Source organism: Hemibagrus wyckioides, linkage group LG21 (assembly GCF_019097595.1).
Source record: "Hemibagrus wyckioides isolate EC202008001 linkage group LG21, SWU_Hwy_1.0, whole genome shotgun sequence".
Lineage (NCBI taxonomy): Eukaryota > Metazoa > Chordata > Actinopteri > Siluriformes > Bagridae > Hemibagrus > Hemibagrus wyckioides.
Genome location: NC_080730.1, coordinates 17,712,298 through 17,784,386, shown reverse-complemented (window position 1 = coordinate 17,784,386; position 72,089 = coordinate 17,712,298). Strand labels below are relative to the sequence as shown.

Sequence of the window (72,089 nt, the reverse complement as noted above, 5' to 3'; positions counted from 1 at the left end):
TGGGCCAAATCTTCCAATAATGCAGCTTAGCCACTGCAGCTACCACAAACACACACTAAACTAAAACTTTTATTCAATTTTAGTTTCATTTTTTTGTCTTAAATGCCAAGACTTTTGCCCTAAATGCCAAGACTTCTGTCCTAAATGCCAAGACTTCTGTCCTAAATGTCTAGATTTTGTCCTAAATGCCTAGACTTTTGTCCTAAATGATTAGACCCTTTTTAATGACTAGACCATTTAATTTGTGAATAAATAAATCATTTGAAGAAAATGATTTTTGTCTGAAAATCTCGAGACACATTCATCATTTGAAGACTTTGACAGATTTCACGAACGCAGAAACAAACATGGGTCAAGATGACGTTTACTGAATTAGCCGGATTTTCAAAAACGGCATGAACACGTGAGTAAATATATGAATGCATGCAGCTTGACACGTGAGGCTCGGTATTGTTCAACATTATAATTTATGATATCTGACCTGAATTGTAAAAAAATTCTGACAATCAAAGGAATCATAGACTCAGTTATCTTTATTATAAGCAGGTCTGAGTTGTATGTAGTGTTTTGGGGGGATTTGAAGAACTTCCTGCGCAGTTAAAAAGCCGAATGCGTGTAAAGTGTGAGCACTTTGCTCCACAGTGACAGACTTTAGAATAATCCTTAATGACCATCTGCTACGTGATTTGCTGCTGTGCCAAAGAAAACCACACATACATACACTCACTCACTCATACATACACACACACACTCACTCACACTCATACACACACACTCACTCACACGCACACTCATACACACACACACTCATATATACATACACACACTCACTCACTCATACATACACACACACACTCACTCACACGCACACTCATACACACACACACTCATATATACATACACACACTCACTCGCTCACTCATACACTCTCTAACACATTCTCTCATACACACATACACACACACACTCACTTGTACGCATGCACTCTCTCTCTCTCTCTTTCTCTCTGTGTCTGTCTCTCTCACACACACATGCGCACTCATACATACACACACTCTCGCTCACTCATACACTCTCTAACACACTCTCTCATACACACACATACACACTCACACACACACTCACTTGTATGCATGCACACTCTCTCTCTCTGCCTCTCTCTCTCTCTCTCTCTCTCTCTCTCTCTCTCACACACACACACACACACTTGCACGAGAAACTTTCTTTTCAGCACTTAGTCAGAGGTTGTGTACGAGTGAAGATCCTGAGCGGCTCGTGAGCAGAGATTTTTGAGTTGCTGAACATATGACGACATCCTTAAACATGAAATAAATTGTTTGTCTTCTGGGAAGTGTGTAGATGAATAAATGATGTATTATTGTTGTTATCATCATCATCATCATCATCATCATCATCATTAATAACAAAAGTTGCCAGGTTTCAGCAAAAATCCTCAATCCAACTACATCTCAAAATCCATGCAAAAGACCTGAAACCAGCTCAGGTTCAGGGATTAGAAGAGGGGAAACATGTTTTTTCCTTTTTCTCAGCGTTTGCATGGGAATGAGGTCACCATGGTGCGGAGTATTTCTGTAAACTGAAGACACAGACAACCTGTTTATGCTGATGATCATAGTCAGTAGTTGCTCTGAATCTCCTGGTTACACAGTTCACTTGACTATATAGTGTACAGTTATACCAATCTCACTGCCCTCTCTCCGCCAATCTCACTGCCCTCTCTCCGCCAATCTCACTGCCCTCTCTCCGCCAATCTCACTGCCCTCTCTCCGCCAATCTCACTGCCCTCTCTCCGCCAATCTCACTGCCCTCTCTCCGCCAATCTCACTTCCCTCTCTCTGCCCTCTCTCCGCCAATCTAACTGCCCTCTCTCCGCCAATCTCACTGCCCTCTCTCCGCCAATCTCACTGCCCTCTCTCCGCCAATCTAACTGCCCTCTCTCCGCCAATCTAACTGCCCTCTCTCCGCCAATCTCACTGCCCTCTCTCCGCCAATCTCACTGCCCTGTCTCCGGCCATTTCTCTGCCCTGATTCCACCCTCTCTCCGCCCCTCTCTCTGCCAGTCTTTCTGTCCCTCATTCCTCCTTCAATCTCTCTTCTTCTCTCCCCCAATCTCTCTCCTTCTCTCCTCCAATCTCTCACCCTCTCTCCGCCAATCTCTCTATCCCTCTCTCCAGCCATTTCTCTGCCCTGTCTCCACCCCATCTCTTTCCTCTCTCCACCCATCTCTCTGCCAGTCTCTCTGTCCCTCTCTCTGCCGATTTCTCTGTCCCTCTCTCCTCCAATCTCTGTCCCTCTCTCCCCACCAGTCTCTATCGCTCTCTCCTCCAACCTCACTGTCCCTCTCTCTGTCTCTCTCTCCGCCAACCTCTCTGTCCCACTTTCCGCCCATCTCTCTGTTCCTCTTTCTACCCATTTCTCTCTGCCTCCATCTCCACCCATTTCTCTCTGCCCCTGTCTCTGCCCCTCTCTCCACCCATCTCTCTCTGCCCCTCTCTCCGCCCCTCTCTTCATGCCCACCTTTTCCCTATAAAACGGATTCATACGAAGACTTTTGAAAGAAGTGTGTGTGTGTGTGGTCTTTCTGTCTCAGTTTTTCGTCTTCTCCTCCATGGATATTCCAGAAAGGAAAGCAAATCTGACATCTGGCTTTTTCGCTCGATTTTCTGCACAAAGCGCTATGCAGCAAATCTTTGGCATCGGTCTCATTTATCCAGTCTCATTTATTTCTCATTTATTCATATTTGGCACTGATTCTTTGTTTTTTTCTCAAATGCAGGCCAAGGTCTTGATGAAGACATTTTCTCGATTTAAAAAAAATAGTCTGCCAAATAATTATTAACTCCAGGTAACTTCAATCCATTACAGACATATTTTTCTGTATGGCATTTGCTAAGAATCTCTCTCTCTCTCTCTCTCTCTCTCTCTCAACTACACATATAAACAGACAGGCAGATAGCAGACGCTTGCGAGTGTAAGCAGAGCTTGTTTATAGTGGTCACTCAGGCTTCCCCCCATCCATGGCCGAGCATCATTATGAGGACTCGGATAAAGGATGTGCTGTGGGTTAATAAGGTCAAGCAGGAGCCAGAGGTCTGCATATGGAAGGGATTTTTTTTTTTTCTTGGAGGGGGGTCCTGACCAATCACCACGAGGGCATCAGTCATGATTCGGTTTCTGTTCACTTTTATTTTTCTCCCATTACACACATTCCAAAAATGCGCAATAACTGCTAATCCATACATCATTCAGTTTCCATTCGCCGCTCTCTTATATAAGACACTTTAACCATGAGTCACCAAAACCTCCGTTCTATTAGAAACCGTGTATTAGACCTGAAATAAAAAACGAGCCGTCCGAGCCAGCGAAAGAAAGTCGGACCCAGATCCCAGGGCTCTAATTCACAGAGCAGACTCATGAATGAATGGCTTTAATGGCTGCTGATTACACTTCCTATTTATTTCAACCAGCCCTGCTTTTCTTCGTCTTCTTCTTCTTCTCTGAGCTTTTCTTATTCATCACAACCCTCCATACCCCAGAGATATGACTCACATTTGACCTTTTCAAGCAGGAAAGCCAAAAACCTTTCTCTCAAATGTAAAGTTAGGCTGCTTTTCATGATCCGTGTGTGTGGGATACTTCCTGTTGACGTGTGTTTCAGAGTTTCAGTTGAATTTGTATATTGAACTTGACATCGTTAATAATCACAGAGACGTGAGTCAAGATAAGCAGGGCATATGGCTGTTTTTTACATTACTTTCTTGCATTACATTTTTTGCATTGCTTTATTCATTTTCTTTACTTTGCTTTCCGTTACTTTTTTTCATTTCAGTCTTTTTTTTTTTTTACATTACTTTCTTACATTTTACTTTTTAACTTTACTTTCTTCTTTTCAGTCTTTTTTTTTATATTTACAATTTTTACTTGTACATAAATTTACATTACATAAATGTACATAAAATTTTTTGGTTATTAGTCGAAAAATGCGATGTATCTAATAAAATCAATGTTCTGGATTATTCTACTTGCAACTCACAACCAAAAAACACAACCCGGATGTCACGTTGGTGAAAAAAAAAACTTTTGCTAAGTTCTTTGTCAGGATAGAGGATGTTGAATGAGAACTAATGTTTGCCTAAAGCGTACAACTTTTACTTAACCTTTTACTTACTTGGGTCAAAATGTGGCCCATTTTGGATTTTATTGAAAATAAAAAAGTAAATTAAAAAAGTAAAACAAAAAAAAAAATAAAAAACAAACTAATAAGAAAATGTTTTATTTTTTATTTAAAGAACAGAATTATTTACTGTTCTTTGTGTTAATTATATTCTGGTCATTTTTTGAGAAAATAATACGGAAATGTTCTTTTCTTTTTAGGTTTTTTTTGTTAGGTTTTAAGTATTTGTGTGAATATTGTTTCTTTTGCTAATCATTAACATGAACATTGGATATATTGGGTGGTTTGAAACGTTTAGAATATTTGCATTGTTAGAAAGAAAACTAAAAAAAACAAACAAACCCAAAAGGCGTTTCCCAAAAGGAGTGTAAATTTTAAATCATCTCGGCAGAGAGAGAGAACGAGAGAAAGAGAGATTTCACTGTCAATCTCTCTCGACCATTTAACGGTGCTTTTGGGAAACTCGGACCAGATCGGGAAGCTTAAACTGCTCTGCATGGACGCAGAGTGAAAAAGTGCGGTTTGTTTTAAAAACATCATTTTAGCAGATCTCCCATAAGAGCGTTTAAGAGCACAACTCTGGCATAAAACGAGCAGCAAGCCAGCTCACTTTGTCTTGGCACAGCTTTTTCCCCCTCCTGTGTGAAGTCCAAGTGGCACACAGGAACCGTAATGAATAGAAAAACCAACCACTCGGTCACTAATATGTTTAGAAAATGGAATTAGAGTGAGGGGCAGAACCCCAGCGGGGCAGCAGAGGGCTCTTGCTTTACCCTCAGTGTGGTTTAATCCCCGATCTGAGGAGCATCCAAGGTCAGAGAGTGGTGCAGTGGAGCGTTGTGTGATTTGTGACGATGCTAATGCTTCTCCCATATGGTGCCGATCCAGACAGCCAGAAAGCCGCTTGCAGCAAGGGGGACGTATGTATTCATGTCTATAGAAACTTTTGTCTTTTAAATAGAAATGAAAATAGTTTGTTCTGCATGTGACATGAGGAGATGACTTATAACCCTGGAGATTTACTGCTTTTCAGATGGAAGGTTTGGATAACTGACTAAAACTGAGCAGTTCGTTTTTAAAGCTCTCATTCAGTCCAGTTGAGGAGAGATTTTTTTTCCAGTACTGTGCACTCTTTTCCATACACAAGGGGATTTTTAAACACATCAGTAGCTAAACAAGCTAAAACATTTTTAATCCCAATTGCAATTTTTTCTTTGCATTTTAGTTGGCAGGGATTGACTCCTCCCCCAAGACCTGTTGGAAATGATGAATTTGAATTTCACAAAAATGGCAAAAGCAAACATCGTAGATGTGACAAATACAACAGCGCATATTGGTGGTGCCAATATTTTTAAGCATGATTAACAGTAGGAAGAAAACACTTGAGAATGTTCTGGAAAATAATAATACATTTTCTAACGCTAACTTTTTTTTTTAAAAAAAAGAAAAAGAAATAAAATACATGTAAAAATCTTAACAAGAATCCAGCGTCCTTTATCCTGTGGATTTTCCCATGTCGGAAACCTCGAACCAACAGCACGGCTGAAACCGGAGACTCCTTCGGAACGAGCGCACTGAAACGCACCAGCACTGTGGTGTAGAATTGTATTTAATTGTAAAGCAGTGGGATTTTATTTACTGTTGAAAGTGAGAGCAGCCATGCTGCTATGATGTCATGTGCTGAATTTGGGTTCGAGAAGATGTTCCTAAGTTTTCAGTGTAGAAATTCCAAGTGATTTCTTTTCCGGAAGTTCCATGTTTTTGACCCAGAGTCTGTTTTTTAAGCAGCAATGGAGTTAAGAGGTTAGACATCCCGTTGTCTTGATGAAGCCTGGAACTGTTTGCTCTGTGGCCCGGAGTGCAGATGGTATCAGACCCTTAGCTGGGAGTTTTATTCCATGGTGGCTTTATTAAACGTCACATCTAATTAGACCACCTCTGCGTCCTTCTGCTCACGCAGGAGCACATTATGGAGCAGGGCTTTGAAGTGGCGTGAACGCCGGCCTCCTGAAGAGCGTAGAACTCTGCCGTACATCATGTCCTATATGTTTGGAAGGCTGGTGGTCTGGAAACATCAACACCTCAACAGTAGCAGCTTCCCTCGATAGAACATGGTGATATCTGTGTGTGTGGATGAACATTGAACAGTTATACTATGTGATGTGTGTCAGAAATGCTAATATGGTGTGTATGCACATGAGCCCCAGTTACAAGTGGTGTGAATTAGCTGGTTAATTGGTGGTGTTGAAGCCAAGGGAGCCTGCGGAGAGGGATTTCGTGGCCGACCTGTTGCACGTACACACACCTCCATACACTTTGAAGTCCTGTTTTTTTTTGTTTATTTCTCCGCATGACTTTATTCACGTCTCCGTGATTGTTACCTTTGTAGTGTAAAGCATATTCCAGCTTAACAAGCAGCACACAACCTCACACAGTACATATGTCTGCTGAGGTTCGAAGGCACCTCTGGGCTCCAATTAGCCACGCATGGGAACTGATTTTATAGTCTTTAACTCTTGCTTTCGTTTGATCCTGGGCTCTGAGGAGAAATGCTGCACCTAGTTATAGGACTCTGTTCTGTTTTTGCCTCAGGTGGTACACCAGTAAATATTTTGGGAGTGCCATTATTTTTGAGTAGGCACATGTTTAAGTCTTCCTGACTGGATGGACTGCTTTGTCAGTGGATGCTATCACCTCCTGAGTGGTACATTTCTTACTAACCCAGTTCTTTATGTCCCTGTTAGCTTCGGAAACAGCTAGATACTTGAAATGTGTTCTGTCCTGGATCAAGTGTTTTGTAAAAAGTTCTTGTACAAAAAAGTTAGAAAAATTTAAATGCAATTATTTACAAAGTAGCCAACAGAATAAGAAACTATTTTATTTGGCTAAAATTACATTAAGCATATAAACTGCTAAACATACCATGAAGAATACTTTTGCTAGGCAACAATCACAGACACAATAAAACACTATGGCTATATGTTAGTCTCAGTTCTTAGCTAGCTACTGTGTTGTTTGAGACTTTTTAAAGATATTATGGCAGTGAAAATGAGACCAACCTGACAGGAATATCAACGTTTCTCTCTCGTGTTGGGAAACGGCAGAGAAGAGACTTAATTTAGCTGAAATGACACTTAGCATAATTAGAGATTCTAACCGAATGTCTAAGGATTCCACTTGAGATTTGAAGAATAAATGGTTGGAGGATGCAGGTTATGCAGGTTAGGACCTGAACCTAGGGAAGGAAAAGTAGAAAGAAATAGAAAAGAGAGAGTTTTGACCTTATAATACAGCGTGGCGAATGAAGGTGACACCAGTGGCTATGTTTCCTCATCCATATTCACTCCCTCTCTCTGGGATGAACCCGATCGGCTCTGGATAAGCCGAGGAATAGAAATTAGGACAGATTGAATTCTCAGACAGCAAAATATCTCGCTGGCGTTTAAGGCAATGGTCACATGCTTACAGCTTGGCTAAATCCATAAATCCTATCAGGTAAGGAAGCTGGCTTTTGACCCCACTCTATAACCCTTGACCTTGGAGTTCTCATTAGTTTCGCCCCAGGTTGCCTCTGTATTTATGCGTTTTATATCTATAGGTGTAGTCTTAAGCGCTGACCCAATAGATAGCTCAATTCTCAGACGGCCAGTACACCGGCTCACCATGTGTTGGTAACGTTTATAAATGCGCTGTGCTGATTTGTTCTTTAAGTTGCTGAAGCAATACGGTGAAATATTGCTTTCCTCTCCATACATCTTTTATCTTCTCACTCTCTCTGTCTTTCTCGTTGTCAGCCGTTATTTCTTTCTCCCCCCCCCCTCCTCCTCCTCCTCTGAAGGCACATCTGGTTTGCACATTTCAGACAAAACCCATGTAAAGTGCACACTCTTCCTCTTCTCCAAATGACTTCATCTGCTCTGGTGACCCGGGGGAGCACGGTGCGTTCCTCCTCTCAAGGGCTTTCAGTGCTTTAAAGGTAATGCTCATATTACTTTCATCCTTGGCCTCCAAGCACATAAAATAATACAAAAACAACAATAAATAAAAACAGCAAGCAGCACTTTTATTTTATGAAGCGAACCCGTTGAAGTTCGAAGCTTGTCCTGGCTTTACACCTTAATAAGTTAACTAAGTTATTGTTGTTTTTTCCTTTAATTTGTCACCCAACCTAAGAATTTGTGTAATACATGTAATCTGACTTGTATTAAAACTTATATTATCTAATAATAGGGATTAGAATTCTTATATTCTTACAAGTACTTTTTATTACTGGAACCAACCATTTTTTAAATATTAAATACACACTTCATTTTTTATTTTTCTTCAGATTTTTCTTAGAATTTATATATAAAAAATGTAAGTCTACAATGTAAAATTTAGCAATAAAAGACATACATCAGAGCAATATAATTTTTAAATATTTGCAACTTTTTTTCAAGGTAAAAATGAATGTAAACGCAAAAATTAACATCCTAAGAAATTTCCTTGTAATATGCTTTTAATTAGAGACAGGAGTGAGCATTTAACATTTCATGAATGCAGATTATCTAGACCCAGATGTTTTATCCCTTTTTGAGCATTTTTTAAATATTAAATGTGAATTGTTGTACTGAATGACCGTTTTGCTCAAGAATCTATTTTTCCCTTTAGAACCTGATCTGCATTTTTCTTCCCCCCCACATCACTTTTATGAGATGACAAGTAAAGTACAAAGTAAATCTTCCTTATTTCTTATTCCTTATTAAATTTCTATTAAAAATCTTATTCCTTATCTTCATTTATAACTATTTACTCTTTATTGTAAGATCTTTGACTTATTCAATGCATATATTTTAAAAAATCTATTAACGTGTAATTATGGCTTTAGTTCTTCTGGATGTTCGCCTGCTGATAAAAAGTAAAAAATCATTTGTGGTGAGAAGGGGGGAAGAAAGAAAGAAAGAAAGAAAGAAAGAAAGAAAGAAAGAAAACGGAAAAGCCGAATGAACAGGAAGTGGAAAATACTGTTTTGAAATTCAAATATGAAAATTGCTTCCTTGCCTCTCCCTGGATACATTTAGAAATCAATCTCTTTTTCCTAATGGCTTTTCTGAGAGCAGAAGAGCTTCTATTTCTTCACACACAAAACAGGCACAGTGATCTGACGTATAAAACATTTTTTTGTTTTGTTTTGATTCAATCTTGTTTTTCTTTGTCTGGAGCTCTAACCTAGATGGTGATTAGTTGTTTAATCTATTCCTCATTTTTGCACAAATGACATTTATTTAAAAAAACAAACAAAAAAAACAGTAGTTTCCGGATGCATTATCTCAGCTGGGGTTGAATATAGGGAAAGGTGACGCATGGGCACTTGGCTCCATAACAAGACTTTCTGGCCTTTAACCCCGAATCACACACTTAATCGCTCTCCGAGGACGAGGTGAAGAGACCGACAAGAGGACAATAGACTTGAGACGCTAGAAAAAAATGGAGCAGACAGATAGCGAAGGAGCGACGTCGTCCGAGCCACACTTATCTCCATCATCTGCCCGCATAGCGCTATGGAATGACGCCGATGAACTCATCCGAATCTGGTCTCTCCGGAACATAGCCACAACTCAGCCTTGATGAGACCATATCTCAGACGTGATATGGACCAGAACTCGTAATTGGCCCGAGATTAAAATGCGGCACAAACATTAGATGCGGCCGGCTGCATTCGGGACATTTCTGGCCTAGATTCCAAATGTTAAGGAATCCCTAAACGTTCGGAGTCGAGATGCTTTCAGCACACAGTGCACTTGATGTTGCTAAAATCAGACCAGAACCGTCCCAGAACTGTCTGCCATCTGGAATCTATAAAGTGAGAGAAGAACAAGATAAGAGAGAGCAGAGAGGGAAAAGAAAGTGATGGAATGAAGCTGACTTTGAGCAATTTATTGAAACTTTTATTTAACTCAGTGAAAGAAACATGTTTGGAGGAAGCCTTTGTATCTACTCGGAATGCTTAGGCAGATTATTATAAATTTCCAGAGCGGTGCTGCGGGTTATGTTATGTTTCCGCCTCACAGCTCCAGGCTTGTTGGTTTAATTCTGTTGGAGTTCTGCATGTTTTCCCATGTGGGTTTCCTCCAAGTTCTCCAGTTTCCTCCCAAACACATACTGGATACATGACTTAAATTGCCCCTGGAGTCTCATCCAAGGTGTAGCCCGACCTCACGTCCAGTATTCCTGGGATTGGCTCTGGATCCACCATGATCCAGACCAGGATAAATCCCTTATTGAAGATGATGGAATGAAATGTTAGAAAGGATTTAATGCTCTCTTCTTTTCTGGCTTCATGCTTTAATGATGTTTGACTTGAAGAAAACGAATAGTTCCTCATTTGGGAAAACACATATTGATTTCTTTCCATTAACGGATTTCATTAGCATCCGTCACCGTCAGCCAAACTCTGTGCTTCCAGTACCTGGTTCCAGAGATCCTGGTCTATTTCTAGGACCTGAATTCTGGAGATACTGTACTTTATTAAACTGTGGTTTGTGCCTAAAGTGGATTTTGATAAATTCTTTGTTTTAAAAGAAATCAGGTTCTCCTGACAAAAAAAAACAAAACAACTTTTGCTTCCATAAAAGGAATTTTAGAAGACAGTGTGGGGAAAGAGGAAGATGGTTTCAATTGCAGGGTATAAAGAAATTTCAAAACAAAATAATAAAAAAAAACTTCCATTTTTTTTGCCTAAAAATCTGCTTTGTGTTTCTGGAATGTTCTTGGCTTTTCAGTTACTTATACACTGTCCATCAGAATCCAGCTGGGCAGGAATTAGCAACACATGAAACAGGAAGTAGCGATAATAACTGAAACGGGTCATAAGTTGTCATAGTGAAAGATTCCTTCAAATATCACGATTGGCACATTGCCGCAGAGCTGGCACATATCTTTCCTTCTGTTCCGAGTGAGTTTTTCCTTCTCCTTTGAAGCGTTTGCCTGACTTTCCAAACCTGTTTGGAAGGGATCAATAAAACCAGGCTTAACGAGTGAGCCGGGAGAACGTAGATTTCTGAACTGGATCCATTTCTTAATGTAGCGTTTTAGGTTTCAGCATTTTAGATCCGTGGTGCTACAAGTCACATATCATTTCTAGAGCTCCGGTTTGATGCCTTGGTGACTGAGACATTAAAGTGGAAATGCACCAGGAACTAAAAGTTCCAGAAGTTGGCTCAATTTCCGCACGGGGGGCGGGGGGGTGTTTTGGGGGGGACTATTATCTGATATTGTGATTATCTGTTACTTTGACTAGATCTTCAGAAGTTTTCATACCCCCCCACCCCCACCCCCCAACAAGAGTAGGTGGTGCGTATCCTATGTCTTGCTGCCAAAGCTAATAATTCTATCCCCGTTCTATAATTCTGTGCCAAGAGCACTGCCTCGACAGACCGGTTACTAAACCCAGCAGCAGCACAAAGAGAATAGTGGATAGCCTTTTAATAAAGAAGTGACTGCATTAGCTGCTAATTGGCTTTTTGAATTGTTTAACCTGGCACGGGAAGAGCGTAGGGGATTCTGGGACACGAGTCATTCTGGAGAAGCAGGGATCGTGTTACAGTGGCGCGGCTTCATTCCACCTTTTCCTGCTGCTGTTTACGGTTTAATTATTCAATCCGACTCAATTGTGCAGATAGACACATGTTCCCGTGCGACACGCTGACATGCGGCACGCACTTCAGGAAACGACACAAAAGCGACTGTGTTTCAGAGTTGACGATATGCGAGATGCGACTCTCTGCCTCTTTGTCTTTTTCATAAACTCATTCTCTCTTCCTCACTGTCTTCTTATTATATAAATACAACATCTGCTGAAGTGGAGTTGGATTCCGGGGAGTCCTTGTGGCCGCCGCTTCATGCTTCTCCTGACACAGATCCTGGAATAGCAGAAACGGGGAGAATAAAAGGGAGAACAGGAGGAGGATTCCTTCCATCCTTCCTTCCTTCCTCTTGTCTCCTGGAGGAGTAAAAGCCAGCGATGCGGAGCTGGCGGACAAGCCGACACTGGCCTCGTGAAGTTTACACGGTGCTCTCAGAGAGAGCATTGCCTCTTTCCTCCCAGCAGTTAGACTTCATAAAAGAGTTGCCAGACCTCTGGAGTGCTGTTAACGTCAGTGTTTCCTTTCTGCTTAGGCTCTGCTCTTTCTTTTTTTCTCTCTCTTCCTCTTCCTCCTCCTTCATTCTTCTCTCTCTCCTTCTTTTTCCCCATGATGTGACTAATGCTGCTTTCATGAGCGTTTATAATTACTAATAGTATGAATTTCTGACCTGAAAGTTGCACATGAATTCCCAGGGTTTCGTAATTGTCGTCGCGGTGGTCTTGGATGCACTTTTGATACCAGAGTTTTGTAACTTTATGTTTAACTTTTCCTTAACTTTACTAGCCTCAAAAGTTGCTGAATAGTCAGGGATTCTTTATTTCACTAAATACACCACTGAGTTTGATCATAGACACAATTACGCTGATTGGATTTTGTGTGGTTATACAAATGGATGGAATTTTAGCCTCTTAGAAAAAAAAAATCGAGTGCCCTTGAGGGTTCTTCAAGGGGCTTATCCCTCAGGGAGAAAACAGAAGGTTTGTCTTTCACTGAGTAGCAGCCCTTTAGAAAGACAGAACAATTCAACACCCAAAGAATCCTTGAAGAATGCCTTTGTTTAAAGAGATGGCACAAATGGAGCCAAAATGGTCCGTGGACAACACTTGCTAACTAGCTAACAATAGAAGACCACATGCTTCATTTGTCAATCTTGGGTTAAACTGAACTTTTTTGAAATTGTCTTAAATGGTGACCAGATTTAAGATTTGGGAACAATGAGCTTGAAAAATGGTGTTGTAGAAATGTTGTAAGTTAGAACATTTGATGATGAATCAGCATTCATTCTTTGTACCATAGACCAAAATAATGGTATGATGAAGGTGATATCAAACCCATGTCTGCTCTCAAGTGCTTGTTCATAAGCAGCTAGGTCTCTCACTGAAAGCCAACAGAGTCCTGACTCATCTTCTATCAGACTCCCAGCCAGAACATCATTCTTTTGTTTATACTGATTGAAAATGTCCCATTTTCCCATATTTCCATTCTCAGATTAGAACACCAGTGTACTGGTGGGAAAATGGTTAAATATCCAGGCTTTAGTTTATTAAACCTACATTAGTTCTGCAGTCTGATTCAAGATCAGAATTTTGTCTGCTGGACCACTGGCGCCAACAGGAAATCTGGGCCTCCTGACAGGTTAATTCCCAGGGTCGTGCACTACTGACCACTTTTTATTATCCAGGACAATTTATTTCCCAGGGTTACTTTGTTCGCCCCTGGCTGGGAGATACAAGTTCCCTTTTGTTTGATCTGTCTGTTCCACTTTAGAATTTATGATATTAATATGAAGTATTCCTAAGAGTTCTCCCAAAGCAGGGAAAGCTAGTTCAGTTTCCTGATAGCATCTGTGCGGTAGGAATCAATATGTGTGTGGACTATCAGAGCTCAGCTTGGCCCCGTCAATAAAAGGTAATAATGTTTGATTGATTGTGCCACAGTATCACACAGAGAGGTCTGCGCTGCAGTGTACATGGGGGGGAGAAAGACTCAGCATGAGACTTGGTGAAAAGGATGACCATCCTGCAGAACCTTCCCATCCTGCTCCATTTTATGGCAAGATCTAATTGACTCCTCCATTGTTCTGGCCTCTTTAAAGGCTCTGTAATGGAACCATGTGTTTCTCATCATCGGGCCTGGAGAGGCTTCAGAGCTGATGAGCGGAATGAGCGTTGTTGTATGTTTACACCCCGAAAAACCCACAAAGCGCTTGAGCAAGAGGAGAAGAATTCTTCCCGTCTGCTGAGGCAACACGTCCAGCCTGCAAACTATCAGTTCTCTTTTCGCTGATATTTACCCGAGGACAGGCGGGATCGCTGTAACTGTTCTGGTTCGTTTAGAATGGAAGTCGGAGGTTGTGTATAAAGGAGGCTTTTTGTCCTTTCCAGTAACATATCACAGAAGTAGGGCAAGAATTTCTCAAAGTCTGTTATCATTTAGGGCGCAGTTCCTCTCAAATGGTGAATCAACACTGTGAATCCTTCGCTCTCCAGACAGGGTTTTCTCCCACAGAGATTTCGAAAAGAATCCCGGAGTCATCATTACGACCTTTTGGCTTTAGTTCGAGCTTTAACTTTAAAACTAAGCTGGAGGGATTCGAGCGCTTCATGCATTTCTCCAGAAATCCCCAATCCATATGTGAAGTCGGACTCAAAAGTAACCGCAGAGCTTTTGAGAGACATAAAAAAGAGAAAGCTGTGTTTAATTTGAAATATGGAATGAGAGAGAGCGAGAGTGCGAGAAAGAAAGACTTCCAAGCTTGTTGAGAAACCAGGTCATGACCTCTGGCACTTTTTTTTTTTTTTTAAGCACCACTTCCTTTCTAAACCCAAAGCTACTCAGCTAATAAGTGCTTCATCCATAGGTTAAGCCTGACATCCATTTGAGCGGGACTGGCAGCTCAAGTGAGAGTCTTGATCTCTGTGTTGTCTGATTGGCCTGCTGGGATTTAGAGGGAAGGTTCGTCAAAGCTCTGTGATTGACAGACTGAAGATGGGTCCAGCCTTCCCCTCCCGAGAGATATTCTGATTAGAAGGTTTGGATGGGAAGGAAAAAAAAGAGGCAATTGATAGCATCCAACAAGGCGACCGAACCGGATCTGGATATTAAAGATATTAAAGCTGATATCATCTTTTCACAATGTGACATATCTGTAGCATATAAGCCAGGGTTGTGTTTATTAGTCCATTAAAGCTCTGTTTTGGTAACAAGCAAAGAGCGTAGAGTTTTCCGCTGAGTGGCATCTTCATCACAAGGGTAAACGGATCGGAAACATCTGTCGGGAAGCGGCTTTTTGAGGTTCTTCTCCTTTTTATCATCTGATTTTTTTTTTCCGCCCCCATTTCCTTTTATTTTCCTGTGCCATGATCAGAAGTATCATCATCATCATCGCCAAGGTCATCAACACGGCCACAAGTCGTCACATCATGTGGAGCGCTTGACAAACGAGTGTTTACTTTGGTTTCTTATTTGAAAAGCAGTTTCCTTCCATCTCTAGACTTGTTTGTTCTTTTCTTTGTCTCTCTCTCTCTCCCCCCTCTCTGCAATCTTGGCATACAAACTGGCACCATTCGCCATCCAGCAAGTCGTTCATCTTTATACCACAGCAATTTGCTGATGCTGAACAACTGTGTATTTATTAAGAAGCAAATCATCACATCCTTTTTATCATTTCAGCTGTTCAGAATTACATTTAAAAGCTGTCGAACCAAGTTGCTGTTATTACAGATGCTGGAACAGTGTTATACCCAAAGAAGCAATGAAACTCAATGAATTTTTTTTTATTTCTGACATTTCTGTCCAATCAAAATCAAGAATTTACTTTAGTGTTTTAAGCTTTGATGGTATCTGTGTAGTATTTATTATATGATATGTCTTTTGTAAAGTTTTTAAAGGTTAATCACGTCTTCCTTGGATCGTTAACAAACCATGTTTCATAAAGTTCCCTGTAGAACTTTTTCCCAGGAATACAGAGCGAAGAACGTTTCAAGTGCTAGAGGAAATATATATTTTGAAAGAGTGTTGCTTTCCCACTACCTTTCAGCACCACAGCTTTCTTCAACTGTTTAAGGACATTTTCAGCTTGTGCTCCATGTTGCAACTTCCTCCTTAATAAAAGCCAGGCGTACACACACACATACACACACACAGCAAATTATAGAGTGGATTTTGTAGGCTTTGCCATTAGACAGGGTTCTGCCAAGCTGAGAGTGATACGTGTGTGTGTGTGTAAGCACAAGTGTGCATTCATACACGTGTGTAGTGCAGTGTGCAGGCTTTTTCTCTTGGCCTGAACTCAAGTTGTGGTTTGAAAGACTCTGTCTCTCCTGAAAAATGAAAACTGCAGCCCGTTGAAAGGCCGTGAATCGAACAGCCGTAACTCGGTGTGATCTGCGTATTCGCCTCAGCTGTGTGAGGCGTGAGCATGTGAGCACTGTGTGTATGACACACAAATAAATTATTTGTATCCTGGTCTTAACAGATACAAATACAGATATGAGCAGGAGGCATATGGTTGAGATTAGAATCAGGACAGGGATCATGCGGGTCACATACTGTAGGAAACTCACATGACTGAGAAAGAACGCGTTTATTAACGTGACTGTGAGTGGTCAGGATTGTGGGGGTTTTAAATGGACCTGATTGTTTATATTTTGTGAGTCACGCCAGCTAAATATTATGCATACAAATATAATACTGACGAACCATGTAGCTTCGATTGAGGAACCGAGCTGAAATTTGCATCCTCCTGACGGTTTCTCCTTCTAGAGCAAAGTGATAGGGTTTATATTTAATTTTAAATAGTCCACTTTAGTATCCACCCACTGTGTGTTTAAATCTGGATACAGCTACACTAAACTGATAAAGATACAGATAACAGCATGGTGTGAGACCCCAGTGTCTCTCTCTCTCTCACACACACACACACACACAAAAGCCAAAACCACACTGTTCAGCTCAGGAAGGGATTATAAGCAATGGTTTTAGGCAATATTTTTAAGAGGCAGAAGAGTTTTCTTTCTAGCAGCGTTATAACTGACAGGTTTGGGATAAAGTAAAAAAGAAAAGAGAAAAAACACTGTCATGGAACTGTCTCATGGCATTCGATTATGTGTATAAGATGTCGACGGAGCCCCGACTTAAAAAACCACCAGTGGAAAGAAATGACTTTAACAGCTGAGCGGATGATTTCGGAGCGTCACTGAGTCCCTCCGTCTGTCTCGCTGTATCACTCACTTTTTTTTTCATAAAACACAAACCGCGTTAATAACAAAATATAACGTCTTCCATCGCTTTTGCTGATTACTTTTCCTGTCCGGGCTTTTACGTGTCCGATTTCGTTACCCAGTTTCGAACGTGTTTTTGCATCGATCCGATCTCTTTCTGTCACTGTCTCTCGTCGCAAATCCCCGAGGAGAAAAAAAAAGCTTTCTCTTTTTTGCCCTCTCAATCACAGTCTATGCGGATGATAGATTATTCCACTGCTTTGACAAAGTAAATTCATTACATTGATGGGTCAAGAAGCTTTTAGGAGTATTTAAGTGATATCCCCTCCCCTCCTCTCCCCCTCTCTCCATCGCTCCATCCTTTCTCTCTCTCTCCACCATCCCTCTTTTCCCTCTCGCTAAGGGACGTCGGATTGATGGATCACTTCAATTAACTCTGACATAAGAAGGGATGAAATAGCAAGTATGTGGGAGGAGTGGAGAGAATGCTTCCTTTTTCTCCTCTTCTGTCGTCATCTCTTCTTTCTTGTCCTCCCTAACAGTTTTTTTAAAAGCTGTCCAACGTGGCAGGAAGCTCTGAGGTTCAAATGTTTGAATGAAGTTAGCGTACACTTTATTAAAAAGAAAGTGTACACTGTTGCATATTCTGTAAAGGTACAGATTGCGCTACCATGCTAACGTGAACAAAGGTTAGCTGAAAGAAGCCACAGATTAACGCTAACGTCGGTGGCACAACAGGTAGCATCGCCACCTCACAGCTCTCGAGTCATCTGTTTTATCCTGAACTCATGATTACTTTTCCATGTGAACATATCAGTTTCCTCTGGGTTCTCTGGTTTCCTTCCACCTGATGTCCCAGAAAACATGCATTGGGGTTGATTTCACTGACTCACCCTAGGTGTAAATGTGTGTGCACGGACTCCTGCAGACTGGTTTCCCCTCCACCAGGTGAGGTTCCTGCCTCCCCACCCAGTGATCCACCATGACCCTGACCAGGATAAATCTGAAATTACTGAAGACGGAAATATTTAAAAAGAACTACTTCAGTCTAAAACGAGCGAATCAAAATTAGTGATTCATTTGAATGAAGCATTGCAATGATTCCTAACACAATATGGGCAAATTTATATCCTGTGACCCGCCGTGACTCTGAAAACCCACTGAGAGAGCTGGTGTAGGAGTTTGAGGCAGGTTGCCTGGTATCCAGCCCACACATATCCATGCTACACAGCCCTGCACACAGCTGTGGAATTTTTACTGCGATTGGCACGAAACAGTCTCCTGCCTATATTTCTTAACCACCTAAATAAGACCATTGTCACTTATTAGACTCATATGGGCCCACACTCACAATCAGCATGTTGAGGGGTTTAGGGAAGAATCAGCTACTATGACTCTGCTCAGGCAGGGCTGGCTTTTTTTCCTAGTTACAGTGGCAGGATTTTAAAATTTAGATGTCTGCACAATTGTAATAAGACCCTGAGAGCTATGTTTGTGTTAATAGCAAAAACACAAAAACAAGATCACAAGATCTTGGCTTAGGCAAGTGAAAGTCGGGTTTTCCCAACTGTCGGTGCAAAAAAGGGGTGGATTTAGTTTTATGCTGATGCAATATATGATCCAATGAACTCTAATTAAAACCATGATCAAATATAGCAAATGTGGTTTAGTTTTGTTCCATGTTTGTTTAACATTTTGGAAGGGGTCTCCAGTGTCAGCTTAATTTTCCGCCGAAGAAAGAGAAGGAACGACTGCTTATGGTTGTTCCAAATGCAGCAGAAACTTATATGCTTTGTAGACATAAATGTATAACGTATAACTATAAACGGATAAAAAGCATGATGTGGTGTTCTTAATAAAGACAACTTCGTAAACATTGATACACTGATGTGGTATAACACCTCAAGACATTAACTTTGGGATGCGAACAGCAAGACATCACCCTGGTGTTGATTATGGTCTAGAATTGCATGTCCCCAGTGTTGTATTGTAAACCTCATATGTAACCAAAAAAAAATTCTGAAGGGTTTTTGATGAATTCTGAATCTGTTAATATTTAAGTAAAATAACAGAATTGCAAAATTGCCCTGTTTGAAAAGGGACTCTGCTCGAGGTCAGGACAACACTGCTTTGGTATTGTTTGTGTCTTGAGCAGTGGTATACACAAATTTAGACCATAGTAGGTTCAGAAATATCACAGTGTTGTCAGCTTTTGCATATCGCACCCCTGCGGTGGTGTCTACCCACGTCAGCGGAGCCATATTTATTTCCGGCTCTAAAAATTGCAACAAGGAGACAAATAGTAATAGAGCCTTAAAGTTCTTAGAGCTTGGGTACTTTGGGTATTTTGGTGTAGCCTTTTGCCTGTGATAATGTTGCACTGCTGACTCAGGGGCAACACTTATTAAACAGGAAAGGTACCCCCTGGAACATGTTTCCAATATGGGGAGCTTTTCCTGCATTTGGAATGTCGTTCAGGGTGAATGGTTGTTGTGCCGGTAAATGATGGGGCCTGGTGATTATTGCGTTGTGACTCAGCTCCTGTGGTGCGTTGATCAGGAGGTCCTGTGCGTAAGTGCACGGCTGTTAAAGGAGTCGTACTGTGAGCTGGAGCTGAAGTGAAAGCACGTTCATATGGCGGTGATGAATGACTTGGTCCCACTGGCGCTCGCACAGATTGGATTTCATTCGTTATTTAGAGAGGGAGGGAGAAAGGGTAGTTGTGTTTTTTTTTTCTTTTCTGTTTGACATCCACTTTCAGGTCCTTTATTTTACTGCTTTTGCTAAGATGTTCTTGTATCCTGTAGTATGTCAGACTCCCTCAGACACTTGTCCGATCTTCCTTCACTTAATGAGAAGTCTGCTGCACTAATCCTCCAGTTTCCTTTCCAAGGGGACACACAGCTGTGCTGTGATTGGTTCGGACCTTGATGCCACAAAACATAGAGGCAGTACTCAGAAGGGGGTGGTCATGGGGGAACTGTTAAAGGGAAGGTACAAAGAGGGGGTAATTTGATGGGGGCTGGGGTGAAGGTGCTGGGAGTTGAGTTCAGACTTCAGTCCTACTTTTATACCCACTCAGGCCACCTCAGGTCTGCTTGTACTGGTTTCAGAATCTCGGAATTCGTCCAACCCTTGGTACTCCGGGCTCTGCCATTTATCAAGGAGCGATGAGGGGAATTCTTTCTTGTCTTGCATGTCCGGTTTGAGCGCCACATACACTTGCTCTGTCAATTCTTCAGAGCAGGCTTTTCCCATTAAGGAAAAGTGAGAGCTCTTGCCCTGAATTTAACCTTGATTCCTCAGCGGTGTCTGTCGTTTGAAATCCAGTCCAAAAATCAAGATAAGCCAGAGGAGAGGAAGTGGTAAGTAAGTTCCTCAAACTGGCTTAAGGCAACGTGTGTGTCATGCAGCTGACACGTTGATTTCTCTAAAGCCTGCTGAACAGTGTAATGCTTTTCCTAATGTTTCCAACTGCCTGCTTTGCTGACTTTGCTGTCTCCTGGGTATGTGCTCGACTATTTGCTCGTGCTGACCAGTTCTGTCTTGTGTCCAGTTTCAATATACGCTCTGTTGACTTGGCTAGTTGGACAGCATGTTTGCTACGGAAAGTGGAATTTTTATTTTGAGCACTATCAGCACCACTAAGATAAATGGGTCTGCTTGAAGCTATTTTTTGCTTTCCATCCTCTTCCTGGTTTTCTGATTAGGGAATTTGTGCCTCAACAGAGTTTTAGATCTTGAGTAAAAATAAAGAGACAGACAGTCGAGAGTGGTAGAGCACAAAAGGAAAAAAGCTAAAGAAGCATGCAGGCAGCACCCTGCAATCTCAGCTGTTGTGATTTAGGCTGCCTGACAGCACACAAATCTTAAAGGAACTCTCAGCTGTGCCGCATGCCTGCCCCTCCCTCTCTTTATTTTTAACACCAATGCTTTATGTGGCCTTCACTACAACAGGGCAGAATGAGATTATTGTCTCTAGATATACAGTGCTATACATTGTCAGTGAATCTCAATGCCAGAATCATATTGCTGGGGGGCCAAACAAGCAACCAGCAAACTAGCAAGACTGTCAGTCTTCCTGACAGGATACTGGTAATTAACTATCATTTTCAGAAACTGAAGGCCCTTTTCTATCAACTTTCAGGAATGAGAACTCCACTATCTGGACAAGTTCCTGGTTCACTACACCGCCACAACCATGATTATTGAGTGAGAAAACTGACGTAATGCAGAGGGCATGACAGACAATCATAGCAAAATGTTAAAGTTGAAATTGTTCTTTATCTTATTTTAATAAAAATGTAGACGTTAGCTGTTTTGGTTACCTGGAACTTCTAATGTGGAGCTTGAACATCACTGCTTAGTTATACTCAAGCTTTACAGACTGACCAACCTGTGATGGTCTGTTTGGCAAGCTCCACCCTAGAAGTTCTTCATCACGGATAATACCTACTTCAGAGCAGGAACTTGCAAAGGTCACTGGAAATTTGGTCCCTATAGCTTTCCAGTGAAACCAAATCCCTAATTTCTTGAATACATTCCTGGGTTACTCAAAAGGTTCCTCTGTCCTAATGGTACCAGAGACATACCTTTAAGATACCACTACATGAACAGTCACTATGTTGAAGTACCTTTTTAATTTTTTTATATGCTAGCCTTAACCGCCATTCAGTGCTGGTCTAGTCTGGAGTTTTTTTTTCCTTTCAGCAGAGACATTTTCGCTTCAGCACAATTAATTCATCATGCAAACAACTTGATAAATGTAATTTGGGTAGGTTAGCACCCAGGGAACCAAACTGAGAACCAATGTACTATGGGAGATCACCCAACCAGTGTTCTTTAGCTCTGCTGCTAATAAAACACACCTGATCCAGCTGATCCTGGTCTCTAAAAGTTTGTGAATACAAGAGGCAGGTGTGTCAGATTAGGGTTGGCTTTAAACTACAGCGGGGTTGACCTCTGATCTTCCAGCAGTGGGCAACCTGATTTTGTTCCTGCCTCCTATCTGGGTCTGTTTGCTGTTGGCCACCTTCAAGGTGTGTGGCATTAAATTGCCCCAGTGCTGCATGGTGCAGAAACTCTACACAGCTTTTTCAGTCACGGATGCCTTGTTGCCTTTGTTTGAGCGGTGTGTCCTTGAGTGAGTGACTGACTGCAAGCTGGACATATTTAGCACGACAGATTGTGATGGCGTCCATGGATCTCGCTGTCATACAGTCAGACAGTGACGCGGCTATCAAAGTCACCCTGTATCTGCAGACGCGCGTTATCTCCACACTTACTGCTGTTCTATAAGAGGAGCCTACAGATCATGGTCAGGGGAGAGAGAGGATAGAAAAATGAACAGAGAACCAGAAAGACAGAATAGCAAGTAGGAGTTTTTTGGGCAAACTTCTCACATTTTGCAAGATTAGTCCATTGATTTCGTTCATTTTTGGCATACCGGCCAAACCTTGTCCACCCTCCTGCTGTGTACCACCCACCCACAAACACACGTGCACACACACCTCCTCCCCCGCTGCTTTCTCTATTTCCTGTTTGCTCTGCCGGAGCCAATTGATGCTCAGCGTGCAGGTCAGCGATGGATCCGGTGACATGCTGGGCCATTTCTCTCTTTTGGCTATATCTTTTATTGGTGCTTGAACACTCACACACGCACATGCACAGTAGCACATAAAATATTAGCCTAAAGGCATGGGGTCAGTCATAACTTCACAAGAATCGAGGCATATTTATGCTAGCAGCAAAAGATCTTCATGAATGTTCTAAAAATGGCTATCATTGGAATATAAAGACTATGAAAATAAAGCTCTCATACACTAGTGAATCACTTTTAACTGGAGCGATTCCACGCCAAATAGCCGGCTAACTATTCAGCTAATAAGCGGGTAGATAAATTGATCAATTCTGCTAAGCCAAATTCCACAATGCTAAACAAATAATACAGCTAAAGTAGATAACTAGAACTTCATTTTGTTACATAATCATGTTTTAAATGTTGCATTAGTATACCACACCATATTGCCATTATATAATTATATTTTATGTTATTTAACTGTTGGTGCTCTGGGTTTAATGTTAGCTAGACAATGTTTGCCATGTAAAATTTTGTTTATGGCCGATTTATGGCCATGCTTTATTTTTGTAATAGTATATGTACCCTAGAGGGTTTTTTTTCCAAGGCAGGAGAGCTTTTTCTTCTGCTCAGTTAGGGACTGTTTCTTTTGCTGCTACTTAATGCACTATTTCATAAAATTATAGCTTGTGTGAATAAAGGAACAATGAGTATAACCTTTTACATACATTTATTGCCGTTCAATTGCAGTCGCCACTGTACCTACAGCTAAGTTTTCTCCTGTTTTTGTCTTCAGTAAGATTATGCTCTGAGAAAAGAGCCTTGGGAGAAAATTCACAGAAAGTGGTGTCGGAGGGATCGGATTGCAGTGGGCTTTTTGACGGCCTCTCCCTGTCTTGCACTACTCTCTAAGAGCCAGGCTAAGAAATGAGACGAGAGCGGAACAAACCGGCCTGTCACATATACCCCGGCACATTCAGACACACACACACACTAACACACTCTGCAGACAGACTCATGACACTCCTCGTCTTGGGAAGTGCCATTTTGAATCCTCGTCTGTCAGTGTATAAGTGCTCTGTCTGTATGAGAGAGAGAAATAACTGGAGAAACACAGAAGGATAAATCCTGGCTTAGGGGAAATATGATAGAAAAATGGAGAAAAATGATATTTTAACCCTAAAACTTTTTTCCTCTCTCTTTCTCTCTACACACACTTATGTTTAGACTTGATGTAATGCGACATCATTTAAATGTGCTATTTTTCACAAACTGAATAGTCAATTTAATTAATTTATTTATTTTTTCTTTATTCACATCACACCCTCTAAATACTTGTCTGCATGTACACAGTCCTCCTGTCAGTCCTTTTAACAGACACATTCCTTCATCTTGCCCTCTTCTTATGAAGATAAAAGCAAATCACTCCTGAAAAATTTATGGAATTCGTTCCTGAATAAAAGGTAATTAAAAAATAAGCATGTTCAAACCAGAATAAACACTGGTAGCAGGCCAACAGCATTCGTGATGGTCAACTGAAAAACTCATGAGAACTTATTACAAGGAAGATCAGGACAGCACTTGCATTCTATATCTTTCAAAGCAGAATAAGTCTGATTTCACGTATATAGTCTTTAGTACTTGGATATCAAGCAATGAATTGGCTAAGCAGTCTTTGGTGCATCATTTAAATCATATTGTACAGAAAGCATTCAGTCTGAGCCTGACATATTTTTGATCAACTTGGGAAAGGCTCAGATGCAGGAAAGACTCTTATGTCTGACTGAGAAAGATGTGGGTTTTTCCCCCCACAATCATCTTTCCTAAGCTTTAGATGCTTTTTTTTTATTTGAATTGCGGAAGTGTGAGGTCAGTGAATCGGTAATTAAAAGCCGAGCTGGTAGAGTTAATTAAAAGGTGCGTTAATTGGGTAAATTTAAAGGTGTTGTGCCTTGGTACGTTTGCTGTGCTAATTACCTTTTATTATAGGTCTTTAGGTCCTTGATGTTTGTGATGAGAATGATGGGAAAGTTAAAGAACACGTACACATATGCACACAAAGTTTATGTACATTGCATTAGCGTGGTAAGTGCCTCATGGAAACTTTTGAGGTCGGTGCAGCTCTTTTTCAGAGTCTTCTTGGGAGAAAATACAGGGCCAAATCCGAGAGCTTTGGCAGCCAGCGACGGATCTAATCAGCGGGTATAGCGCGTGTGTTTGTCGACGGCTGAGGTCGATGACGATCGTTGATCATCTCACCGCCGTGACATAAGCGCTAAAGGCAACCGCTTGCGGCCTGGGGGTCGTGTGCTAATTCTAATGTCGTATGTCATGTGTCGAGTTGAAGCAAGCCAAACCCACAGGCACGTCCCATATCAGCCTGGGATGGAGCCCACGTGAGAAAGGAAGATTTAAGGTCTCGGTTTAGGGATCTGACGTTTTCATTCTGACGGCTGCTTTACGATCAGTCGTTTTCTTTATGCTGCTTTTGGCGGCTGAGCTCGAAATCCAAACCCAACTAAAAATAACATTCTTACCCGATTTCTACTTCAAGCACCAAGAGATCTACAACAAAAGGCTCGCCAAATGTTCAGGCAGTGTATGAAAAAAAAACATCCATGACAAAACACAGCTTCTGGCATTTTGTTAATTTATCCTCTGGCCTAATCTGAACCGTGAGTGTTGACAGAGGGAGGAGCGGGAGCAAACCAATTAAAAGTACTTTCTTTTCTGCAGAAAACATCACACATTTATATTTTCACGTTTGAGCACTCATAATATACCTCATCATTTGATCTGCATTTCTTTAATACATCGAAACGGCTTGTAAATTGGTTATAAACTTCAGCCGTAAAAATATCTGAGTGAATTTAGCAGAATACAGAAAGCTGAAGTAGCTAAACACTGTTTGCAGAGAAATTGAAGCTAGCCAAACTTAGCCAAGTGAACTACTTTTCTTAGCCAGACAGTTTACAGTGCAAACATTAGCTAGTGACTGATGTTCAGGAATCTGGCATTCCTATTTAGCCAAACACAAGTAGCTAGGCTGTGTTTAGGTAGCTCATTTCTCAAAAAACATTAACCAGTAACTGATATTAGCTAGTTCATGAATCTAGTACTTATATTTAGCCAAATTCAGATATCTTGTTAATTAAGTTGAGTTTAACTAGTCAATTTTCTCTGCAAAACATTAGCTAGTGATTGATCATAGCTTGCTTATTTGTATCTATCCAAATCTAGAGTACTTGTTAACTGTGCTTTGTTTAGCTAGGCAGTTTTCTCTGCTAGATAAATGTATTTGTATGAAAGTCACTTGCAATCACTAGCGTCTGACATGTACAGGTGGAATTCTTATTACTCTTATCCCATTCTTGTAAATTTAGTCGAATTACTACAGCATCCGAGCCACTACTTTGCCAGAATTAGCTTGCTTATCGAGGTAGTCTCATGTTATTCCTGTGGATTTTAGAGATACAAAAGCAAGATTTCAGCACAGGAATAGCGAGAGAGTGAGAGACGGCAAGAAGAGTCATTAGGAGGACCAGGAGAAACCGAGCCAAAAGAACGGGAGGAGCAGATGGAGCGATGAAAGCAACGTGGGAGAAGGAAGGGATGATGGGGAAAAGAGAAAGCAAGCGACGGGAAGGTTGCCAGGTGGTGAATCCAGAGGTGATGAATGAGCCTATAATTAAGTGCCTGCGCTCTGATACGCTCTCCGTCTCGCTGAACCAGAACACTGCTCTATCACAGCAGACGAGCGAAAGCAGTAAAATACACACGCAGCACCAGTGTGTGGCTTCGGCGTCCTACGACAGCAACACCCACCAGATTAAATCAGCAGAGGTGTTTACGATGGCGACGCGGCCAACGAACACCGCAAAGAGGATGGAGAGGAGGAAATGAAGACGAGACGCAAGCAACACTGCTCAGCACTTCAGAGAAGTTTCACTGTAGCAGCAAAAAGTTTCGCTTTCATCACGCGGGTTCAGGCCTGTGTGAGATTCCAGAACAGCGAACCCTGATTAATCATTTGTGGGTGTTCTCGTCGTTGGCTTACTGCGAGATTACACCACAGTGTTGCTTAATGCTCGAGTCTCGCTCTCTAAAACAGCAGCTCTGACAGAGGTTTATATTAACATGCCTGTTAGAATGTGTTGCCGTTTCTATAGTAACCACTCGTTCAGGGACTCGGATGAAGGACGCTCCAGTTAAACTGATTAAAAAAAAAGATTGTTGAGGAAATGTTTGCGTTTGTGGAAAGACTCTGCAGAGTCGGAGCTTTTTAGCAGTCCGAGGGAAAGAACTGATGTTGTTCTCCATGAAATGTTTTTATTTCTTTTGGTCTTCAAGAGAGATTAAAAACGAGAGGCTGGTGATGGAACAACTGTTTGTAGCTTTTATTCACTGAGTGATGACAGGAACTTGTTTTATAACTGCTCCACAACAGCAGAAGTAACTATAAATGGATAAAAACCTACCATTTAAAAAAAAAGTGGTATTAAAAAAAGAACGAGAGAGAGTGAGGTTTAAAGCAATCAGATCCACTGATGATGTCCCACAGGAGTACACTGGGTGGAGACTGGATTAGGGTGCTTTGTGAATGGGGGGCGGAGTCATCAGGAAAGAAACCACATTCTGAGTGGTATAAATGGAAGAAGAACAAAACCCTTTAGGTCGCTCCTGATTTTAGGAAAATATCTCGTCAGTTTGTATTTAAATATAAGAGCCTGTCAGGACCTGATATGCAAATAAGTCTTGTTGACCGGATTATTTTTCAAAAGGGGGCGGGGTTATAGTGTTGGAGCAGTTTCAAATTTGCATATTTAATAAATCTGGCTTTCTTGAAGTGTCCAAAAAAATTGTCTTCATAGCAAGACGTTCAATGTTCCGAATGTGTGAGTGCGCTTGTGAGAGAGCTCTCATCTCAGCTGCAGCAGCTCAGGACACAAGGGCTGGACCGGCATGTCTGAAATTTACAAGGAAAACACTGAGATTTCCAAAACAGTCTGTTCTCGGAGTGGCACAGAGTCCCTCTTTGGCCTTAGAAGGCCTCGCTTGCGTTTGTTTATCTTCCTTCTCCACCAGCCTGCAGTCTGTGAAGTGTCCTTTCAGTGTACATGCCAGAACGGTGAGAGAAGCGAACGCTCTGTGTGTGTGTGTGTGTGTGTGTGGGGATGGAAAAAGTGTGTTGTGTGTGTGTATGAAATGCTGTGCATTACATGAACGCCAAGTTAAATATGTTTTTTTCCCCAGTTTGACAAATGAAGGTTCCTCTTCTGATACTGTAGATTTAGCACGCACACACACACACACGGCATTCTATAGAAAAAGCTTCGTGTTAGATTCTGTGACAAAAACCTGCTTTTTTCACTCCTGACTACTTCCTGGTGGTCTGAATCGCTGAGTCACCGGCCGCCTTCAAACAAAGACTGAGTACCTGCTTATTCACTATACACTTAAACAAGCACTAAACCTCCTTTAAAAAAGCAAACATTTTACTACATTTTAGCTTTAATGGTGTCTTTGCGAACTTTGCTTATTTGTTCTAGATGAGATTATTATACAGCAGTTTTTGTAATGTGCTCTGGATAAATGCTCTCCTAATGAGGATTATTTGTCGCATATTAGCAAATTCTTATACACACACGCTCATACATCTAGGTGACAAATTAAAGGAAAAAAAACAAATAAATAAGGTGTCTGTAAGGTTTAAAGTAATTAGATCTGCTGATGATGTCCCACAGGACTACATTTGGGGGGAGTGCTTAGTGGATGGGGGTGAAGCCATCACCACACCCATTTTTACCAAAAGTAACTATAAATGGATTTCTAAACTCTTTAGGTTGCTCTTGATTTTAGGAAAATATCTTTTCAGTTTGTATTTAAATATTAGAGCTTGTCAGGATCTGATATGCAAATAAATGTCACTAATCACAGGATTATTATTCAAAAGGGGCGGGGTTATAGAGTTGGAGCAGTTTTAAATTTGCATATTTATAAAAATCTGGCATACAGAAGCTAGCCATGGCAGTATAACAGGGCTGCTGTTTTCCTTTAATTTGTCACCCATCTGTGCATCTATAAATAATTGAACGTGTGCATCATTTTAAACCTCGTCAAATCATTATTTATTCAGTTTATCCACTAACTGTGATGAAATGGCATGTAGCGACACGAACCAGGAAGATATGCCTGGACTAGCCGGTGTTCAAGTTCTATACGTCGTACGTCTTTAACTTACTCCACAGTCCCCATGTCATGCAGGTCCTATGAGTAAAAAGCCCCGATGTTATGTTGTGTTATGTTATGCAAGCTCTTTGGCAGCAGGAACCTTGTCTAATCTCGACACAGATCAGATCCTGACTTCTCGGGAACACGCAGATACGCACCATGACAACGCAAGTCTAAACCTGGCCGTCTTCCACTTTCACTAATGCGACCGGAGAAAGGAAGAGAGAGAAGAAGAGATGGATTGCTGCTTAGAAACTGTGCACTGAGAACTGTGCTTATGTTCAAAGTAGAAAGATAAAAGTACAGTTTTATTTAAACTTTCGCTACGTCGTCATGGCAACCGATGGTACATTTTTAATAGTAAAGGACATGCTACAGTAATCAGGGTTCACTCGGGTTCAGTCTGGGTGGAAGATCTGTCCGACTAGATGACACCTGTATGTATACGTGTGTGTGTGTTGTGTGTTTTGCGAAGCAGTTTCGGAGCACATTGCTGTTGTTTGTTGCACTTCTGTGAAAGCGTAGCGTCCATCCAGCTCGTCTCAGCGTCATCTTCCACCCCAGACACGTAGCTGTGTGTGCATGTAAGCACTCTACATGCAGGTTTGCGTTTGGCACGATGGTGTGTGTGTGTGGGAAGGTAGTTGTGTAAGGCCTGTGTGTGTAATCTCATTTGAGTGTAACTAATTTCACATTTGTGCTGCCAGTTGTCAGTAGTGTCCTCTACGTTTGAGATTAAGTATAAAGCAGCTGGAGTAGGGAATAATTCATTAATGGTTGAATCGGTGTTCAGAGAAAAGATCTCCGTCAGTGGCTTTCGCATGAGGACCGGTTCTGTTTGTTTTCAACCTACTCAGATGTGAAAGGGCAAAGTTTATGCTCTTCTCACTTCCCTCTCTGGTGCTGATCTTTGAGGACCGGCATGTCCCTCTCCCCCCAAGACTCCCTCACTCTGTCTGTGCACAATAAAAGTAGCCAAATAAAAACGGCTGCTTTGAAGTAGGACAATGACCTCAAACTTGTTGGCTTATAAAAGCCCACATGCCCCCTCCTCGCTCCGCCAGACCAGGAAAAAACATACAGGGGGGCGTTCCAGGGCCGGGAACAGAGTGGTCAGTGTTAAAGGTAAAGTTCTAATCCCTCACCTGACACTAGTCCACGTTTTATTAACAGTTAGTTAAGAGGAACACGGGCCTGCAGGCAGATCTTAAATCCACATCAAAGCAGATCATATGTCCAGATGTTACTCTTTCTCTATACTTAGGCACCTTTATCGTGTGTGTGTGTGTGTGTGTGTGATGGAGGTGTTTGTTAAGGTAGGGGGCATCTGTGTGGTTTGATGATGCTTGAATTTCCTCCCTGCATCTGCGCTGATGTCATCGGAACAAATCCCCCACATGGCACTGCATGTGGTTCAGAGGCGTCTGCCTACACACACACACACGCACACACATACACACACGCACACACACACACACACATACACACACACACTCCTGTAATTTCTCCCCTGAGTGCATGGCTAAGTAAATGCTTGGGAATTTTTGTGGACCACAGCAGAGTGAGTGACTGTGAATCACATGCACTGTTTAGTTATGTCCATAAATCTGTAACTCCGTCTGTCTGTCTCTCTCTCTTTCTCACTCACTCTCTCTCTCTCTCTCTCTCTCATGTCTTCAGAGTGTTAATCATGCATCTAGTACCATATTTGCACCACAGTGCATTTTTCTTTCCATTTGCAAACAATTATGTTTTCCCCTCAAGCTCAGTGTCAGCCCCACACACACACACACACACACACAAACACACACACACACATTGCTCTGTGCCTCTCAGGAGAGACTGGATTACTCCTTATAAGAGACATTGAGCCAGATCCATACTGACGCTCCCCTAAAATCACGTCCCAGCCATTGATATTCTCTATATAATTGTCCATTTAACACACAAACAACCCCCCCCCAAACACACATGCACACTGTCAATACCTATCACATTTAATTCACCTTGTTTTCCATCCTGTGTAGCCTTTTGCCATTAATTCTGCAAATGGTAGGTTCTGGAGTGTGTGTGTGGTGATACAGTGTGTCAGCATGCTCCACTCGTCCTGCCGCTCTATAATTTCAGCAGTGATGGACTGGTGGCTCTCTGACTCATCTATCTGGACTTAATGTCATCTCCAGGCAGTTACAGCTCAGTCTTCTGTGTGTGTGTGTGTGTATATGTATGAGACTCTCAAATCAATGTAATGTGGAAGTGTGAGTCCTGTTTCACGGAGTTCACGTGTTCAACAAGGTTGTTATCTGCTGACCTGACTGTCTGTCTGGCTGTCTACATATATAACAGGTCTGTTGTCTGTGTACATATATGATGGTCTATCTGTCTGTCTACATATATGCTGGTCTGTCTGTCTACATATGTGCTGGTTTGTCTGTCTGTCTGCATATATGATGGTCTGTCTGTCGGTGTGTCAGCCCATCACTATTTCTCTGTGTCTAGTACTAAGGCTGTTAATGTGCATGTGTGTCTGTCTGTCTGCCTGCCTGCCTGCCTGTCTACACATATGATGGTCTGTAGGTCTGCCTGTCTACATATATGATGGTCAGTCAGTGTGTCTCTCTGTCTGTCTACATATATGCTGCCCTGTCTGTCTGTCTACATATGTGCTGGTTTGTCTGTCTGTCTTTCTGCATATATGATGGTCTGTCTGTCTGTCTGCGTGTTAGCCTATCACTATTTTTCTGTGTCTAGTACTAAGGCTGTTAATGTGCATCTGTCTGTCTGTCTGTCTGTCTGTCTGCCTGTCTATCACTAATATGCCTACCATCCAATCTAATTACCACAACTTCATTTATCTGTCCAATCTAAATATCTGTCTGTTTGTCTAAGCAGTTTCCATCATGGTGGTGTTTTCTAGTAAGAAACAATTTTCCATAAACATCACCCACTCTGTGTGTGTGTGTGTGTGTGTGTGTCTAAGGCCCAACACAGGATCTCCAAAATTTGCCCTGGCAGCTGGCTGAGATGTGTCGCATTCCTCAGCTAGGGTCTAAAATAGTGCCTTTCACTGTGTGTGTGTGTGTGTGTGTGTGTGTGTCTGCATGTACACGTGTGTGTGTGTGTGCACGTGTGTGAGGTATAGTGATGTCTGAGTGTGAACAGCCTCGTCACGCACCCAGTGGTGTTGAGTTGTGCCGCTGCAGTCCAGCACGCGCTTACAATAACATTTTCTGATTCCGGGTGGAACGAAAGACGCTGGCATAAATAAATAAACCTCGCTGCACAAAAAGCAAACTGCAGAATGTAAACTAGCAGATAGACGCCGCAATCCCACGCTTGGGGAAAACCCAGCGCTGTTGAATTCTCAATTCTGATTGGTCAGATCAGTTGTTGATTTGTTTTTGTTTTTTTTTAAAGCTTGGCATACTCCAGGCTTATATCAATGCACTCCTTCTAATATTCCATAGTTTCTATGGTAACAGGCTGTTACTAACAGCTAATTTATAGGAACTTGAAGTTGTGTCTGTGTTTTAAAGATTTGTGAAAGGAGTCTCCAGTTTCAGCACTTTCTAACAGTTTTTCCTCAACGTGAGAGTCTTCATAACAAGCTGAGGGAGAGACAGAGAGAGAGAGAGAGACTGCTGTAACATAAGTGATAAGTGTGTGATGAGAGTGACCTGCTTCCATCACAGCACCCTGGGGTTGATTATTATTTTCCTGTAACATCACAGCGAGTGTGTTTTATTCCTTAATTAGAGAGATTCATCAAAGCAAATGCAGCTATTTACATCAGGGAACATGACACATCTGGAGCTGTGAGGTTAATATCAGCAGATACTACACACACACAGACACACACACATCTCTTCATGCTCCATCTCTGAATTTCAGGCTCATGCTGTTTGATTTCTGTCCCTTCGGACCCAAACAGACTCAGCAGCTTAAATGCAAATGTCCATAAGATCAATAAACAGATCAGCTGTGTGTGTGTGTGTGTCTCTGTTTGTGTGTGTGTGTCGGGGGTCAGGGGAGGGTTCAGGGCTTGTGACGGCCCCCAGGGAAGGAATATTGACTGCTGAGGGGAGATTTAGTGGCATAGAGGCAGTGCAAAGGGGTGGAGGAAAAGACGGGGACGCTTCATTACTGTAGCTATTCACTTGATCCCATCTCGCTCTCTCTCGCTCTCTCTCTCTCTCACTCTCTCTGACACACTCACACTCACACACACACACACTCTGAGCCAGGTTTGAAAAGATGCATTTCAAGTACCTATTAACAAGCGTTTGTAATTACAAACGCTTTTAACACTTGAGTCAATCAGACGCTCTTCATTTATTTCTCTCAGATTTCTCTACAGTGCAGGAAGGAGGAAAATACAACAGGTTCTTCCTCCGTCAGATCACATTGCAGCAGTTACATAACACTATTATAGACATTTTACAGCATAAAACAGAGGAAAGAAAAGCAATTACTCGCTTAACGATGTGCAGATCATGAAAATGAATACTTACAGGTTTAATTACGATATTATATCTACGTAAATTATTACAATTTAGGTGTACTTCATTTTATTTTAATATAACACACACATGTGAATAAATTGTATAACTAAAAGTATTCTTTATATCACTGCTTTTTCCTTTCCTTTTTAACATTTTTTTAAATTTTGTTTGTTTATTTAATGAAATGATTCTTTTATTCATTTATTCATTTTTATTTTTTATTTTTAAGGAAACAGGCTGTTATTTGAATAACATTTTGCACTGTGTTTCTCCTAATGCCATTTAAAATTTCCATTTCTTAATAAATTATTTCACTTTAATAAATTTATTTCTATTCATTTCTATTTTATTTTTTTACGTGATGCTACTTAAATAAATCCATTTTTATGACCATCACATCTTTACTAAATACCATTTATTACATGTTCATGGAATGAATGTAAACATTTTTAAAAAATTATTTTTCTCAGCATTAAGATATATAAAGCCATTAAATGAATTAATGTAACAATTTTTAAATTTAATTTTATTTAGTTTTTTAACCCATTCGATTTTTCACGTTGTGATTGAAGCTGATGGTCTTGTAGATTGTGGGCTCAGGAAAACACACAAACACACAGTCTCTCTCTCTCTCTCTCTCTCTCTCTCTCTTACCTCTTTGCTCTGCTTCTCTTCTTCTCTCCTGCAGTTTTATCCCAGTCTGGTCACTTTGAACTCACTTTTAAAAGTCACTTTGAACACTTTTAATAAGGTCACTACTTTTAAAACTTGTTTTTTTTTTCGTTAAAGATGTTTCAAAGCATTTTTCATTAAAATCCTTTCAAAGCATCTCAGCTTGGAGTCAGCTTACAGCTCTTCTTTTCTAACCTTTTTGTTTTATTACAGACTCTGGAGTTCAGATGAGCTTGTCCTTGAGTTCTCTCTCTCTCTCTCTCTCTCTCTCTCTCTCTCTCTCTCCTTCCTCTCCCTCTCTCTCGCTCCTCTATCTTTCTCTCCCTCTCTTTCCTCTTTCCTCTCTCTCTCTCTCTCGCTATCTCTCTCTCATATGAGCATGAAATAAATTTAAACTTTTTTTCATATTTCTGACGTTTGCTTGCAAAAATAACACGAAAACGAAAGCTACACGTTTTTTTTTTTTTACATAGCATATGAAAGAGTTTAACGGATATTTTTCTTATTTAGTGTACTAATACATTTCACCACCACTTTTGATTTGATTGGTCAGGAGATAAAAATGTGTTTTGGCATTCCTTTCTTTTTATTTGGGATCTCTTAAAGGTTCTGTGACTCCCTTAAAGTTCGCTAAAGCAGAAGAAACATCTCAAGTAGAACCCCTGAACCCTCGGGGAACCTCGATTTGTGTCGTCTTGTCATAAATGTCACATTTCACGTTCTTTAACCTTTACTTTATTGCCGTTGTGTTACTTTCTTGCGATATTATTATCTGGAGAAAGAAAAAGTTTTCATTTTAAGGACTGAAATTAATAAACTGAAGTCTTAAAAAATTCATTCCAGATCATAGAAACTGAGCCATACTGCCCCAAGTTACCCCCCCCCCCTTCAACCCCTCATGACAGAAGCACAGCTCCCCTGCATCCTGAATCATGGCTCAGGGCTCGAACGTTGGCTTTGTCAATCCTGAGATTTGACCTCACAACCTTTCCGGTCATCGGCAAAACAACGGGTGTGTTGCTAAATCCGCAGCTTAACTCCTCCCAACACACACACACACACCCACACACATACACACACACACAAAACTCATGCCACCGGTGTTCCATGCGAGGTGTGAACGAATAAGTCGGCCGTATTAACGAGACGGTTAATGAGATTATCGGCGTCTGATGCATGTGAGGGACAGAAGCAGTCATGCGCTGGCTGGACAGTGTGGCTGGCGGCAGGATGGCGTGGCCTCCGAACAACAGCTGCTGATGACCGCAGGCGACACACACTCGACGTTTTAATCGGGGGCTTTCAAGCTTCCTGCTGAGAGGCTGCCAAACCGATCCGGAGACTCTCACTCTGCTATTGTTGGCTGATTCTTTTTAGTTTAATGTATATAGTAGCTAATTTCAGTATGATAACTTGAATATGCCTGCCCATGTAGAGTTCAGTTATTTGTGTGTGTGTTTGTGTGTGTGAGAGATAGGAAGCGTCTGCCTGCTATTTCAGTTCGTCCCACACCCACGCAGTAGGGGGTAAAATAACAGTAGGGACTCGTCACTGCGGAATTACAGACTAGCCTCTTTGAAAGCGCCATGGACGCAAATGTGTGTTATTTCAGATTTCAGTGACATTCACCCAGCAATTAGTAGGATCAGAAAATAGCTCTGAAGAAGCAGGTGTACTGGAGTGTGTGTGTGCGTGTGTGTGTGCGTGTGTGTGTCCACATGTTTGGGTGTGTGATAGGCTGTGCCTGTGACTCTCTGTAGTAAGGTAGGAACAGAAGGCCTCATTATGGATACACACTTTCTCTGTAGTCTCAGCCTTGGGGTAGTGTGTGTGTGTGTATGTGTGTGTGTGTTAGCAGCCCGGTCCCTCCCTCGCGTGTGTGCGCTAAAGCTCCCTCACTCTCGGAATAATCTCCATGTATAATCACTGGCACCGAGTCACGGAGGACGGCTGGAGAGCTTCCAGAACCTTCTTCCGAGAGGTGCACAGGGTCTTCTGTTCTCCATATATGGGTCAGGACGTCGCTCCAGATGAACTTTTTGGCCCGTCGGGTTCGGATTTCGATCATCAGCATGTTAAATATAACTATACATTTAAATAACAGCAATTCGACATTTGTTTCTTTGCTTCTCTCGTTTCTGTTTTGGATTCGTGTGTCTCAGTTTAAGCTGTTGATGGATTTTACCCAGACACAGCAGAATTTCCATGTTATTTAGCTGATCATTTGCTGTCAGACAAACAACTGCAACTAACAATTTCGTTGTCTCACTCTCCCTCCATTTCCTCCCCAATTTGCCCAACATCCAGTTCCCGCCCACCAGCCAGCTCTCCCAAGTCACACCACAGCTTCCAGTGAAGGCTAGACACCTGCTTTCACCGAGAGACATGACGCTACCCCAATACTTCACTTTAAACTGCTGTTAGAGGAATACACATGAAGGAAAGCGCTATCTTCCTCATACAAGCGCTCACAAATGGCCGTGATTAGTGCTTCTGTGATTGACAGGGGAGACAGAGGAAGCCCCTCCTATTTCGAGGGCAAGGCTTTCTTTATCCATGAATCCAGTAATAACTGGTATATATAAAAATTAATGCTTGTGTACAAGTTCTCGTGTCTGTGTGTGTGTGTGTGTCCGTGTGTGTGTGTCCATGTGTGTGTGTGTTGACTCCGTTTGAGCTTTGTGCCCTGCTCTCCCTCCTGTGTCCAGGCCAAATGCGATGCAGGTTCGGCCATGCGTGTGTGTGTGTGTGTATGTGTGTGTGTACGTGTGTGTGAGCTTTGTGCCCTGTTCTGCCCCCGGCTGGGTCAAACAGAGGAGCGTCTGTGCGTGTGATGACGGGACACAAGCGTGCTGTGAAAAGCTCACTGCCAAGCCTGAAAAACGTGTGAAAGAGGCACAACACAGACTCTTTCCCTCTGAACTCTCCTCCATTTCCTCCCTCCCTCTCTTTCTCTCTGTCTGTCTGTCTGTCTGTCTATCTATCTATCTATCTATCTATCTATCTGTTTTTCTGTTTGTCTGTCTGTATGTCTCTCTTCTCTCTCTCCCTCTCTCTCTCTCTCTCTCTCTATATATATATATATATATATATATATATATATAATCTGTCTGTGTGTCTCTGTTTTTCTATCGGTCGGTCTCTGTCTGTCTGTCTATCTAGATAGCTCATTTGCTGCACAAATATACTGTGTGTGTATGTGTGTGTTTCTCCACGTCGCCTGGTGCTTGAACGGCTCATTAAAGCCTCAGAGAGTAACGGGTTCGAATGAGTGAAAGAGAAATAAACAAAGACAATGGAGGAAGATCCAGATCAAATAAGCCAGAGTGGGTGTGTTGAGGCATGGGGAAGGAGCACAGAGTTGTTTTCTAGCCTGTGTGTGTGTGTATGTGTGTGTGTGTGTGTGTAAAACCACACAAGCTTGGCAGTGTGTCCACCCTGTCATTAAGGACAAGGTCACACTTCTTTCAAAAACCGAGAATGTAAGCATACCAGCTCCTCGAACCTCTCTTTCATGCCCTCCTTGTTTCTTTGTTTTTTTTTGTTTGTTTTTTTTTCTCCTCGCCATGTCTCTTTTTCCTGAACACTACCTGGTCTGTTTGTGCCAGTCGAAGTGTTAACGTTTAGATATGAGATGGCTGAAAAAGTAAAAACAAGAAAAAAGCTTTACCTCTGAGTGTATTAAAGCACTGACACTGGAGACTCCTTCCATAAACTCTGTGTAAATGAAAACATCACAGTATCTACAGTTACACGTCTGTTTATAGCGTCCACTGTATGCTCCACATCATTGTTGTTACTATAGAAACGCTAAAGAAAAAGTGTGCTAGGGTCAGAATTACTTGAACATGGGTCAGGGTCAACTCCAGATGAACTTTTTGGCCTATCTGTGGTTTCACTGGGTTTGAATTTTGGATATCGGCGTGTTAAATATAACTATATTAACTCTCTCTCTCTCTTCAACTCTCTCTCTCTCTCTCTCTCTCTCTTTATCTCTCTCTACATTTCTCTCCCTCTATCATTCTGTCACTCTCCCTCTTGTTCTTTCTCCCTCTCTATAATTCTCTCTTCCACTCTCTCTCTCACGTGTCCACCAAGATGTATCGCTGCCCCAACACTTCATTTCAAACGGCCCTCTTCCTTATACAACAGCTCACAGACTGCTGTGATTGGCTAGTGCTTCTGTGATTGACAGGGAAGACAGAGTAAGCCACTCCTATTTACTCTAGAAACACAAAAAACTGTGTTTGAATCAGATTTACTTGAATAACTGATCAATTCTATAAATGTTTACATACGTGTCATGTACCAAAAAAAAAGCTCCGGTCACCCCAAGAGCTGTGTTTCTGGCAGATTTGGAAACGTCCTTGACTCTGATGCTCTAACAGCCCCGGTCATCTCCACAACACCACCATCATGAGTCTCAATTAACCCTGAAAGGTCCCTCGATTTGTCCCCTAATTTAGGCCAGACGGCCCTGTTCCAATCCTGTCAGGTCTAGACCCTCGTCCCGGTCCCAAACCCTTTCAAATGTCAGCCGTGCCTTTCTGCAACCTGCTTCTGTTCAAAGGCTTTTAGCTTCACATCACCATCGCGGCTCTACCGAGATTGCTGGAGCGTGAGCGCTTAGGAATATTGTTCCTGAGGTAAATTTGTTTCCTTCAGGGTAAAAGGCGCTCTGATGGATGAATCTGTCTCTTCCTCCCTTTCTCCTGTTGACCTCCTTTGTCTCGGGTGTTAGTCCTTTCTTTTTATATACGCATCCATTTATCAGGCAGGTCTCGCCTTTTGTTCAGCGCCGCAGAAAATTCGGATTGAACTTTAATCTCTTTTATTTTTTATCCCCCAGACCTCCCGCTTTCCCTCCCTCCCTCCATCCCTCCCTCCCTCCATCTTTTAACCCACTTGCTCTGGATGGCACCCCAGTCCTTCACATTAATTCTCCTACCTGCTTTGCAGAAGCTGGTGGCTTCATGGGGTGAAATGAAAAGATCTCATTTCTAGTTTCATCTCAGGCTTTTAGTTAATTGGTGTTTAACACACTTCATCCGTTTTTTTTTTCTCAGAAACAGGAAGTTGAAGGGTGTGTCCAGGTTCATGTAATATAAACAATGCTTCTTTTTCTCATTAGATCTTTTTCGGTATCTTGCTATCATTTTGTTAGACCCTTCTCGACATGTTCTATGTGTAAGTTCTGGAGTTGTATAGAAGCTTTCTCAGTTCTCCAGAAGCTGATCCATGCTTTATCGACTCACGCTTCCTCTCTCTCCGACTCGGAAAGATCTTCCTGTGCAGCTTCATGCGTTTTATTCTGTATAGCACTTACAGCCGTAAAGTTTGATTCCTGTTATGTAATCGTTTACAGTCAGAGCGTAACGTCTCCTCCCCCTGTAGCTCAGGATGGAACGATCCTCCAGATTTATGGGCTCTTCTGCTCCCGTCAGGCCGCTCGATGGTTTCTCCAGCTTGTAGCCGGCTCGCGGCTGGTTGCGACTGCGACGCTCTCGTGCTCTCCTGGCTGGTGGCCTTTGGAGTCGCCTTACTTTCCGGCGCTGGCCATCGTAAATCCCTGAAGCATGCAGCGGCTGGTCCAAAGTTAATATTTCTCCATGTAAATGGCCGGATAGAAGCCACGTCCTGGCCAGGACTCTACTCTAACAGGAAATGTGTGTAGTTCATTTCTGGCTGAGGGTCACACCCTCTACTGATAATCCATTTACCAGAGTCCTGATGATTAAAGGTGATGCTTCACTTAAATCTCTCTCCATTTCTCTCTCTCTCTCTTTACATCTCTCTCTCTCTCTCTCTCTCTCTTTACATTTCTCTCTCTCTCTCTCTCTCTCTCACTCTTTACATTTCTCTCACTCACTCTCTCTCTCTCTCTCTCTCTCTATATATATATATATATATATATATATATACATTTCTCTCTCTCCCCCTCTCTCTCTTTACATTTCTCTCTCTCCCTCTCTCATGCTCTCTCTCTCCATTTCGTCTCTCTCTCTCTACATTCCTTTCTCGCTTTTTCTTTTTCTCCCTCTCTTTCCTCTCTCTCTCTCTCTCTCTCACCCAGTCGTATCTCAGTCGTGGCTCTGTGTGCCGGAGAGCTCCTCGGCTAAAGCTAAATATTTAAACAGAGCATACTTGTCTAGCAGTTTATTTAACTTCAAATTTGGACGCTGCTTTTAAACCCATTAAACCATCTGCAGTATTTGCAGAACCACCCAAGATCCAGTTTCCCATAACTGAAGATTTCAAATCGTCAAAAATGCTAAATCTAACCAGCTTTTTATTATTATGGTCATTTTGGGGTTTTTTTTTTAGTACTGTTTTGTTTTTTGTGGATCCAATTTACCATTCGTTCTCTTCTGAATAGATCTGCTTCTGAAATAAATCTTTACATACTGTGATTTGCTAGAAAACGAAAAAAAGTCTGCATTAGACACACATTTACAGAGGTGGTAAACAGCTAATGAATAAACAACTGCTTAACCTAGCATGCTAAAATGTTAAATGAATGAATCTCTAGCTAGCTGAGTAGTTAAACTAATGAATATCTAACCCATTTAATGAATTAATATCTAGCTAGCTGATTAGCTTAATGAATTATAATCTAGCTAGCCTGCTAAGTAATGAAATGAACGAATATCTAGCTATCTAATTAGCTAAATAGATGAATGACTAGCTAGCTGACTATCTACAATCAATGGCTCTCTAGCTACCATGCTAATTAGTGAAATTAATGAATATCTAGACACCTAGTTATTAACAGAAGGGTGTTAGTGCTAAAATCTTGGCATCTAGAGATGTAAAAATGTTGAAAGTCTACAGGAATTGTTGCTAATTAATCTCACTCCCTCTTTCCCCATACACCTAGCTTGCCTGTTGCTAGTAACTTTAGCATGTTGCACTCTTTAAACCCAAGTTCTCAGCGATCTCTAGGACATTTTCTTGTTGCATTTCCTACTCAATGTTATCTAGCATCAGGTGAAAAAGGCAAATAAAAGCTTAACATTGTGTGTCTTTAGAAAAACAGAGAAATGTCTTGCTACAAGGCCAATTAGGAGCACCAGAGAGCGTGTCTCGACTCCCACAGCTTAGCGCTCAATGGCTTTTGTGAATCGGGGAATGAATGTGGACTTGTGGAACATGCCGTGGGATGGAGGATGTAGGAGGGATGTGAGAGCGCTGTTCAGTACAATCAGCCTCCACACATTGTCCTGCTGGCAGGCGGGCGGGCGTTCGGAAAGAGGCGCCGAGTCAGCGCTCACACTTCTCTCCACTCGGTTTCCTGTCTCTCTCTTCCTGTCGTGTTGATGTGAGGGAAAAGTCATCCAGGTCCGTTAAACATGTATCGAGACCGCCGAAGAACGTCTGGAAGCAAGCAGCAGAGATTGTTGGTGAGTGTGTGGACATAGCTTTTGCTAATTCGCTAACATAGCTAGTACAAGAGTGTAACATGGGAATCAAGGTGAGTCAAGGTAACCCCGGGTAGTGGGTTAGTGGGCTGGAGGCTATGCTGCTGATGTTTTTCATCAGAAGATGGTAAAAAATTGGTGACGCAAACACGAAGCATTCATACGAGTTCTGTGAGATAAGATTAGCATTCTCACCGCTGTTCATTTTAGCACCTTTTAAGATAAATTTCTGGTCAAGTTTTGATTCGAATCTTTTGCATGTGAAAGCCACCGCTAGAAAGATGTCACTCTAGCATGCTAAAAAAATTATCCTGATTACCTCAGTGTCTGTTTCTGTGAGGCAAAATGGCGCTGGCTGATGTCATTCAGCAGAACAGGGTAATTATCTTTAATCACAGGTCTATCGTCAGAGGATCTTCGCGGTATAATCTGACGAGGAGAACACAGGTTATCAGACAGTCGGCCAAGGTTTTATTGGGATCATCTCGTACAGTGTGACAACTAACAATCTTAAACGACCGCACAGTCTAAAAGCAGCCGAGGACAGGATGAAAGAGAGAGAGACCGATAGAAAGATGGAAAGGCGGAGAGGATAGAGAGAGAGAGAGAGAGAGAGAGAGAGAGAGAGAGAGCATTAGGTGACTCATCACTCCTGGTTTATTGTTCTTTCTTTAAATAGCTGCTGCTTTTCATCAAATGTCAAATCTAATAGTGCAGTGCGAAAAAGCTACGTTTTGACGTAAATCCATGTTTTCCTTCTATTCCTTCATGTTTTTCTTCATTCTAACCGCTGCACTTCTTCATGTCTTGCTTTGACCCACCAGTGTGAGCTCTTGATGTAGAAAAAAAAAAACAAAGCACAAACAGCTTCCCATCTTCCCATAAGGCGTTCAGAAAGAGCGTCCTCTAAACTTTTAAATGGATGGCGTGATGGACGTGGACGTGGCCTTGCAGCACTTCCTGAAGACGGACAGCTCTGGTCTAAAGGGGGACGTGAAGAGCAGAAATAGCAGAGTCCCTCAAGAGCTTTTCTACAAGGTCATCGTGAAGCTCAGGGCCTCTTCATGGTGAAGAAAAAAAAACAGGCCCCTGTGTAGCCTAATGGATTACACAGGCTTCATCTCTCTCCTTCTGTCCCCTCTCTCTCTCTCTCTCTCTCTCTCTCCCTCTCGCTATCATTAACCGTATTCAGCAAATTGAATCCTGAGCTTCATTATTGTGCCCAGCACTTAAAATGTAATTTTATCCTTCTGGCTGCACTCACTAAATGAACTTAATGCATAATCCGGAGTGGAAATGAATGGTTTTTTTTCCTTCTCCATTACCAGATCCCATGTATTGCCCTGTGGATATTTGCAAAGTCCTCTTTGAAACAGACGGATTATCCAAGGACTGAAATATTGCCTGGAATTTTTCCCGCTCCATAGTTGGAACTCCGAAGTTAATCTCAGAACTAGGGCTGGACGATAAGGATGAACTATTGCACCGTGATTGTGAAATGCCTTGTAGCCTATTCAAAACACACCCGAGACCTGGCGATGACACACGGACAGATATCTGTGCAGTGTAACCCTATCGCCTGCGATAACGCTAAAGACAAACGATATACCAACAGATTTATGTTGAGGTCGTCTCAGTAGAATGGAAACGAAGCTCAGCTGTTGACTGGAAAGTCAGCTGGCCCTTTACTGCCTCTGATCCATCTCCAGTTTACCTCACTGGAATGGTATTAGCTGTTATTTCTCCTCCATTCTTTCTTTCTTCCTTCTGAAGGGCTAAGAAACTACTGATTATGTGCAAATCAGAAATAATGTTAAGAATGTTTTTCAAACTTCTGCTCACTGCACAAATCCCGATGTTTTATCTTTTAATATCTTTATTCTTATCCTTATTAAAAATGAATAAACCCCTTCTAGATGCATGGGGTGTACAAACATTCGAGTTGCACCGTATGCCCTCGAGACTGAATTACTTTAATCGTCCACTTCAGCATCAGCTTTCATGCTATAAAAATCACAACACTGGAGAGCTGTAATGGCAAAATTATTGCGAAATTTGCTCAGCGTGTTTGTTCACATCACAAATAATCATGTTTCGGCACATCTGGACACGCGCGCGTGCGCACGTGCATGTTAACAGGCAGCGGCTCAGGTCGTTTTTTTTTACAGGCTGCGGTTTGGTCGGAGCTGAGAGCGAGCGCGCGCGCGCGCGCGTGTGTGTGTGTGGTTCCTCTGCACGGCCCCACGCGCAGATGCTGGATAACTGATAGCACTCGGGGTGTGTGTGTCTGTGTATGTGTGTGCGCGCGCGCTTTGGTTTTGGCTCGTGCGCTCGCAAGAAACGGCGATCCGCCTAGCGATAAGAGGTTAGCTGCGCACGGTCACGTGGTCTGTGTTGGCGTTTGAGTTTGGGCCACACAGAGCAGCCTGTGTATAGCCGGATCGGTTTACGCAGCATTTCCACAAGGGTTTAATGGATCATTTCTGTTGGTCAATTATACACCCTTCAGTTTCATATTGCAAAAGAGGCAATGTCTGATCCCCCCCCCCACACACACACAAGCATTAGACGTGTGTCTTAACATACACCAAGCGTATTGATTGACATAAAACTCAAACTGTTTCCTAATACATCATGACAAACAAAAAATAGTGCACGTGACCGCCAGGTTATAACTGTGTTATTGCTCACATAAGGCTGCTCAAAGGGTGATAAATGAAGCTCATTGACAATACCCTTGTTAAAAAAAAAAACAGCCTGAATAAACGCTTCAGTAGATTGATTTTAAGCTCTTACTGTAAATCATCCTCCGCCTCTCCTAGTCTTACACACGCTCTGGATAATCAGCAGCGAGCATGTGATGTACTGTACAAGTGTTTTATCAGTTATTACAGGCTTATAGACATAATGTAATATGTCTGTCCATTAATTTTCTGTAGCGCTTATCCCACTCAGGGTCACGGGGAACCTGAAGTCTATCACAAGAGATTCAGGGAACAAGGTGTGGATCATCTTGGGTGAGATGCCAGCACATCACGGAGAACACACAAACACACCCATCCATACACTGTGGACAATTTAGAGACACAATTCAGTCTGTTTTTGTACTGGGGAGGAAACTGGAGAACCAAGATGAAACCCCCAACTACACACACACAGGGTGGAGCCAAGAATCAAACCCCAAATCCTATAGCTTCATGAGAGCCTCCTTACTTACAGGCCCTGGGTCATCAGTTCCACTTCTCCCCACATTTTTGTGTGCTGCACTGATTGGCCTCTAAACTTAGCACTGTGGAAACATGCGAGTTAACTGTGTTTGGGATGAGTCCAAAACTAGCACTGGAAAATGCATGCACCGATAACCTTGATAGCAACTGAATAGAGAGAGAGAGAGAGAGAGAGAGAGAGAGAGAGAGAGAGAGAGAGAATTTATGGGAAATGATGTTTTGCATTCATTACAGTTTGTTCTCAACAATTACTCCCACAGGCTTGCATTTTTCTGTGAGAGATGTGTGCTTCTAAAGTACTACATAGTGTAATTATCACCTCGAAAAAGGAATCCACAGAGGATAAAACTGGGCTCCAAAATTGCTTTTAGAAACACTAATACACCTCTAATTCAGTTACACAATATTCTCCAACCACTGCGCTATTATTCCCATCCTATGCTAAGACCTGATTAAGAATGTATGAAATTGTGTAAATCCTCCAGGATTATTTTATTGCTCTATGGCTTGTTAAAATTCTGGAGGGAGAGATGTCTGCAAAAGCATTATTTTGTACAAGCTTGGTTAGGAATGCACAGCTAGACCTTCAAGTTCAGTCCTAACAAAGACTTCATTCCTCTTTTAAAAAACAAAACAAAAGTGTAGCCAAAATACTAGCCATCAGATCAATAATGATGTGCAAAAACGTCTTTGGGAAATTTTCTCTTTAGGAAACACTCGATCATTTCTCAAACACTAGCACGAGGTTGTGACATCATTAACCAATCCAGAAGCTTGTATGAGAGTGGGCGGTTCTTCTGATCGGTCATTAATGTGTACATATTTGCAGTTTGTCTGATGTCGGGTTCTCTCTGTGCCATGTAAGTGATCAACTTAACCATTGACCAGATTTCCCAGTTGAACCTGACCAGTATACAGATTTTAATAACTCACTGAATTGCTTATTAACCAATCAGGATCTTTCTCAGCAATTAGGTGGCCATTTCTCAATTAATTTTTACCTAAAGTTAGTCTATGCATAATTAGAAAGCATTAGTTTTTGCTTCACATCAAATTTAGTATCAGACTTGAAGTCTAGAGTTTATTATCTCAGGCTGTAGCAATAAAAGTTGTGTCTTTTTAATAAACCACAGTCTTAACAGGTCTCGGCATTATTATATTTGTTACCAAAGGTGTCAAGACCTCTTATAGTCCCGTGTTACATTATTTACTGCTATTCTGTGCCTCTGAATAGCGCTTTAACTGCCCCTGGGGCGATGAAGCCCGGGGGAAAATTGGCTCATTTACATGTAAATGACACCAAAACAGCGGCCATTGAGTTCCTAATTATAACTAAACGCAGGCCGCTTGACTCTCTGACCCCGCCCCTACGACGCCGAAGTATTAGCATACTCCCCGTTGATTGGTTTACCTCCAACAGGACGCTCTTCGACCAACGTTTTACTTTATTAGCATACTCCAAAGTGATTGGTTAGTCTGAACGGACCGCAGTCCTTTCTTATTTGCATACTGAGAGCCGATTGGTCAGTTACAAGCACTTGCTCAGCTCAGTCGCTACTCGAGCAGTAAGTAGAAGGCAGTGGAGCTTTGAGCTGCGCGGCTCAGCGCGCGTTTATTTATTAAAGGGAATTTAGGTTGGAGGAGGTCGTGCAGGGAGATTTCCTTTTCTACCTAGAAAGTCCTGGTTTGTGATTATGCCTGGAAGAAATCGTCTTGAAGGAGGATCTAATCTAAAAAAGCTCGGTGCTTTGCTTCTTTCTCATCTGCCTGGGTAGACTGTCCTGTCCAGTGCGCGGATGCCATTTGAGAAGAAGTTGAGACATGCCTTAAGTCGGAAAGCTGCTCTATTTTTTAGTTTGCTGGAAATATGGAAATCCTGCATGAATGCTGAGATATTATTCTAAACCCAGAGCTCTCACGGAAAACGGTAAGAATCCAACCCAGAGCGCATTTCAGTTTTTTTTTTTTGTTTGTTTGCGTTATATTTCTAAGAAATCTAAACTTTCAAACTTGTAGGCATTTCTCAAGCTGCTGATTTTGCATAATGTGCTTTGCATGTACATAGGTTGTCTCTTCCGACATTTCAGAATATTTTTTCTCTCAATTCTTGCAACAAAAAAGAGATTTTTTTTTAAATGCAGAAACACACCCTTTAAACGCACCACGGCGTAACGTGCACGCGCTTTTGCCACGAATTATTATCGCCTGCGTTATTAAACTAAAGCGCGCGCTTTCGATTAGAAATTACATTTTGCATCATTGTATTCGCTTTTTTCTCTTCTCCCCCCGAGTCCAGCAGTGCTGACCTGTCCCCTGTAAGTCGGATTAAGGCTTTTGTTTTCGGTTTGTTTGGCTTTGTTGCCCTCCAAAGGATCGATCGAGTCAGGATTGGGCAGTGCGCATTAACATATGAATGCAATGACCGGGATCTTTCTCTCTCTCACACACACACACACACATAGACGCACGCGCACGTACGCACCACTGACCACAATATCATCACCCCCAATTTGACCTTGTTACTTCACTGCATTTTATTAGCGATAATAAATTAAACACGTCTTTAATACTACACACCGGGGTCATTTCCATTAAAATGTTTTGGATGAACACCTGGAGTCCAGCTTTGTTTGTCCCCACACATAACCCTGATTTAAAATCCTACACCAATTCGCCCTGTGACCAACTGATGTGTGTTAATGCTGAGGGTGATGCTGTCGAGATTGCCCGTGGTTATACTCCTGTTCTATTTTATGTGTATTCCCACATCCACACTCTGTGTTCCTGGGATGTGCCCCGGATCTGCTGTGTCCCTAACCTGGCATGAAGCAGATTCTTAAAACAAATGAAAGAATTTCCGGATTGAATTTTTTTTTTAGGTCCGAGTGTGGTTCTCTACATGATACTGATCTGATCTTCAAGATAACCAAACACGTCAGAATCACGCAAGGCAAGCTGCATCCCGTTTTTACGTCTATTGCGTCGTTTTAAAATTACAGCCTCCAACTGACCCCATGACGCCACACGGTATCAGACTGACCGCTGAAACCGAGCTGCGCCGACCCCAGGCTTCTTAGATTTACTTTGGCCCCTGCTCCGGATGTTCTCTTGTGTTGCTTGCTCTAACACACCTGAGCCAACAAGGCAGCTCATTAGCAGGCACATTCTGGGTCAACGCTGGTGTGTGAAAGTTGGAATTGTGCAGAGCCAGAGACTTGCCTTCACCGCATTGTGTCAGTGTGTCCACAGGGTCGCTGAGTTTAGTTTGACATTCCTCTTTTGACACACCTGAGTCAACTCTTCGGCTAATTAGGCAGCTCTTCACAGGGTGTACGAAGTGAAAATAAAACCACACTGTAGATAACTAAAATTTTCCGTGTACACCACAGTTACTTCCTGAGCTCCTTTTGTAAGTAACTGCATTGTATTAGAGTGACAATTGTACTTAATGGGTGTGAGAAAGAGGCCATTTTGGATGTCTGCCATGCAAATAAAGTGCTTCAGATGCGTCGGGTCAGGTGTGTTTAAAGGATAGGCTCGACATGCATGCAGAGAAGACCAATAGTTTTGTTTAAGCACCCTTAAAATGTATTCAGGACAAGCTGTTTAAATTCAATCAATTTCTTTAATCCCACTTTCTCCAACACCAAAACTGTCTTTTTCACTTGATTCGTCAACGTTGTTGTTTTTCATCTTCACCTTTATCAGATCTCACAGACAGTTCTGCTGCTGACTCAGACTCCCTGGTGTCACGGTGTGTTTTAGAGAGCTTTCTGATGGTTTGGACAGATGGGAAATGTAACGTAAATCTCTGAAGGTTGCTTGCTCGTTTCCTCCGCATGAGCTCTAGTCGTGCTTCAGTCTTTTTTTTTTTTTTTTTTTTCTTCCGCCAGCAGGCTGTAAGTCTTCCTTTAGCAGAAAAGAATCGGCAGACTGCCGCATGTAGGTAGCGAGGGCAACCTGAGAGCAGATTTATGCAGTAAAGCACGTTCCCCAGCTCAAATCAGCATAAAATAAATCAGCAGCTGTTTCCTGGGACAAAATTGTGTTCCTGTGTCTCATCCACCCCACAGTGCCTTTAGTTTACATCAGTGCGGGTTTTTGTGTGGGCGTGAAATAAAAGCGGATCTGTAGTAAAAGTAAAGAATGCAGACGCTCCGGTGTCTGATAGCGTGTGATGCATGAAGCGCGCCTGCTTGATGTTAGTTGTGGGATGTGTGCCAGGCCACAGGTGCCCGAAGCCCTGGGGAGAAAATTCAGCCAGTCGTGATGGATTGCAGCAGGTGGGTGCATGTGGTAAAATCCCTGTCCCTTTGAACATATTGTATTAGTACATCATAATCACTTGCTAACAATATGCTCCATCGTTAAGCATGATTGGAAATGTTCAGGCTGAATATGCACTACGCTGTTGTGTGATGGAGGTCACACCAGGGGTTTTATTTTTAAATCATTCTCCAGGCTGTCCATCCAGTGCAGGGGCGTCAATACTTATGATGCTTTCACAGAACAGTAAGGATCTTGCAAACGAAACATCTTTGACAATTTCATCCGACTTTACAATGTGCATGCTTCTTTTGTCCATGCATGCGATGTCCAAAACTACACGCTGACAGGATTTCTTGTCCTGTCAATTTCCTTTCCGTTTTATGGAAGGAGGCGTGGCCTATGTGCCAGTCAAAAAAAGTCATAAATAATGTAAAATGTATTTGTACCAATTAAACAAAGCATCGCATCTATGTCAGTCTGAGTGAAGTGGGTGTGGCCTATGAGTCTGTGTGAAGGCGTGGTCTCATTGTCAGCTCAACTGAAGGAGGCGTGGTCTGTCTTTTCCAGTGAAGGTGTGGACTGCCAGTCTGTGTAAAGAATATATCATGAGTTGTATACTTTGTATCGGTCAATCTCAGTCAAGTAGGCATGGCCTATGAGTTTGTGAAAAGGCGTGGTCTCATTGTCAACTCAAGTGAAGGAGGCGTGGCCTCTGCATCTGTCAGCCCCTGTGAGAAGGTGTGGCCTCTGGGTTAGATTAAGTGAAGTTTGTGTGGTTTTGATGTGTAGGTGTATGGCTACAATATCCATCATCCCCAAATGACGGAGGTGGGGCCTGGGTACCTGTCAGTTTCAGTGAAGAAGGCGTGGCCTCCACATTTCCATGTCCAATCAGATTTGTATAAAAATGAACGCTGGTGTTTTAAGAGTTCCATGATCCAGTAGTATTTAAGTCTGAAACTGGGTGGGGATTTGTTTTAAGATTTTGTTTTACTCTTTTGGATTGTTTAAAGGAAAGAGAAAATTCGCTATAGCCAGATGCGTCCAGCTCCATGGCAGTTTAACCACCTTGTCTGTTTGGAGTGATGCTATGGAAATCCTGCGTGCCTCGCAGGTATGCTGGCGATGTGGAATTTTTCCTCAAAAATCACACAAACCTGGTTCATGCCTGCAAACTGCACGGAATTACCCATAAACCCGAGCGGCGCTCCATGTGTTGTGCCTGTAGCTATTGTTAAACACAGCAGAGCCCAGTCCAGCAGCAACATCACATCTGCTGCTGGAACACGACGTGAAAGCTCGCTTATTAAGCTGGAATGCAAACGTCTGTCTGCTCGCATCACGAGTACACGTCTCTCCGGACGCCTCGCAGGCTGGCAGCAGTTCACCATCCGCTCCGGGGACGGGACCGCCGCTTTTATGTCTGGCTAGCGAAGGCGGGGTCGTGTTTCTGAAGGCTGTCAGTGCAGGTCTCCTGTGTGCGCAGGGTTTTGTAATGAAATCAGCGTGTGCAGCTTTCGCTGTCCGCCTGTCGAGCGTTGAGAGCTTTAAATCAGGAATTTCAGCCTGGAGAAATTTATTCGCTAAAGGAAAATCAATTTGTTGGTGCTTTCTGCGATCAATCGTGGACTAGGGAGTGACGACATTTTGTCTTAGAAAAAAGTTCAATCACAGACTGTCTGGGAATCCTGCCCTCTTTTTTTTTCTCTCTGAAGCTGTTCATCTTGGTTTTTCGATTTGTAGCACTGTAGATTAAGTTAGGATGTAGTTTTCTAAAGCTGGGTTGTGACACACCATTCCCCACACACAAACACACACACACATACACACACACATACACAAAAGCAAAGCTAGGGCTCTATCTGGACAAATACCACTAGATGAAAGCAACTTCTTTCCAATCCGTATGCGATCTTTCAAGGAAAAATTCACAAGTCTAAGTTTCCTACATTACCCACAAGGCCGTTCAACCTTCTGAAAAGTGGTAGATTTTACCCTTGGTTCATGTCTTCTTAAAGAAAGCAATGCAGCGGCGCTTCAAGTTTGTTCATCTGTCCATCTCGCTCTGCTCAAACAGATCCCGAGCTCCAGTGTCGATGCTAATGCCACTCGTCATCTCTAACTATCCGTCCCCAGTCCCTTCTTTAACTGCATTGCATTCTGGATCTTGGAGTCAAGCGTCCGCACCAACAAAAGAATCAGATCTGGCACTGTGCCAGCAATGAAAGTGTCCCTCTGTGATGTCGGTGTGACACTGAAATACCGCCATTTAACAAAAAGCTTTCTATAAACATGCTGATGACACATTTACAGCTTAACAATAATTACCAGTTAAACAGGCATTTCTGAAATAATATTGTGATGTCGTAACAACCCAAGGCTTATTTATTTTATGAATAAAAACCGGAACTAAGCACACGTTTTGTTTTTATTGATTACCCTGGATACACGTCACTGCCTCATTCAGTGTGACAGGAATGCTTTCTCTGCAAAAAAATAAATAAATAAATAAAAAGAAACGTCACAACCCATACACAATTAAAGCTAATGGGGCGCACTTAGCATGAGCTCATTACTGCTCCGGCTCCTGCTTCCTCTCATCCATCATTACTGATAGTGGACTGTTTGGGTGAAATGTTCCCTCGCTCTCAACACACACACACTAAACCCAGGCTCTGTCCTTGTCCTTGCTGAAGCAGCTGCAGTGAAACACTCAGCCTCCTCATCCAGGAGAAACGAGCCGTGCTGTCCGTCAGGAAACTGACCTGGAGCCTGAGACTGGACGGTGGGATTTGATCGTTTAAGGCTGTTGGCAGAATAAAACTCAAATAATAATATACCATGTTTCACGGAGGAGTAGTAATAATAGATGTAATAAAAAGCCAGGTCAGTAACTGAGTAAATAAGTAAGTGAATTTGCACTAAAGAAATGAATAATTAAGAAAGAAACCCACCATGTCAGCACTGCTAACTGGTCACTGTCAACTTTAAGAGAAATTTTTCTTTCTTTCTTTCTTTCTTTCTTTCTTTCTTTCTTTCTTTCTTTCTTTCTTTCTTTCTTTCTTTCTTTCTTTCTTTCTTTCAGTTCTCCATACTAATTTTCTTCATTCCTTTTTTCTCCCTTTTCTTCCCATCTCTTCCATCCTTCTGTTTTGCATACTTCCTTCCTTCCTTCCTATTTTTCCTTCCTTACTTTCCTTCCTTCCTTCCTTCCTTCCTTCCTTATTTCCATCCTCCTTTCATTTCTATTTTTTCCTTTTGTCATTTTTTTTCTTCCCTTCATCCTCCCATCCTTTTGTCCCTTCTTTTTTTCTTCCTTCCTTCGTACCTTCCTTCGAGTCTATAAGGCTTTCTCAGATACTCCAGAATATTGACACACTCCTGTGATATTGGAGACCTTGCACATATTTACTGTCTTCCTCATGTACGGGGTGTGTGTGTCTTCAGTCCCAGGGTCCTGCGTCCTTTGGCAAAAAGTGCAAACGCATTCAAATGCAAGGCGTTCATTTCCATATTACAGAAACAGACGGGTGACAAAGGAAAGAAACGTACAGCAGCTCTGGTATGCTGTGGGGGCGGGGCAGGGGGGCATTTATTTGTTATCCAGGTACGGCTTGACTTTGCTTGTCTCCTTAGAAGCGTGCCCCATTGCAAATCAATGCAAAGTCTTGCTGACTGACCAGATTCATCCTGCCATGAAAGCTCTCATGAGATCACAAAGGGGCGTGGTCTCTTCCAGACGGACTCCGCCCACTTTCACAGAAGTAGGCTCCTCAAGGCTGTGGTTATGCGGGCGAGTTATTTATTTTTCCTTTTAATTTCCCTGACGCCGCAGTGCCTGCAGGGTGCCTGAGGTGCTAACGGGATTTGGTCTGTGTTCTGTCCATGCTTTTGAGGCAGATGAGGTTAAGAGATCTGACCAGCAGCCTCCAGAGCCAGTGAGTGAGGTTTGGCACAGCCACGTCTGCCCTGCTGGAGACTAACCAGATGTTAAGCTTGTGTGTGCACGTGTGTGTGTGTGTGTGTGTGTGTGCACGTGTGTGTGTGTAAGACAGATTTTCAGTGACTCCTGTTGTAACCAAATGTGGCCAGGTTACTAGAGCGTGAGGTGGGGGGTTTGGCCTGCAGTTGTTGTGTGTGTTTGCGTGTGAAGTGCAACTGAAACCCGATGCAGGCTTTTCTCACACGAACACAAAATAACAGGACACTGATTTGTGTGTGTGCGGAGAACAGTTTTAATAAACCTGAGCTTTCAGAACGCTGCGCTTTTGTGATGAGTTACGGGAAATCTCTGTGAGTCATGTCTGACTCAGCATTAAAGGTGCAGGTTGTGGTTTTTACAAGTGCGTCTAGACCTTGAACAATCCCACAATTTAAAAGAGGAAATCCGGGAATCTCTGTTAAACAGAACAGATTCCTCCCAGATCTTGAGGTTTTTTAAGATTCAGGATTCTCTATGCATTTTTTTTCTGGCCCTGAAATTGTCCTACAGCCAAAACAGAGCTGTATGATTAAAGCTGTTGTGAATATCGTGATAAATTACTTTAGATATCTTTATAGACAGACTTTAAGTTTTGTATAAAAATATCCAATTCTGGCATGCTAAAAGTTCATACTGCATCTTTAAAATCGTAAAATAAGCAGATTTAAGAAGATTTTACATAAACTTTCTCATAGTGCCACTGAATTCGGAACAATTTTAAAATTAAGATTATTATTTTGTTATGAATAATATATATATATGTTATGAAACCTAAATATCCTCAAGTATTGTGCTTTTTTTAAAAAAAGTATTTTATTATTAATTTTTTTAACTGCATCAGTTACCCAGGAGATCAACAGAATAAATGAAGGCATGCTTGTCAGTGTTTTTATTGTGATTTTTCTCATTAAAAAATTAGATATAAATTAAAAGTTTAAAACAAAACCGCCCCTTTAAGAGGACGTGTAGCAATAACTGAGCGTGAAACTCCACTGGATTAGCTAATTGTGCATGTGCACTGACTTTTCCCGACTCAGGATCTTGATAAGCAAATTTCTGTGTTTTTCTAAAAGTCTTGTTTTCCGCCAGTAATGTGGACGTGTGTTAAATTGTGAGCAGGTGGCCCGATATTGACTGATCAGTCCTTCTGGAATTGTTTAAAATCCTGATTTGTCTGGCAGAGCTTTATTTCCCCTGCAAAATAAAACCGACACGCTGACCTTATAGCGTAATGATCTCCGCTTGTTTTTGGTTTGAATTGAATTCGGGTCGCTTCAGTATCCAAATGAACTCGGATTCGTAAGCGGAGTCACTCATTAGTGTTTTTCCGAATCTTTCAGGAAGATCTGCCTGCACTGCAAGTGTCCGCGTGAGGATCATGCTGTGACGGCCATGCCTCTGGAGATGGAGAAGACCGTGTCCAAGCTGCTGTACGACTTCCAGAGGAACTCCACGTCCGACGACGACTCGGGCTGCGCTCTGGAGGAGTACGCGTGGGTGCCGCCCGGCCTCAAACCCGAACAGGTACCACCCCCAAAACTACCTGTAGCTCCAGGGGTTCACACATGTCCACTTGTGTAGACACGCGAGGATGTTCTTAAAGACGCAGTGAGACTAAAACACAGTAAACTGTAATCATGAATATTGAATGCCTGAATGTTGAAAGTTAGCCAACTAACCCCAATCAGAATTGCGGTATTTTTAGCTTTCTTAGCTGAGACGTTGTGTAATGTTCCGTCTCTCTAATTTTCACCACGAGGCTGGATATAGTGGAAACACTGAGCACAAAGATGTTAGCTGGATGCTTGAGGGACGACGAGATTTCAGCCTAGAAGGAAATTTCAGTTATGTAGAAAACACGATTAATGTGGTCATGTGCTAGAATCCAACGTAACATAACACAACATAGTACTAAATTGTGCGTCTTCTGTAATTGTGCATCTGAAATATAATTTGAAACACGAAGGTTTTTTAATACTTTTATGCAGTTCCATACTTCACCCTTCTGCAGAAATAAAGAAGCAAATGCGCCTCAGCCGATTAGGGAAAACTTTATAAATGATCATCAATTATCGTCATACGATCTTCATCTTTGAAAAGCAGGTGTTTACTTTCTGGGTGTTGTTTAAAGCAGTCAGCAGGCTGTAGTCCAAACTGCTCGTGGCTGCAGTCCATCTCTGCAAATATATGTAAAAAAAAATAAACCGTGCTAACAGACATTGAATAAACTCGCCATCTCCAGACTGAAAAGACTTCTAAGCGGATTCGGACAGCTTGTTGGCATGTGCACATGGCTCAGGCTCTCTTTCTCTCTCTCTCACACACACTCTCTCTCAAACACTCTCTTTCACACACACACACACACAAAACATAGCACTACTGAATGTATTTATTTCTACACTATTTAACCCTCACACAACATGGCGCTGCTGAATGTATACATTTCTACACTTTTTAACACACACACATGCACACAGATATATTTACACACATCCATCCTTACTCTCCAACAATGTAGAATTTTGTGTAAGTTTCAAACACGTTACCACAAACACAGCTGCTGTTACTGAAATCTGTTCATTTGTACAACCGTTCTGTACGAGGGGACGTTATAAAACAGCACAGGCTAGATGTTAAACTCCAGAGCTGCAAATGCCAATGCCCCCCCCCTTCTCTCTCTCTCTCTCTCTCTCTCTCTCTGTATATACAGTCAGGTGATTGAGTTTGTCATGCATTTAAAATGTATTTTGAAATCAAGCATGCTTGAAAGTGTTTTTTTCCCCTATCATGGCCGGTCTTGTTGAAGCACTCGGCTCTTGGCTCCACCGTATTCTCACATGGGCTTTATTAGAGCGTTGCGGGTGGCTGGCTCTCTTTTATAGACCAGTTAAATCATTCATGGCTACAAGTTTCATTTTCTTCCTGAACTGAAAGACAGTCTTATTACTAGCACGGCGTAGCAGGTCAATAACCAATAAAGCCTCATCTACTGTCTCCGTTTTCTCCTCCTCAGAGGTCAGCCAACGGTTGTGGTCAGTTTTTTTCCCCTGAAGGCTCGAAGAATTCACCACGGGATATTAACGAGTTAGCTGCTACGGCGCGAGATTGCTTCAGAGTGATAGTCGATTATTAACGGCGCGCACATCCATGGTTTGAATCTCATCAGGATTGATGTCGGCTCCGGACGGATAGACGAGAATTTCGCGAGATTTCATATTTGCGCCTCAGGATTTCCTGACCAACAGGAGCCAGGCTATGTGACGCCCAGGTGAGATAAATATGATGAAGTTCCCCAGCAGCGCAAGCTTTATTAGCGAGTCGTCTATTATTATCAGTCAGAACGCTGGCGTCTGCAGTTTCACACAGAGACGAGGATGAGGATGATGACTAGGACGGAGCTCACGCGCCTCCGGATAGGAAATGAAGAAGGAGATTTACAGCTGAAAGGAAAGCTGGCCTGCACATTTCTCCCTCTCATTAGCTCTTTTATCCAGAAGCACGGAAAGACAATGATAATACCATCCCCATGATTCAGTGAGGATTCCAGCTCCGTGAAAGACGGGGATTTTAGAGATTAGCGCCAGATTCCAAAAAGTCACATGACTGCTTTAGTTTAGCGATCCAATTATGTTGGCTTAGGAGTGCTGATGGCCCAAAGGCGTCCTCTGGATTCACATGGTTTCTGTCTCTTATTGCTCTCTCTCCTGTGTAGCACTGTTAATTTACCGAAACATAAAAAATACAGTTTCAGGACGACAGCTTTGTAATTCTGGACAGCACATCAGTGGGAAGCATCACTACTTATGCATGTCCGACTTGGCCGGCCACTGTCTTTCACTCTTGGTGGAAAAAGGAAGTGGGGCGGCTTGCGTAGCCCAGTTTTTAATGTCTCTCACACAGACGAGTCTCAAGATGGAAAATCTCAAAGTGGAAAAAGTATCAGCGGGACAGCACAGCTTTTTCATAGCCGTACAATGATTTTACAATCTGGACAGACAGTTACGGGAACTGCTACTTTCTGGACACAGAGAGCAGTTCTGGTGTTTTACTTGGTTGTGGTTGCTCCAGGCTCTTTATATGATAAATAATAAAGACTAGTATCACTTCAGCGCTGCGATTATTCAGGACAACGGACAGGAACTTGAGTCCCTTCGGATGTAATAATCCTCGAAACTGAGCCGAATATGTAAATAACCAGCCTTCGTTCTTGTCCTGCGGAACCTCAGCATGTCCTGAGAGCCCTTCTTCGTGTTATGAAAGCCAGCTGTATGCACCGAGATGCGCAAGGTGGTTGCCAGACCCCTGGACACCCAGGCGGATGGCCAGATCTCTTCGCTCTGATTACAGTTATTTCCACGAGCCGCCGGTTTGCATGAGAGCGCTGGCTCGCGGCCGTCAGATCTCCGAACCGCACCAGCGCCGTTTGTTATTGTTGGATATGAACGCGGTAATTTATTGGATCCCGACCGCTGAACGTTTCAGCTGAACAAATCCCTCAACCCACGTCTTCTCCGGTACTTCTTGAAAAGCACGGATGGCCAAGACAAGCAGCGGAAAAGCCATTGGTCCATGCTCTTCTTCAGGGGCAGAGCGAGGCTCTGGACGGTCCAGTCGTGTTAGAATTACAGCCTCGAGATTCAAGATTGGGGATTCTCGTTTCCGCTGGTGTTTCACACACAGGAAGGACATCATCTGTGGTCTTGTACTTCATCTGTGTCTGAAAGGGAGTGATGAATATAGTGGAAAGCGTCGTCTTGCTGGTTTTTCTCAACCAACAGCAGGCTTTGGAGACGCTTATAAATCACGTCTCATGCGGTATCCATGTTCAGGGACTGGTTTATACGGTATAAGGTGCTGGGTGCTTTATCACATTAAGTCATTAGACATTTGCCATGTGTAATGAGGTGGAAGGCCAGAAGGAGGTCTGGAACGTTATCACACCTCAGAATATCCACCTTACTGTAATTCCGACCTCAAGGTTATGAGTTCAAATCCTTCCCCTCGTTACTCCACTGATATAATGCAAGGCTTTGTGTTTGTACGCCGCTAATGGCAAAAGCCCTGGTTTCGTCCTTGCCACTTAGCCGCAAAAGGTGGAGTGCAAAGGTCTCGTCTGAGTGCCGCTGTTAATCACCGTAATTTAGAGCTGCTCCGAACTGGACGGATAAATACGCGCAAGCATGTGTGCGGAAATAGACACAAGCATGCGGGGTGTGGAGATGAAGCCTCCATGTCAGCACAGCAGCCGGGGATGTGAGAGGGCAGATTCCATTAACTTTACATTGCTCAGCTATAAATCACCCCGACTCTAATTGCTCTGTGTGTGTGTGTGTGTGTTTGAAAGGACATGTCAAGGAATGGGGGAAGGGTTAACAAGAACAGGGGCTGAATCACACCCTGCCCCCATGTTTACCTCATTCCCAGGACGCGAGCATGTTTCAGACGTTTTGTCTTTTAATTTAAGGTAGAAACCTTTAAGCTTGCAGTGGAATTTAAAAAAAAATGATGACCAAAATGTGGAAATGGTGCAGAAACATAACACCCAAGTCTAAATATATATGGGGGATTGTGTCAGAATGGAAAAGTTGCAATCCTCAGAATTCTCAAAAATACTCAGAGAAATATTACAAATAATTAATTAAATAAATTCATTTAGATCTTACTGGAAAACAGTTGACACTAATAACAACGGTCAGCCTTTACAGCACTCGGCTCACTAAAAAAACGAACTGTTCCATAGCAGATCACTAGCTGGACGATGAAGATGTCCCTAAACACAGAGCTTTAAAAATATGATGAAACACGTGTTTGGTTTTTGTCCTTATCTGTTTAACTGTAATTAAATCTAAAAAAAAAAAATTCTAAATTAAATGTAAATTAATTTACTGAAACTAGAAATTTCAGTAAATTTTAGAATTTTCAGTAATTTTCCATATATAAAATCTTTAGAGATTTATTTTTAAAAAATTAATAATTAATTATTATTTTTTAATATAATGTGATATATTGGTTAGGATCTCTAACCCGTTCATGCAGAAGGTTTTATAATAAACCTACAGCTCTATACAATCTGTTGGATCTGATCAAATCCTGGACCTTTTACAGATCTGTAAAATTTAGTAGATTTTTTTTTTTTTTTTTTTCCATTTTGTGAAAAAGTAATCACGTTATGCTAGTCGCTATACCATGAAGTCACTCGTCTGCCATCGGTTGCCATAGTGATAACGATTCTCAGCAGGTGGTGTAGCTAGCATTTTACTTCATAACAAATCTGATTTCTTATGAAACATTCCAGAGGGAGATTTGACGCTTATGTAAAAAAAATTGTTTATCTGCATCATTTCATATATTTTTCACGTTTTTGTCACGGATCATGTTCTGCTCTAGAGTCTCACTGTATGATCAGAAAGTTCATTTTTGATGAGGACATGCCCACGTCTCGTCACTAACACTCCTTGTTGCTCAGGTGGTCGGAATTCGGCATCTCTTGTTGAAAATAAATGATCTCCGTTCGCTTTGAGTCACTGGAGTCACATTGGAGTATTATCTTTTTTTCTTTTTCTTTTTTTTTTAGATATAAATCCAGTGTAGTAACTTGTCAGTTTCTGGGAGTTCCCAATAAGCCACAATGTCATTTTAGTCCAAAATCTGACCTAAAACACTTGCTGTCCCAGAATGTCTTCTGATCGGTTCATACAGATTGTGTTGAAAACTTTGTGTGCTTGGTACAGATTAACAGATTTTTGTGTTGTTAAACTGCAGGTTCATCAGTATTACAGCTCTCTGCCTGAGGAGAAGGTTCCGTATGTGAACAGCGTTGGAGAGAAACATCGCATCAAGCAGCTCCTGCACCAGCTGCCACCTCACGACAATGAGGTGAGAACGCTTCTGCCACCTGTTTGTGTGTGTGTGTGTGTGTGTGTGCGCTACTAAATCCTTCTTCACACCTGTACTCTGTACTTTTTTACATACTCTGAAATGTCGTCTCTTCCACATGTAAATAAGGTTCAAGTCTGTTTGACTGAATCCTTCTTTCCTGCTCCAGGTGCGATACTGTAGCTCTCTGGATGATGAGGAGAAGAGGGAGCTCAAGCTCTTTAGTAACCAGAGGAAGAGGGAGAACCTGGGTCGCGGTAATGTAAGGCCTTTTCCCGTCACCATGACCGGAGCCATATGTGAACAGGTCAGTGTCTTTATCTGGCTTTGATTTCTTTATCTGACATTTTGCGTTTTAAAATCAGAGGTCAATCTCAGACATGTTATCGTCTTAATAACATTTGGATGTGGATAACTGTGTTATTACACATGCAGACAAATGTGGTGGTGATAACTGCAGGGCTGAAATGCATTGGATGTGTTTCCATCTAAAGGTTTTGCAAATTATTTGGCGGGGGAAAAGGATTTAAGCGTTCTAGAAAACTTCATGGAAAAAACAGGAAACTGAGAAACTGCTAAAACATCTGAGGAAAAACTGAACACTTTTAAGGTATTTTAGCAGATTTTAGGAAAATGAGAAAATGTCTGAGATGGAAAAACGTGCATTGGAAAAAATGCGTTCCTATTTTGGTGACAAAACAATATACTGTAATATGCAGATTTATGTGCCTACAGTGCAAATCAGTTATAGCTATCTGTGAGAGATAAAGAGAGAGAGAGAGACCAAGAGAGAGATCGAGATCGAGTCTCTGCTGTTAAGACTTTCGTCCTTTTATGCTGTACAGCTATGAGTGTGTTAAAGATTGCTGAATCCACCTGCTTGCCCTTGCTCCCTTTCCTGCTGCCCCTCACACACAGATGGTCCACACACACACACAAACACACACTTGTGTAACCTGCAGATATTTATTTTGTCTTCAGCTGTGCAGGAACAGAAGGTTCCTATAAATAGTGAGCTTTTGAGGTATACAGCAGAACGCTGAAGCAAGGAACCGATTATTAAAGAGGGCGCATGCCTGAAGACCAAGACGCCACCGTGTTAGATTTATAGCCGTTTCCTCCTGTCAGCGTTATCAGACACACTCTGGAATAGAAAGGTTGCCTTTATTGATTTAATCTCCATCACACACACACACACACACACACTAGCGCTGACCTCTGCATGACTGAAGTGATCATGAAGGAAAAATTCTTTAATACATTCACAATCAATTTAAAAACCACACGGCGTCATTTTCATAGTGGTTTGTCGTAAAAGCCGACCATCAGAGTGGACCGTCCTGCCGTTACCGGACTGTGAGATCACTCTGGCCAATGAAATTCAATTTTAAATGTCTGCTTGTAAATTGTGCTGGCATTTATATTGATTTAAATAGAACTCTGTTTTTAAATCACCGCTCAATTCATTTATTTAAGGAGCTGTCTCATATTGAAGGAACATAATATTGATGGAATGTAAAATGAGAAGGAAAAGGAAATGAAATCTCCCTTGAATAATTATTGTGCGAAAAAAAAGCCGTCTGTCCAGCTGCCTGCTCTGCTCGTACTGAGAAGTTGAAGTCGTGTCATCTGATACTGATTTATAATCTATGTTCTGTTTCTCCTTCAGTGCGGTGGTCAGATCAACGGAGGCGACATCGCAGTGTTTGCATCTCGGGCGGGTCACGGCGTGTGCTGGCACCCGCAGTGCTTCGTGTGCAGCACATGCGACGAGCTCCTGGTGGACCTCATTTACTTCTACCAGGAGGGTAAAATCTACTGCGGGCGACACCACGCTGAGAGACTGAAACCGCGGTGTTCAGCATGCGACGAGGTATAACGAGCCCCTCACACACACACACCCCATTCATTCTGTAGTGTTGCGATATGTAGTTTCAGTTCTGCCTTCACCAATATACAATATTTGACATGTTCTCGTTTCTAAATGGTCAAAAGAATCCCCATCGGATTGGTAACTGAACCTCTGCTTTACCGCACTACCATATCTTCAATTATTTTCCTCTAACAACCCACCTTCATCATATTTTATACTCTACACTCATGATCATGCTGTGTCCCCAAATCCCGCCCCTTGTAACCTACTTTCTTGCACGGTTTCCTTTTCAACCAGCTTGATTAGTTAAGGATCGGTTTATTTTCCACTTTTCCGTCTCAGTGGCTTAGAAAACGTCTACATTTGCAACACTTAGTCATGCCTCAAATCAGAAATTGCAAGTTTTCAGCAAATTTTCAGAATGTATGATGAGAGCTCACGCGAGCAAACACTCGAGCGCATGCATATTTAAACGCAGATGATTAACAGTAGAGGATTACTTGGATTAATGGAGGCATTAAACTAATCATGGTCATGAATAATTCAGGCGTCTGGCCTCTCGTCCTGTCTTTTTATCACATCCGTTTTGAACGAACCTGAAACGATTCTGCAGTTGAAAATAGTACTTTTTTAAAACGTCTATTTTTTCCCGCTTCTGATATATGCGAGAGTTTGGTGCAGCGGAGTCGCCCAGGGCGAGGGCTGCCGGGATCGCTTCCACTGAGCCTTGCTGTCTGTCCTAAAATTAAACGTAATGGATGGGTGCAGTTTTGGCTTTTAGCTTCTATTCAATGATAAATGGCTCCATGCATCACTTGCCATCGCTCTCTTCACCTCTTTCCCCTCAGATCATCTTCGCGGATGAGTGCACGGAGGCAGAAGGCAGGCACTGGCACATGAAACACTTCTGTTGTTTCGAGTGCGAGACGGTCTTGGGTGGCCAGCGCTACATCATGAAAGAGGGTCGGCCGTACTGCTGTGGATGTTTCGAGTCCCTCTACGCCGAGTACTGCGACTCCTGCGGAGAACATATCGGTACGAGAACATATCAACCGACACCAGAGAGGTCTGCCAGCCAGGGAACTTCCTCGGAATTGCAGATCTGTAGCTATGAAACATCTGATCGGGTTCTGATAAAGAGTAGAGGAAGGCTAGAGCTTGTTCCTCAAATGTAATAAGAAATCAAAAATAAGATTCCAGTACACAATAACAGTCAACAGGGATAAGATCTTGAGTCACCTACAAGAACATAACCCTGAAATGCTTGGCAGAGATATTTACACTAGAATTCTGGCCATCGCAGCCTCTGCTGGCTGAAATAGGAAGTGGTTTGGGTCCATGTTATGTTTTGGCGTATAACCCCTCGATATTGGTGGGCCTAATTTGTGTCAAGGACATTAGCGTCAGGACAAGAGGAACTAGTTCCTATTCTTGACATGGGGAACCAAAACCCATGCCACTTTTTCTTTTCTTGTTGGAGGGATTTAGGACAAAATGAAATTTTCAACCCCAGAATTAGTTGTTAACTGTTGATGAGTAATTGCTCAACATGACAGCAGGTCAATTATTCATTTCAATGGTACGGTTTATTATAAGAAACCATTCCAAATGTGACTAACAGTTAGCCAAGAGCTGTTCTGAAGACCTAACGCGTTATTGACGTTAGTCAAGTATTGCCCAATTTTTCCATTACTTAGTTACCCCTAACTGTGACACAAGGCAACACTCCATCCCATAATAACTCGGCTCATTGGCTCATGGGTTTCAAGCCCGGTACCGGTTCCAGCTGCGTTTGGCATGTCACTCAGTACAAATTCTGTCTGTAGTCATTTTCTGTACAGGCCGCAGAAAACACAAGAGTGAAACTGATTTAAAAAATGGCTTGCAAACAGATGTTGCCCATTAGGCCAGGGCCGGTTCGCGTGTGTAAGTGGAGCTGTAATTAAAACGTAATGTATTTGTGTAGTGCAAGGCGTGCAGCATAATCAGTTTACTCCAAACACTTCTGCACTTCAAGGGAATTAGAGTGGACTTTCTAATATTTGGACTTTCTTTCCTTCACTTATCTTACTCATCAATATTTATAATGGCTCAGTTAAAATGCACTTAAAGTGATATTTGACCCTCCAACAACTTCTTAATCAGTAACTAGAGCTCCTAAAAATATATCAGTGACTGTTCTATTGACTGCACCCTGCTTATTTCTTTCTTTCTTTCTTTCTATTTGAGGTACGGGCAAGGGTTTTATTAAATCCGAGTGAGTCTGGTTAAAAAAGTCACAGTTTATATTTTTAACTGAGTCTCTAGATTTTGACTAGTGGGTTACTTTAGAGTGAAACATCACCTAAACTGTGGGGCATTTCTTAAACTCTTTGGATTTTTCTTTGTAACTTTTCTTGCCAACTGGGTCTGTCGCAGGTATTGACCAGGGTCAGATGACATACGACGGGCAGCACTGGCATGCCACTGAAGACTGCTTCTGCTGTGCACGCTGCAAGAAGTCACTCCTGGGTCGTCCATTTCTGCCCAAACAGGGTCAGATCTTCTGCTCACGGGCTTGTAGCGTGAACGAGGACGCCAACAATGGCTCGGACTCCTCGGACTCTGCCTTCCAAAGTGGTCGAACCCGTGAGGCCAGGCACAGCAGCTCCAAATCTAGCAAGAGCAGTAGCAATAGCAACAGTGGTGGAAACAGTTCTAGCGTGCGCTATTCGGCCGACGTGGACCCTCTTTCCCTCCAGATGGACTTGCTGAGTCTGTCGAGTCAGGCCCCCAGTCTGACCCGAGATCCTCCGTCCTGGAAAAAGCAAACCGATAGATACGGCTATGACAGTCATACTGAATCTTCACCAACTCCTCTGCAACTCCTGAGTCAGTGCAACATTAGAACGTCCTATGCCCAGCAAGACAGCAAGCCCAAAGAGTCTGCACAGTCCAAGAGACCTCCTATATCTGCCCTTAAAGGACATTCATTCAATGAGAACTGGCTCCAGCCAGAACTGGAGGAGCGGTACCCCTCCGAGCTGAAAGCGCAGGCTAGCTTTAACGAGTTATCATCCAACGGGTTCATGGACAAGCGCTCTATCAGCATGCATGCCTTTCAAAAGGAGCGAGAGAGGGAAAGAGAGAGGGAGGTTGCAGCTCAGCTGGGCCGCAGCAGGAACCCCATCAATGCACTTAGCTTTAGTGAACAGCTGACACCAATGGAGCAAACACCTCGTGGATCCATGGAGTCACTAGCTCTGTCAAATGCTACAGGTAGCTCTCGACTTGACTTGGCTTGACATGACTTCTCGTTTGTGCTTATTCACTTTTATTTACACACATTGTTTTACTTCTTCTTGTGTTAAATGCAGGTACCTCAGCAGATGGTGGCAGTAAGAGGCAGGAGCACTTGTCCCGCTTCTCTATGCCTGACTTGAGTAAAGACTCAGGCATGAACGTTTCGGAGAAGAGCAACATGGGAACCCTAAACTCTTCAGTGCAGTTCCACAGCTCAGAATCTCTCCACAGTCTCACTGCCGGGCAGCCGTACCTAGAAATGGAGCCACTGGTGCAGGTGAAATATCCACGTCCGTATTCACAGCAGTCTCCTGGGATCACCATTCTACCACCCGGCTTCACCTATCAGGAAGAGGACAGGGCAAGTTTAGTGAGCAGCGCTCACAATGCTCGATTGGCACCCATGAGTGAACGAACTCACCGCCGCGTTCTCGAACCGGAAGAGCCACGACGAAGGCATCATCACCGTCCGCGCCGTTCCCGACGTTCTCGCTCTGAAAACGCACTCAATTTGGCAGCCCAGCAACGTCCGGCAATACCGGAGCGATCGCAGCTACGCGTATGTGAGGATTACGATCGGTTTCCTCCTCCACGTGGTCCGCGGGATCCAATAAATGGTGGGATTAGAGATTCCAGAATGAGGCAACAGCCGTTCAGGCCGTGCCCTCGCACGACTTCAGACCTTACACTTCAGAACCCGGCTCCGCAGCGCCACATGGGCCGCTACGCCTGGGATCAGTATGATTACGATGACGACTGGTGCTCCACCTGTTCTTCATCTTCTGAATCCGAGGACGAAGGCTATTTCCTGGGAGAGCCGATTCCCAAACCTGTTAACCTAAGGTATATGACCAGTGAGGAGTTACTGCATAAGTACAGTTCTACGGGACTCGTAGGATCCGGTCACCTGGGAACTCGAGGACAGTTGCACACTCGCAAGCGCAGGAAAAGCAAAAACTGTATTATCTCCTAACAAACAACCCTGCTGCACTCACCTATAACAAGCCAACCGTTCACGTCGCTTGAATCTGCTTTTCAGTATCGTGTGGTTGTCAGCGATATTCAGTAACGTCAGCTTAAGATTACGCTTTTGCATACTTTTTTCCCTTTTGATATTCCTAAATAATCATTTCTTCGAAACGGTTTCCCCCTGGTCTTGCCATAGCCGACATGCTATTGCGTTTAGTTTTATCCCATTTATAGCCGGCCCAGTTTTGCACCACTTCTTCTTGCAGTGTGTTTCTAAACGAGTAACTACGATGTGTATATTAGTAAATGAATTAAAAAAATACACTTAAGTTAAGGATGTAAAGTGAATATAATGTAAATGATGTACCACATATTTTTATATTTTGTAACAATAGAATCAATTATGTATTAAGTATAATGTAGAGATTCCATAGGAACGCATGCAAGTTACTTTGCTGGTTTTTGTCCTGTATTGGAAATTAAAAGTGCATTTCAACAACTAGTTTGACTGACAGCTGTTGGTTCCAGATCATCAGAGCACGACATGGTCTTTGAAAAAAAAAAAAAAACGCACTCACCATCTGCTCAATGAATAAATGCATCAGAACACAGCAACGAAGCATCGCCTGCCCACTGTTACTCACACGTTTCCTTTCCACAAAGCTGTGTTCATGAAAATGCCGTGATTATTTTCACCCTGGCTTTGGCGTACTGAGATTCAGAGTAGACTTCTGCTAGGATAGGTGCTAAATATTAGCTTTGATAAATAAATATTCTCTCTGAAATTGAATCCTAATTAAATTTCAAAATTTACAAAAAAAAATTTACAAAAAAAATCGCGTAATTGTGAAAAATGCATGGATGCTTAATAGGACTTGCTCAGCATTGCAATCTTTGAGCTAGCTCTGGTAGAAATTTCACCGCTCCTGCGACAAGCGCCTAAAATGAAAACCAGTAGCCAAAAACTATTGCAACTGTACAAATCGATATCACACAGTCTGCTACGGAACTCAACCAGAATGTCAATGACACCGTGTTGAACAGCGTGACATGCTGTAAATTTATAAGACCTCAGTTTATCAGCCTGTATAAAGTAGCCTTAAAGTGCTTTTAATGCTGCGTGGGGAATCGAATCGTGAAGCCGTGTTGAAATCTGAGGAATGACATGGTTAAAGGTGGTGAAGCACTAATATCTTTGACAGGCACGAGGCTTTAGAAGTCTTTGCGCTAATCTTTACAGAATGCATGTCTTTAAAATGTGTGTATTATATAATGTGGTGATGGAGGACACACACAAAAAAAAAAACATTTGGCAAGTTATTGTAGAAACCAGCTGCATAAACATGTGAACTTCATTAAGGGTAAATGCTGGGAGAATGGCTGGGTGGGTCGGTGTGGGTTTCTCGTTCTCGCTTGAGTTCCCACCCACCCGTCCTGAAGAGATGGTTTGTCTATATTCAGTAGCAGCGGTGCCAAGTATTATTTGATGGAAAGGAAAACAAGTCAGATCTGAACGATTTGTAGCCAATCAGACGACGCCTATATGCGTTGACGTTCAGCTGTATGGTCTGCTGTTTAAGTTCCTCTGAAGTCCACGAGACAAGCTAGGTTTTCTTAGCTTTTTTCAGAGTTTTAAACAAAACAGGAGCTTCATTGTTTGCAGTAGTGAGAAGAAACCGAGCTCTCGGGCTTCTCTTGTGCATTGATGGAGGACGTATTGAGCAGCATGTGAACCTCATCAGAGCTGCAGTACACTCCAGTGCTCTCTTCTTTTCTTATTTGTCCTGGGAATGCTTCGCTCGGGTACGAAGCGATTTGATTAATGAAAGGAAATATGCTTTGGAAGATGCCACCGTCTGGCTTGTGGTGTGTCTCCGTAGACTACATCTGCACAGGCAGTCGAATCTCATTATTTCTCTCTTGATATGTCTGCTTCACAGGATATCGTCTCTTTTTTGCTTCCTTTTTTTTGTTGGAAAAATGCAGTCGTTTCACCAAGACTCCTTGTTGAGTCTAGTGAATAATTATATTGACTATTTACGCGGGTGAATTCGGAGACACTGTTGTAGCATGAGGGTTAGATGCAGAGGAATGAAACAATATAAGAATCCCTTCAAAACACACCATGTCCAATTCACTAATGAAAACCATCAAGAGTTTTTTTTTTTTGCTGAATCAAGCTCGTTTGAACGAGTCTATATCCTTACCGAAGCTGTTTCTAACTTGGAGCATGACTATAAAGCGCTTGTTCTCTTTGAAAACGTTGCCACGCTATGCACACGGCTACAGGTTTCAGTAAATATGAGCTGTGGTTTATGGATATGCTTCACGCCACGTTAAACTGGCATCAGAGTTCTGAAGATTTATGAGCAGTTAATAAGGCAATACTATTCTTGTGGGTTGTGAGCTGCACTGCAGTTGTTCAGTAAAGAAACACACCATGGAGCCAGAGAGTTTTTATTTCATTACATTCTAAAACATCTTCCATGACCGTGATAATGTGCGATAAGGTTGGTCATGTACTCAAGAATGTGAAAATCCCTAATCGGTTATTCAAGCTCTCAGATTTTCAGTGCTTAAAGGATTTTGTGGATTTTTTTTCTGAAAAAAAAATGCTTGATCACGTTTTGCATCAAAAAATAAAAACTTTTTTTTTTAATTCATGGTATTTGGTAGATGCACTTAATCATGGGAACCTGGATGTATCTCAACTGAGCAGTCTTGCTCAACAGACGTAGCTTGGTAGTCCAGAGACTTGAACTCGCCACCTTCCCATCAGCTTTCCACCATCTAACCCACTGAGCTTCTACTTCCTGTTTGCTGAAAGCTCCTGGTGATATTGCAAGCAGTGAGGAAACACCCCATAAAGCCAATTAGTACATGAGCTTCAGGTACTTATTTATAGATATCTAGATATAGATATTCGTGCATGGAGATTATAGCCTTGTTATGGAACCTTGGGTTTGTTCATCTGAAGAGATTAGTTCTTTCAAGACTGTAAACCATTCTTGTTTTTTTTCCGTGCATTGTTGCAGAAATATCTCATCCACACTTTTATGATCAGTGTAGGTTGCATTCTGGAAGTACAAGTAACGGATATTCCCTGGTTAAGACGTTTACTCTAGGACTTTGTCCTGTTTTTATAAAAGATGTAGGCGGGAAATGGGATCAACATCCATCCTGTCATCAATCCATCCATTTTCTGAGGGTCACCATGGGGAACATGGAGCTTCTCCCAGGGAACTCTGGGCACAACAAATAAATATTCTGTTCAAATATTTCAGCATCTGGAAATTCCTGCTGATGTTTTCAGTCTCAAGCAAAACAGTCCTCCATTCGACCACAAAGTGATCCATGTTCTCAAAATTCTCATTTCTGAGTTGATACTGAATCACATCAGGGTTATTCACTAATTTTAGCCCCAAATGAATCTATAATGAGCTTTTGTAATGTATATTTATTTAAAGTGAAAATAAAGTATATGACTAAATGAATGCAACATACTGACATTTTATCACCCCATATGTACATTTGATTTTTTTCAAGTCTTTATGCTCTTCTTGGCCCCGACCCGTGTCGAGTCACCTTCCCGTATCTGCTATTTATTCCCTCTAAAAAGGATGTGGAGTCTCTTTTGGAGGTTGCTGAAATCCGTAATCATCTGTGTTTAAAGCCAAACTGCGCCAAATTACCGCTTAGCACTCTCAGCATCTTAAAATAGCTTCATTTAATTACTCGCAACTGTAGGATGCAGGAATGTTAATGGTGCCGCAACAGCAACCCGTGAATAGGAATCGTGTGACTGCAACCGACCGAGATTTCCAGTCTGCTCCTCATCATGTGTCTTCAATTAGCACCAGCACAAACCAGAGCTGACCCCGGATCAGTTCTGGGTTTCGTTCTCTCCTGGTAGGGATTTGGCTGCCAGCTCTGTTCGGAATCCATCGGCATAAATAGTGGGTTGAAACTGTTAACGATGTGTCGTAGCCATTAAAACCATGCTTGGTCTAGTCTGTGGAGGGGGAATTTAAAAAAGAGAAGCGACGACGCCTCTATGCTTTCCCATATCACATAATCGAAGCTGGCAGAAATGCCCTTTAAGCTATCAGCGTTCCCATTCCCTACATCTCTAATTAGACAGTGTATCCTAGTTATGTCAAGACGCATACATTCTGTCTCTAGGGCTGAATGTCTATAGGAACATATGTTAATTCCACATAATGAGATAAAACTGAAGCTTATCACCATGCTGTTGATTTTCTGAACTCTAATCAGATATAAAGAGCAGCTGGACTTCAACTCGTAGCATGTGCTAGCACATTATCGGTTTTATCACAGCTCTAACAGCTCGGTCCTTGTGTCTGTAGAATCTAAGACTGAAAATAAATGTAGAAAAGGAGAACCATTTTCCAAGATTTCTGTGAAAAGGAAGGGTTAATTTATTCAGTCCCTCCAGGATTTTGGCAAAAGGTTTTTTGTGATTTGTTGTGGCCAAAAATGTTCGATTAAAAAAAAGAAAAGAAAAAGGAAAGTCACAATTTTTTTGGTACATTTTTATTATTTAATTTGGTAGACAGCATTAACCAGAGCAACTTCGATTTATCACATTTATACATCTGAGCAGTTAAGGGTCTTGCTCAACAGCAGTAGCTTGGTGGTCCTGTGGCTTGAACTCGCAACCTTCCCATCAGCCATCCGCCATCTTAACCACCAAGCTGCCACTTCCTGTTTGAGGAAAACTACTTAAACTGCAGGCACAGGATTCTTCTTTTAAACTCCTACCAGTGAAGACACATATGTAATGACTTTTTTTATGATAAAATCAAAGAGGGCTTTGGCTGAATGAGTGTTTTGGTGATGTCACATGACCCTTTTTGCTTCATTTAGCGTTAATTCTATTTTTTTTATGGAAGGAGTCTCCAGTGCCAGCTTTCATTTACATTCAGTAAGTTGTCTCTGTTGCATTGCCTTCTCCCTTTTTTCTTACATTTTCTTTCTAGTTGTTGTCCTTCTGCACAGTCAGACACCCTGAAGTGTTCTCTGTAGTGCAAACTGGTGACACACACATTCACAACACACACACGTGGGTCTGATCTGAGAAACGTCCACGCTTCGGTGGAGCCCTTTCCTGACTCTTAAACCAACAGGAACTCTCTAAAGGTGTTCATAATTTCTGGATTACGGCTCTGCTAATCCTAATGAGAGCTTTGGATCATGTCTTTATCGCTCTCAAGCATGCTAGCTGTGTTTCTGAACTATCGTGTCCAGCATTTTGTATCTCCTAACACTACATGCTGGCACATGCTTGCTATCTGCACTGATAACCAGCTCTCAGAAAGGGTGAACATACCAAGCACTCGCTAAGGGCTCCTGGTCAAATGGGGTGGCACCAGGCCACAAATCTCAACCCGTGAGTGTTTTTTTTTTTTTTCCAGGTTATTTCTGTTAGCTCCATGTAGAATTATTTTCCTAGAACAAGCAGGAGGTTTTAGTGTACAGCAAGATCAAGGGGAAACAATCACATTTAAATTTTTAAATTAAAATAGTTTTTTAAACAATTTATAAATACATTTTCAAAATGTAAATAAATCTAAATAAATAAAAAATAAATTTAAATAAATAAGAAATATTGTTTTTAACATAGAAAATAATTTATTTAAACTTAAAAATGTAATGTAATAAAGAAATGAATGAACCTTGTGAGCTACTGAAACCCCAACAGATACACAGCTAACGTTGTCTTTCTCATTGTGGTTCATTTACACAAACACAGGAAATAAATCATTTTCAGAGGTAATTTGTGAAGTAATTACTCAAATACTCCGGGACCAGATGACTTATTTCCTCTTGAGTCAATATTCTAGCTCACTAGTTTTATGGAAGTGAATTATTTCTACACTAGCAAACCTTTTCATTCAAATCGGTGTCATTTATACTCCGCTGGTGGAATGTCGGACATTAAAAATTCTTTTTTATTCAATTGAATCACGTTTATTCATATAACACTAGTTTGTTCAAGTTTCTACGCATCACGTTAGTCCATTTGGCGCTAATTTATTGCTAATAGAAATGATTTTCTCGTTATTTATCGGTCCGTTTGTTAGCTCGATGCTGCCAGACGGCGAGGAAGAAGTGTGTATGCTGTACTTGTTGAAAAGACAGGAACGT

The 72,089-nt window shown here is 42.1% G+C and overlaps 1 protein-coding gene across 3 annotated transcripts; it reads left to right on the top strand.

Annotated features, from left to right (window-relative positions):
• Positions 1-20,383: 20,383 nt before the first annotated feature.
• Positions 20,384-66,421, top strand: prickle2b (prickle homolog 2b). 3 transcript variants are annotated; one of them, XM_058373844.1, is made up of 8 exons: positions 20,384-20,407; positions 54,262-54,445; positions 59,684-59,797; positions 59,967-60,104; positions 61,467-61,670; positions 62,519-62,705; positions 64,089-64,928; positions 65,027-66,421. In XM_058373844.1, the coding sequence occupies exons 2-8, from the start codon at positions 54,314-54,316 to the stop codon at positions 65,923-65,925; spliced, it is 2,514 nt and encodes an 837-aa protein (XP_058229827.1). In that variant the 5' UTR covers positions 20,384-20,407; positions 54,262-54,313; the 3' UTR covers positions 65,926-66,421. The 3 variants fall into 3 exon arrangements, with proteins under 3 accessions (XP_058229827.1, XP_058229826.1, XP_058229825.1); XM_058373843.1 differs by lacking the exon at positions 20,384-20,407 and adding an exon at positions 41,403-41,425; XM_058373842.1 differs by lacking the exon at positions 20,384-20,407 and adding an exon at positions 46,220-46,597.
• The last annotated feature ends 5,668 nt before the right edge of the window (positions 66,422-72,089 follow it).

Bases quoted from the DNA above. Each gene is read 5' to 3' on its own strand.
- prickle2b (XM_058373844.1), top strand. From the start codon at position 54,314: ATGCCTCTGGAGATGGAGAAGACCGTGTCCAAGCTGCTGTACGACTTC. The intron at 59,798-59,966 runs GTGAGAACGCTT...TTCCTGCTCCAG, and splicing joins TGCCACCTCACGACAATGAG to GTGCGATACTGTAGCTCTCT. The intron at 61,671-62,518 runs GTATAACGAGCC...CTTTCCCCTCAG, and splicing joins GGTGTTCAGCATGCGACGAG to ATCATCTTCGCGGATGAGTG.